Raw genomic sequence first — 60,037 nt, forward strand, 5'->3', positions numbered from 1 at the left:
ATCCATGCATCTGCATTCCTCCATTCATTTCTATGGCCAGTGGGGATGTTGTTTTATCCCTGCTTCTGGTCAGACTGAATTAAATACTGTCTGATATGTTGATATTTATGTTTGATAATATACCAAATTAATTAAAAATGTATATGAACCACATTTACCATGGTAAGCTATTTTGGGAACATTTTGCCTGAATTTGTCAAAACTTGCCAAAATGGGTCTAAATGTTATAATAATTACAAAAAGAAAAGAAAATAGCAGATCTGACTACAAGCCCACAATGTGTTCCAATCACATACATTGTGCGCTTGTAGATCTGCCGTTTCTGTTATTTGTCGTACAAAGAAGTATATATAGGGCTTAAAACCCATTAAGACCTGAAGCCGATTCTACAAATACCTTCTAAATCAGTAGTAAAGATTATTCTCGCAGTGTGCTTGTAGATGTGCTATTTTTGAATAGCCAACACTAAAATCTAAAATGACACTTTCTGATGCTTTCCCGGTTTTAATGGGTTAAGTGGAAAGGAGAGACAAATGTACCCCCTTTTTTTTTTTTTTACAAATTGAACCCTGGGAGTATGACACAAAACATTACTATGATGTAAAATAGGATCACATTCACATTGTAAAAATGTCCACCATGTGAATATGGTCAATGGGGGGGCTTACGTGACAACTGCTGAGGGTGATTATTCACATGCATGTCACTGAAGCACTCAACCAAAGCATCTACGCAGTTGGGCTGCCAGGAAAAATATTGATTGGCCCTTGTGATGAACGTCCTGTGAGGCCTTAATTGTGAGAAATTCTCAAGAATCCTAGTCTTTCTCACACACTCATTCTCCCCCCTCCCTAGTTCCTCATCAGACAGCAATTCAGACAGCAGTCATGCAATTAGTCTGTCATGCGAACAACGCAGTGGGGCTTTTGCTGGCCTGGATACTCACCACTTTCAGACTAGTTGCCATCCGCATTTGTTGTTTCCTGTATTTTTTATATCTGTTTGTGGAACTGGAGATGTTTGTACATGTTTTCGTTCCTGTTTTTGTGTTGTCTTGTACCCCCCGATCTCTGTGCCATTTGGCATTTAAATACAAAATATTATTCTTTGATAAACAAAGGATGGATGAAAACAAGATGAGAGGAAGTATGTCTGTTTGTTGTTCCTCATGGCTTTTTTGTTTTCCTGGTGATTGGTGTTGAGAGAAGTTGGCGTCATGAGGCCTTTTCTGTGGCCCTAGACACATGACCTCAACCCCTGACTTTAGTTGCTAAAAACATGCTGGCAGCTCTGTAGGTGCCTTAAATGTGTATCATTATGATGTTCTAATTCAGATTAAGTTAACTTTTGGAGGTGGTCTCCCAACTCTTCCACTGAGAAGTTTGACAATGTCAAAAGTTATTGGAAGCCGAAAACCCACTGGATCGGACACTAGATTAAACACCGTCTTTATCGCAACTTGCAATTACATCTGGAGATGGAGACAACAGACATAAAACACATAGCTTTGCAGCACTTGTGTACTGTACACTGTACGTATACAACACACACACACACACACACACACACACACACACACACACACACACACACAGTATGAGATCCAGTTCTTGATACCCTCAAATTCAGAATGTTAAAAACTAGGCTTTGGAATGGGATGTTTAGTCCATGGATCAAACAAAGAAGGCCCCAGAAATATAGCACTCAGGCAAGGTACACTGTGATCTACTGACCCCTAGTGGACATTTAATCATAGGATGTCGAAGAAGAAAAAAAAAAATACAAATATTTGTGTGTTTATTTGTATGACATAAATATCAGTCATTTTTTGTTAACAACGATCTGATAATGAAACCGAAAACCCGGAGGAAGTGATTCCTGATTGGCACAAGCAACATTATATTGTAAAATAAATAACATTTACTTAATGGAACACTTTTCAACATTATTGTCATTATATTGGTCCTCACTAATAATTGCTAAAACAAGTGAACCATTTCAGGATTCAGGGCATGCAAAACCAAAAGAATGCAATGAAGAAGGACCAACTTTAAACTGACAATTGACAATTAGTCAACCATTACAAATAACAAACGTACTGTAGCAATACTCCTTATGCATTCAGCTGTGGCTGTCCGTTCATCAAACTATGGAACATAACACTGTTCACAGACATGCCAACATGTCCTTATCTTCTCACAGCCGTTCTGCCACTGCCAAAATCAAAGGGCAGAAAGATAACGTGGTCATCTCCTGACCAAGCTGAGTTTTTCCCCAAAAAACACAACTTGCCAAGGAGATCCTTTGTGTCTATTGGTGTACAATTGGAGAGGTCATTTCTGCAGTCATGGTGGTGTAAAAACAAAACACGTGCTGTGATGAAAACATCACAGCTGCTCACTGAGGGTAGAAGACCTTGATGTGAATGGCCGAGTTGTTGCGCGTGCGAGTCATGGGCTCCCCGGCCTCGTCCGGGTCTTCTGGCTCCAGGTCATCGACCAGCTCCACCGTGGAGGTGTTGGCAGCCAGCTGTAGGGCCCCCTGGCTGCTGGCCTGAAGCTGCAGGGCGATGTTGATGGCCCTGTTGATGGCCAGGCCCAGGCCATGGACGCAGATCTCCCTGTGGCCTCCCCCTTCCAACAGCTTCTGGCAGCGGGCCAGCTGAGCCCGGAAGTCTGTCTTCATGTTGACGTATACGTCGTTGCGTCGCTTGGGGAGTTTGCGAGGTAGTCGTTTGCGGAGGGTGTACTCCACCGGGTCCATCTCCACGGCCTGGGAGCCGGTGTCAGCTGGCATAACAGCTGTCTGGGGTATAGAGGCGCTCGCTGGGCTGCGTGGCTCTGTCATGTCTGTTTGTGTGCAACAGCAGCTGGGGCACAAGCAGGAATACAATACAGTTTAGTTGCTGAGCACATTTTCGCACATTTTTATCTCTCTCTCTCTCTCTCTCAGCACTTTCACATTGTGGGCCAAAATGTAATAATAATAATGAATAATAAATAATTTGTATACATGATTGAAGTGAACATTTAAGGCCTAATATTTCTGCAATTGCTACAAAACCTGTGGCTGGCCAGTCAATTATCATTGGTCAGTTATCAATCCAATCAATCAATCAATCAATCAATTTATGGCATAACCAGTTGAAGTAAATCTGATCATACCATGTATGTTCCAATCATGTTTCATGTATATTTTACATTGCTTCAGACAATTAACCAAATGCCTTTCCGTTTTTTTTTTACATTTTGGTTAAAGAAATAGCCAATTTTATATGGCTATTTGGGGAAAAAAACATTACACACACACGCGCGCGCGCACACACACACACACACACACACACACACACACACACACACACACACACACACACACACACACACACACACACACACACACACACACACACACACACACACACACACACACACACACACACACACACACAATAACATTGTTATTATCAACCACATAACGGTGTTACGCCATTACGTTACCAGCACAGACTACATCTAAGCAACGGTTTATGGTTTTATCAAATTGAGACAAATATCTATATATCTATAGATATATAGATATTTGTCTCAAGATCATGTACGTAGTATACTACGTACATGATCTATCCTGAAAAATAAATGTCTATCTGTCAATGAAAACATAATATTCCCGATACGGGACTGTAATGAAAACATAGCGCTAGCATAAAGTATTAGTTCTTTAAGCAACACTTGTACCTTCAGTGTGTAAATATTACGATTGTGCGAATCCTCGCTGTCGCTGGCATACAAGAAATGTTGCCAGGTTTTGTGAGAGAAATAAGCAGCCATGTCTATGAAAACAAGCCCAAAAGAAGCAAACTCACAACGTGGTCACGAATCACGATACGACGCGTTGTGAGCTTGTAGATCTGCTATTTTCAAAGAAAAATCTTGGGAAAAACTGAACATGTAGGAATATTTTCAAATCCACAAAATCTTGGTTTGGGGTCTCTGGCACAAAATTAGCCCTAGAATGTCTGTGATCTAATATGTTCAGAAGGTTAATTAATTGGGTTTAAAAATATGTATTAATTTGGGGGTCCTTGACATGAAAATGTTTGAGAACCACTGGTTTAAACAACATTTGGAAGAAAGCCCAAATTAAGCAACTACACTTTAGAAACAAGCCCAAAAAAACGCAACCCCCCCACAACTGCCAGCAACTTTACAGAAAAATAAGCCCAAAGTCGCTTATAATAAGCCGACATGGCAACGCTGCATACAAATTGAAATGACTCGGATGAAATAAAAACGTTGCCCCGGAAACACTACATAACACTGAAAAGGACCAAAACAAATTAAACAATTGAATATAAATCGCATAAAATGTTTTTTTTTTCTATATTAATGGAATATACATTAAGTTATATTCCATCTCGAGAATGTGTTGCTTACACTCAAGCGACACCTGGTCGTACTATTGTATTCAGTCAAACGCTTGAGAATATTCCTTATTTTTAGCTCATACTGCAGCGCCACCATGTGGTGTTATCGTGGAGGTGTAGCTAGTAATCTACAATATTTGTATATTTCCGTTTTTTACCACATTTTGCCTTTTTACCTTTCAAAAAAGATGCTCTCTTCCTCTCATCAGGGTGACTTGAGCCTAAATGAACAATCTTTGCTTTGAGGCAGTGGTGCAAAAAGTACTCACTTTTTACTTAGTAAAAGTATCCCAAGAAAAGTAACTAAAGTTTTCAAATAATTGTAGTGGAGTAAAAAAAAAAGTACAATATTTGCCACTGAAATATAATGGAGTAGAAGTAAAAGTATTGAAAATTGGAAATACTCCAGCGAAGTAAAACACATCAAAATTGTACTTAAATACAGTACTTGAGTAAATGTACTAGTTACTTTACACCACTGGTTCTCACCCCTGTGTTTCTGTCTGTCTGTGTGTCTGTCTGGAGATAGAGCTAATCTTGCAAACATCTGGACCAATTAGCACCACATTTCTTGTGCACACAATCTCAACACCTCCACAGTTTGTTTTCACTGAATAGGCTACTTTTTGAAACATTAACTTGAAATATTAACAATAATTTTATAATGGGGAGTCATGGAGCCCAGATTGGGCTGAAACCTTGCCAGAATTTGGAGTCATATATAGATTAACTGTTGACTGACATCAGAGAATTGCCACATGAAGTTCCAGGATCCATATTGGAGTTAAATTGACTCAGCCCAATATCCGACTGGTGTGGCTGTGATTTAGTGACAGACAGACAGACAACTTGAACTTGATTTTCTGATATTTTTACAGGGGCCAGTTGAAGTGATTTGTGGAGCTCCCTCTGATGTTGTGTTTGTGATCGTCTTTGACATTTCTTGAAGAAGTTTGACAGGTACATGGGTGTCTTTGTGGTGTAGTGTATCTTGTAGACCAGGCCCATTGCAATATGCTGTACTCTGTCCTCTACCCTGAGCCATCCCACCCTGGCAAAATGAGCAGATGTTAGATGAGTTGTAAGTGTAAGGCCAAGCAGTAGCCTGACCAGTTGTTTTGGGATGTCTGGGTGCCTTGTTTTTAAGGCCTTTGTGGTGTTATGGTACCATGAGGTGCATGCATAGTCGAAGTGACATTGGATGAGTGCTCCTGCTTAGAGTCCTCAATGTATTCCTACTGACCAGTGAGGAGATCCTGTACAAAAATGTTGTTCTATGGTTGACTTTTTTGATTACTTTAGTTGCCATTTTTTCCACTGGAAAGATTTGCCTCTAAAATACAACCCAGGTAGGTAATTTCGTCTTTTCTTGTGATAACATAATTGTCACCCACTTTTACTGTGAAGCCATCAAGGGCAGGAATTTCAGGGAAGCCACGAAGGCCATGGCCGTCGTTGCCCCTCAGTTTGGCCTGGTGCCCCTCAAAGAAATGGCATTCCCAGAGGCCACAGTGGCCTTAATGCCCCAGCTAACTGCACCACTTTCTCTTCTGTCTCTTTCTTGTCATGTAGACACTAGTGTATTTTGTTGAGATTCTGAATTCTCAACTCCCCATCTTTAAACCAATCCAACTTTGATTGGTGCAGGGCTGAGCATGGATCAGATTGTATAAATACCATTATTTATTTATTTCACTGCAGATAGTCTACATATCAAATTTAAAATCATCTTAAATTCAATTAATTCTTTCAATAGACTAAAATCTTGTTTTATTTGATTGCCTTCCTGCCCTGGCATTTGGCCTTTGTGCCCTCAAAAAATGCACAACACCAAAGGCCAAGTGGCCTTGCCCCTAAAATTACGAAATTCCTGCTTGAAATGGTTTATTTTGGGGTTGCGGAACACCACAGCTCACTGGGACTGGGGGGGACAGGGTTCCGTTCAGCTCCACCACCTGTTCTCCCCCCTCCAGATGGGATTGCATCCAGTTCACTGATTTATTTGATTGATTATTGGTGTACTTTATTTAGTAAGACATGAGAACATCAGTACATGGCAGTACAAATTCACAATACAAGGTCTACTAAACTGGAAGACTCATTAAGCACTGAGCTTGTTTAAGATGAGATCCCCATGCACACAAATCATGTCATGATGATGTGCAATCAAATCCGATTGCTTTTAGCTCATAAGCACAAACACGATATCTAAAACATGGAGCAGTTTTGGGGGGAATAGTCGAGCTCTACGTAAACTATGTGACCGATGTGGACAATGGCATGTATGGCCCATACATACGAATGAATGGAATTATACATTCATAATAGACAGACAGAGTGACAGACACATACATAATTGTGACATAATTTCACATTATGAGTGACACCTCCCGGACAAATATGACCGGATATGTATTTGATTGTAGTGTAGCGAATCTAGCGATCACAGTTTGGTCTCGCGAGGATGAATTGTTGCATGTCCAAACCTATGGTCCAAACTGTTCGGGTCGAGCTTAACGTTTGCACTGATGAAAATAATGTACACCTCGACGTACGATGGTGTCGACTATATCCCCGCAGATCTACAAACTAATTTGAACGGGCTTGAATTTTGTCCGTTGGCTTGTAGATCTGTTCGGTGGTGAAGTCACGTGGTGCGCACACGAACGGCCATGTTTCCGAAACACAAACAACGCACGGAGGGGAGGGAGCAGTAGAGAGGAGCACACAGAGGCAGACCAGAACACTGATACGCAGCAGCAGCGACCGAACGAAGGAGGAGAGCGAAAGAGAGAGGGGAGGACATTAAATAAATAAACACAAATAACACAAAAAAACGCACGACTTTGTGTGGACAAAGTACGATTCTAGTCGAATGAGAACGTTGTTTACATGAGAGACCAATGCATTAGGATCTAAGAGGCTGTAAACACAACGTGCGGGGCTGACCATAAAAACCACACAGAAGGTAAGAAGGAGCCCGTTGGTTCCTCTTCTTTTTGCAGCTAGCTGGCTAGCACACGGCTAACGTATACACCGTCACTTGTCGCGGTCAAGACGCGCACGCCACGCACGCGGGTGCACAACAGCACGCGTGCAAAGTGTTTTTTTGTGCCGAATGTGAATTGTAAGAGCAGTCGTTTTTTGGCGTAGTTTGTCGTAGACGTGTTGTTTACATTGCCTAAAGCTAGCGAATAGCAACATGGTAGGTAGAGGTGGACGTCCCGTCCGCTCCGCACATTGGTAGAGCAGAGCAGGCCAGACGGCTGCGATAACCATACCCAAGGTGTCGTTAGTGACGTCACAACTAAGCGTCATCTGGGGCTAGCCGCAAGCAACTCTTTAGATCCTATTTTTAATATCTGGAATCTAGAGTTGCAATACCACCAACCCATTGACAGCCCATACAATCCAAACAGAAAAGTTGACTCGGTTCCACAGATAAATATTGTACAAATAGCCAAACTACAAGGCCAATTGGTGTTGATATAAGTAATAATAATTGTAGGAGTGCATATAAGAGTACATTAATTTGTTCTAGTTTCTCAGACATTGTTGTGGCAGCAATAATAACAAACAGATATAAACAATAACAGAAAAAAGGGAATAGCAGTAAAGACAACAGTTAATCAGTTTATATGTGGTTGGTCCACTCCCGGCGCACTTGGGGTGCTGAAGGTGCTTTGTGCAAGGTTCCTTTTCCTAAAGTTCTAAACATCCATTTACCTGTATCTCTGTGTGTATGTAGAAACACACAGGCTGCCTCTTGGGGCGATTATTGTTATTATTGTAATTGTAATTAATATTATTAGCATTGTGAGCTTGTGGATCGGCTATTTTCAGCGAAAGCTTTCCCCACAATAACAGAAAATACACTAGTATTGAGCCCTGAGAGACTCCGCTTACATTATGGGGTTAACATTGGGTTTAAGTGGTTAAAATATATCGAGATGAGTGAAGGCTAAGTTTTGTTTATGACATCACGGTCCCATCCGTGGTGTTTTCATCCCATCACTCCGCCCCCCTCCAGTCCTCCGCCATAACAGACCGTCATATTAGAGAACCGAGGCCTTCTCTCTCGGGCTGTTAGTGAACACCGTATGCATGGTAGCTACCAGCTAATGTTATGCAACCCGAAATATGATCTGGTGGACCATATCCTTCGCCGTTATGTTCGATTTATGACCGCAAAAGTCCATGTTCCATGCCTGCGGCCATCAGCTTTAACATTTGGCTGCTTTAAGTGTGCAGCCAACGGCCAGTTGATGTTGGCTAACTTGTAGCCTGTGTTGAAGCGCTAGTAGTACTGTATCCTCCTTCACGGCCCCTACAGCCTGTGTGCTTACTATTCATTGCGGCCTCAGTCTCCGAAAAAGACAATTTGATTCCATCGGTAGGTTTTAGTTTTTAGTTTTCAAAGCACAGGGCCCAACATTTTAACTGGTAAACATTTGTAAATGTCCAGGTAACCTGGGATGTTTATTGATTTAACTAATGCTGCAGGAAATCTGTGCCCCTCATGTCCTCACTAGTAGCCTCTAGATATCCTGATTTGGCATAGCCTATGTACCATAATAACAACAGGCCTACAAAGTTTGTGCTATATATATGGGTGCACATTTTTCCTGAAGTTAAAAAGAAACTCTGAATAAGATGCTGTAGGACTGCAACTACTTATTTCATACTGATTAATCTGTCAATGATTATTTAATGTGTGGTTAATTTAGAATGTAAGGTAACAAAATGATTGTATCACATCACAAGTGAACAGAACCCAAACAAGGCATAGAAATGTGTTTGCCCTGTTGTCGAAATATGAATGAAAAGTTAAAACAGCCAATGTATAATGCCAACAAATAATCATTTATTAATAGCCTCAACCCACCAACACAGTGTGTTTTGGTTATGCTTAAAGACATGCAGACCACTCGCCCTACCCTGCAGTCAGAAACATAACCTTTCCATTTAATATGGAACAAAAACAAGTATTCACATTTTGTTGAAGTAATCATCACAGTCGGAAACAAAAATGTACATGATACTTTCCTAAAGTCATTCTATTACAAAAATGTGATTCCGTTTTTGAACTGCTTCACCTCTAGTATATACAAGTGTATTTGAACTGAAATGACATTGTTAAGGGTGTGTTTGAGTGTGATAAGTGTATGCACTGTGCACATGAGTTTAATATATATTAGGGGGGGAAAGTGTTGCCTTAAATCCAGAATACCCCTTTTGTCAAAAGAAAGTCAAGTTGTTAATCAAGATATGAATTTGTGAATTCAAATTTGAATGTTTTTTTTGTTTGTTTTTTTGTTTTCAGGTATGTCATATCTAGCCAAAACAAGCTTATTAAGCAGTTGGTTACAGACCTTGTAGGCTCCTAATCTAGTAATAAGACCATAACATTGGCTTCATCTAGCTTCTACTGTATAAGTTCTGGGTGTAACAATGAAGAAGCACGTTGCCATTTTAGTGCCCATCTCTTAGTTAAGTTCAGGTGCTATCCCTTATTCAAATTTGTAAAAAGAAATATGTTAGCTCTCCAATAAGTTATTGTTGAAGTTGTGCATGGTTCACTTCCTAAATGGATTACATTGTGAATAGTACAAAGGGTAATACAAGCTCAGATGTTTACCACCAACGTACGTATAACTCAGTTGGCTGGATATTGCTTTAGTGGCCATGTCATTTGCAGGTGCTTTCTTACCACTTCAAATGAGTCGACCCCTGGATTTCTCTATGGGAAATCTCCCATGAGCATATTTATTCCACGAAGGAACACAGCAGTGTTTTTCAATTATCTCAATGTGCTGAAACAAATACATTCTAAAACAAAGTACCATAACAGAGAGTCTCAAGGAAAGCGGCCTTGAAAGTAGCGTGTCAAACCAAAACAAGAGTAAATCAAATTACACTGTCTTGGTTGTGAATACATGGGCAGGCTGCCAAGCAGTGAGTGAAAGTGTGTCTCACTAGGTAGTTATTTGATTAAATACACACTTCTTATCTTTAAACCTTTGTCTTTTATTTTATTTTTTCCACAGTGGTGCAAAAGGAGGAGGGCAGGAAATAGAGGAGTTACCTAAAGGGTCTCCGTCAATCCACATTTCATCCGGAGCGAGAGAACGAGGCACAGAGGGAGGGAGAAGAGAGTGGAGGAGTGAGAGTCGCGTCTGCTCTTGGCAGCTGTTCCAGCAGCCTGTTTTGCTGTTTGGCTGTTATTTTGTTCCTGCGTTAACTTTTTTGATGAATCAGTTCATATTTTTAACTTCAATGTGATACATATATATAAAATATATATATATAACTGCTGTTGTCAAAAAGAAAATCATTATTACTACTATCGAGAGTTTTATTTCGTTTCATCGTTCAATTCCAAGGTTTTTTGAGTTTGTTTTATTTTTGACAACCCTTTTTTGGCTGTGAGTAGCAGGAGCTTCCATTCTCCAAACGAACAATCCTCAATCCCCTGCTTTACCGAGTAGGACCCGATAACCTGGTATTCCTCAAGCACCTGAAACTGGCAGCTATTTTCTTTGTGTCTGTGTGTTTGGGGAGCGCTGTGACCACAGCTAAAGCACCACTCAGCCTTCTAGTCACCTAAGCCTAACTAAAGCCAGCCAGCCCTAGCCTGGTCCAGTCCAGTCCAGCCTGCTCCGATCATCTGGACAGGGTAAGACAACTAAGAGGTGTGTGTACTTCCTGACGGTTGCACACATGTTTGACGGTATCCATAATGTGTGACTGTTTAATGGCACCATGTATATATAAATCTGTACGTTTAACACGCTCAAGGGCTGTTCTCTACATGAACTATTTGTCCATGAAAAAAAACAAAAACATTTAATTTTGTCCTCAGATACTCAGTTCTTCGAGGACGTGAGGAATATGACTGCTGAGACTCTTAACTTCGGCCCAGAATGGTAAATATATATGTATATATATATGCCTTTTATTTATAGTCCACACCACACTGAAGATTGACAGGACACAGGCTGAGAGGGTTGGGGAATGACATGCAGCAAGGGTCCACTGGGCTCGGGAATCGAACCCAGGACTCGCTGTCAGGCATCAGAGCCCATGTGGTATGCACCTTAACCACTCTAAGGCTATTGGGGGGCCCAAATAATATGGTTTCCATAACAACTTCAATTTACCACAAATTCCTATATCTGTTAAAGGACAGTGACCAGGTTTTTAATTGTGATATAGGTTTTATTGCATGCTTACTGTGAGAAGAAGTCATACCTCAAACCATGTATACAGACTTAATTTGTGACTCATAGCTTAACTTTGCATTTAAGAAGAAATGTACGTCACCTCAAAAATCTCTACAAATTATATACACCTTTGCAATGAATGTCATGCAAAATCTGGAAACATTTTCTATTCAATGCACAATTGCTTACATGTATATCTTCCAACCTAGTGAAGTGGTTAACTGAAAACATAGACATATCTTTTCTGTTTAAGGGGTTTGCTCTCTTCTCATTCATTCTGTCTCCTAAATGTTGTTGGGATGATTTCAGATATGAATCTTTGTACCAGTCCTTATGGTTCAATGGGACTATTGGTTAAAGGTTATAGAAACCATGCTTTGCTTCCACAATACATTGCACCAAAACCTGGCTTATTATTGTTTTTTGGCATCCATTTTCCCGTGTCAAAACAGTCAGGCAGGTCCATCAGTGAAAGAGTTGTATTTGTGAGCAAATGAAAGCATCTAAGTCATGTTAAGATGGCTAGCTACTAATTTAATTGAGAACACCATTCATGTTTGGTATGTGACAAGATAAGCAGCTGATTAGAGAAAGGCTAGCTGTTTGTATGCCTCACATTCCTTTGGTTGAAACATCTGACATGTTCATAAATGTTTTTTTGTGTTGATTATTGGTGTAGCCTCAGTAGGTGAAGGAAACAATATATTTATTTATTTTTGTTTCTGATTTCACGTTTTGCACTGATAATTGGACAAAGACAAACCACCTGAATGATGGTCATCAGGCAGGGCCCGTAGAACAATATCTGGATGCAATGCCACACAGCTGACTTGTTTGGTATATTGATTTGTCATATACATTTAGTTACAATACACATATGACTGATTTGCAATTTTTGCAGCCTAGTTATTGGTCCCTCAAGCATTTATATTTTTAGAAGGTCTGTCTGTCCGAAATGTTCAAATACAGAGAGCTGGTTGCAGCTTATCACAAACTAGTCGAGAAAGATGCAAGTTGGAAATGCATGCCCCACCCGGTTATGCAATACCCGTTTATCTGTGTCCCTTTTATGCCCATGTATAGTAGATCTGTGTCAGGCATGCCCAAATATGGAGTCTATCCGGAGTTGAGTTCTCTCATTCTTTCTCTCAGAAAATAAGAGAAATTTTAGAGAAATTTGCTGCATGAGCCCCATTATGTGTCAAAGTAATGTGCAAGTCAGCATTTATCTAGCCCGGACCCGATACCATGCAGACAAAAAAAAAAGAAAAATCAATACAGGCAATATTTCAACCTTTGTTTCATCAAAAGAAAGCTTCCTAAAAGCCTTTATGGGCATTTTTCTGAACCGTGACTTGGTTTACACATATTAACGATCTTGTGAAGGAAACCAAGAGCAAAAATTGAATTAGAGAAACCAAAGCATTGGAAGCCAACAACAGAACAACCATTCTACAAGCATGTCATCGAGGAGGGTGGAGACATGTGTCCACTAAACACCAGTGTTTGTAGCCCTGGTTTGTCTTTGTTTTGATGGGAAAGGTATATGGTTTATCACATGTACTATTGTATATCGTCTCTGTCGGGTGGAAACCTCATATGTCCAAAACTGTTACTTTTCAGGATTCAAATAAGAAAATAGAGCTTGCAGCTCTGCTACTTTTGATACTTTTGCGATGATGTAGAATGATCAAGTAGGGCATCAATTTACAAAAAAACACAAAGTTAGAATATGGAGATGAGAGGTTTCCGACCGACAGCAACGATATTCTGAATCTCAACAGGAAGATTTTCTGACACCTAGGCTAGGGCTAGGGAATTCCGGCTATTAGTTGCCCAAATCCTTTGAGATTTGCAATCTAAAGAAAGAGGTGCTTGGTGGAGACACTGACACTTAAGTGGTCAGGTGGAATGGGAATGCAGTCTTCCTTTATTTTTCATGTTGTACTTGTAAACCATGTTCAATTTCAGGAAGAAATCACTGTTAACTTGAAAACAACAGATTAAACACTTAGTTCATCTCATTAAGGACTGGTGAGGTTACTACAGTTGGATTTATACAGTTAGCTTTGTACAAAGCCTTTAGGAGAACATGATGAGCCTGCTTTGCAGTTGTGGCCATGAAGTAACCATGATAATGATCCTTTGGTATTACATTATATCCTGTTGTTTTGTTTTTCATGGCTTGTAAATGACCATTTTGGTGACAAATGCTCCCGAAATGTAATGGGTGTGACCTTGAAACATAATTTGGAGCATTTGTGCGAGTGCAAATAATTGTTCTGGTACAACTATTTGCTGGTCTGTGAATTCTAGTTAGTGCACCCAGTCAGTCAGTATGTGCCTTGTGGATGTAGGAAAGGTGCTCTGTAGCATGGAGATAGTTTGATTATTGGCACAACCTAGCGGAGATGTTTCTGATCACTGCTGTACCAACATGCCAGCGCTTTCTGTATCGTCATCAGTGACAGTCCGACATTTGTTCTACCTTCTTCCACTTTTAAACGTTTTACCGTGCTGGTATCTTTGCTGTCTTTCCTTGTTCATTTACCTCAAATGCACTTTTCTTCTGGCCATTTTAAACAAAAGTCAAGCCATATCACGCTAGGGAGAGATCAGAAAGTGCAATATTGGCTGACATTTTGTGCAGAACAAGTCTCATATTTGTCAATCAAACCATTCACGGATGCTTTGAGCACTTGGCATCTTGAAGTTGACACTGTGACAAGACACGCAAACTATGTGAGGGAGAGGGGGGCTGATCCATCTGAGCAATGGGGTGTGTATGCCCCCGACAGAGTTTATAAAAGCTGATCACAACAAGACAAAGACATTAGCGGGGGAAAATGTGTGCTTTTAATGTGTGTGTGGATTACATAGATTATCAAGCAGTTTCATATTCTCTTGACTACTTTCACATTTCCTGGTTGTTGAGATGCATTCACATTGGGCGCCACACGATTATTCGCATGACACAATTATAATTATTTGGAGTGATGCAATTCGATATTCAGTCAATGTCAATGTAATGGGAGGTACACGCTCCTGATATATCAGGAGCCCAGTTTGTTCCTATTTGTTTGCCTTGAAGCTTGCACCTTACAATAGGAAAATTAAAATACATGGGAAATATATCGTTTTACAGTATATTAACCACATCGGGTAGAGAAGTAATGAAAGAGTCCTTAGATAAAAGAAAAACAGACAAAATGCCAAAATCATGCAATCACTGCACCTTTAATGAAATCCTGTCTGAAATCATCACTGCGTTCACATCAGCATGGGATTCACTAATATGTAAACTTCTTTTTTACCTTACCCCAGATGGATTTGGGGATTTGGGGACCACAATCTAGGAGTGAACTACATTCACCATGTTTTTCAGAAACTCAATTCCCAAGTCACTCAAACTGGAAATTGTCACTGCTCTTCAGTTAAGATAATGCTAACAGAAATTCTCTATTCTCGTCCTCTCATGTCCTCTACCTCCCCAACCCAACTGCCCCATCATCAGTGAGTGTTTGTGTAGAGCTTAATGGGAGGCGTAGTCTCTGGTTTGCAGGCTCTCCAGCTCTAATGGCCTGTGACTGCTGTATGCATTCTTGGTGCAGTGCCAGCCATGCAAAATATTCTTCCCTTTACACATCTGCAGCCACTCTCCCTCTAGCCTTGTGGACTTGTTTCCTCTGTTGTCCTGGATGCATGGTACAGTACTTGTGGGTGCAGACAACTGGCTAGAACATATCAAAGTTATTCTGGCACGAGTCAATTTAGAAGAGACAAATGTGTTTATGTTGACATTAATAATAAACCACAAGAAGAAGAAAATATGAAATAAATGCTTGAGTCACAAATGATCTAAAAGTATGATATTTGGCTGAGAGTCCGTCATATCTTGGCTCTTCTTGTATCGAACCCGTTTGCCTGCCTTTATTACAAGTCACAGGCTTGTTGATCTCCCTCCTCTCTTTTCTCTTTTTTTCCCCCCGATGCATTCTTGCCCTCCGTCTCAATATTACCTCTACCTCTCAACCCCCCCCCCCCCCCCCTCGGAGCTACATATGGTTTTGATGTGGTGCCATTACTCAGTGTGACACACTGTGCGGAGGCATGTGAATAGAGCCATTGTTAAGCTGCAGACCCAGACCTTGGAAGCGGTCCTGCTAGTAATGGCATCTTAAAATGAAATCTTGATATTGGAAGGCTAATGTGTCGTCTGTTTTTAGCCAAGTGGTTTCCGAGGAACCTGCGTGGGAGGATGGTTGATTCCTTACAGAACATTCATAGTGGTTTTTGAAGTGCTGATTTGGTGCCATTTCTTTCCCCCTCCTAGTCAGATAAAAAGGAATTCTTATCAACCTTACACAATAGCCCCTATATCTATATGCCGTGCATAGAGGTGAATTGCTGCATAGTGTCTCTTTGTGAAACATTGTTGCCCCACCATTGTCTTTGTTCATGTCATTTGTGTGGTGTTTTGACATGGCAAAACACTGGCTTACATTTTTATTTGTATTTGTTTTGTTTTGTTTAATATAAAAAGTGGCAATGACGAAAAGAAAAAAAGCTTATATTCCACTTAGGAATGTACTTATGAACTATGATGAACTATGAAGGCTGTATGGTTTGTCTCCTTGATTATTTATATCCATATTGACGGTAAAGAAACATGGGTTGATGTTCAACTGCCTTGATATCTCCACAGGCTCCGTGCACTGTCCAGTGGGGGGACTGTGACTTCCCCCCCTCCTTCCCCCGCCATGCCAAAGTACAAGCTGGCCGAGTATCGCTACGGCCGAGAGGAGATGTTAGCACTTTATATCAAAGACAACAAGGTGAGGAGGAGGAGACATCTCTCTGCTAATCTTTGATTTAAAGGGATAGTTCAGATTAGGTTATTTATCACCACTGTGGAGTGTTTGATAATAGCAGGGTGTGAATACCACGTTTCAATCCCATAATGTTGTCCACTATAGAAAGTTCTGTTTTTCATAGATTTTCATAGATCTTACGTGAACATTACATATGTTAAGGCTTCAACTAGTATTGTTTAATCTGTCGATTATTTGGTGGGGTTTTATTAGGTTGATCAATGAGATTAACACATTGACTGCCTGAATTATTTTCACTGCCTATTGTTATTCATGCCAGAGATTTTTCAATGGAAAAAAAAAAGTACTCACGAGCCGAGATACAACATTTTAAAGTTTTAAGTTAACAAGGAAGTGGATGAGAGTAAAGATCTTCGAAAATTCATATCTCCTTGGTCTTTGGGTCAAATTTAAAAAAAAAAAAGTAAAAAAAAAAAAAAAAAAAAAAAAAATTTGAAAAATTATTTTTTTACTAAAAACGAGTTAACTCGTTTTTAGCAGATCTTGGCACTCAAGTGATGAAAAGCTAAAAACGAGTTAAGTCGTTTTAGGCATTCAATGTGTTAATAATAATTGGACCATAAAATGGCGGTACATACAAAATGATGGTATCACGGGTTAAGCTGAACCCAAAAGGACATGTTGGAATTGCTAATGTTTACCTAGCAGACAAAATCATAATGTTTAAAATCTGAATATGGAACCAAGACCAGCATTCACATCACATATTAGAAAATCAGTAATCACATAACTGACTACTTGATTACAAAAATGTTATTTTTTTGATGATCGGTTATTCAAGTGATCGTTTCACTTCTAATTCATAAGTGTTTTTGAATAGAAATAACGACTTGTCTGAAGTAAATCAGATGGGTTTCTTAAACACCTGAAGCATCTCTTTGAGTGTGTGCCTAGGGATGTCTTTGTTTTTGCAGGACTGAGAAATCTCTCCCGATTGTTATTGTGTGCGAAAGGTGAATCTGTGACCTACTGAATTTCCCCCAGGTTTACACGGTTGTTAACATGTCCTTTGGTGTGTTCAGGTCCCAGAGGACATGCAGGATAAGGAGTTTGCTGCTATTCTGCAAGATGAGCCCATGCAGCCCCTGGCACTGGTGCCTCTCACTGAGGAGGAGCAGGTCAGACATTTTTCTCTCTCTCTCTCTCTCTCTCTCTCTCTCTCTGTGGTGCACACACTTAACTCGTTTTCCCAAATACGTTAACCAGGAAGTGAATGGAGGAGTAAATCTTGCGATCACGCGATCTCCTAGATCTCTGTGTGACTGAGCCTGACTACCCTGCATTTGAACCTGGTTTCCTGCCTAGGTGCTGATTTATTATTTGTTTGCCATTGAGCTAATAGAGCCTGCCTGCTTGCTCAGGGGATAAATTGAATCTTGACCCATCAGGTCAAAATTGGTGTCACATCCTGTGTCAAGTGTGTCTGTGTCTGTCTGTCTCAATAGAAGAGCAGGGAGACAAAATACAACCACCCCAATTGTATAATTTATACAAAATGGCAAAACACATATCATTTTGGGGGTCCTTCACATGAAAAAGTTTTAGCACCACTGATATAGCAACAGAAGAGTTTGAGAACCACTGATATAGCAACATACGTTTTTCAGAAAACTGTTTGGATTTAGAAGACATTTGTAGAATCACAGGGGTATCAAACTGGTCACAGGCAAAATGAGGCAAAATGTGACTGCGGACCCGTTGTGCACAAGCGGACAGATTGAAGCGCGTGAATGCACACACGGACTCCCACAGTTGCTGCTGCCTTTGTTTTTTCAGCCTGCTGTCTCAGTTTCTGCAATAACTACAGTGTCTCGTTTTGTGGATTTGGTTTATTATGAAGGTGGTTACCTTTTTGATTGGTATTACAGTCGTATACTACAATAAGTATGTGATTAGAGATGAAAAACATGATGTTTTTGTTTTGAGATCCCCACCCTTTCCATTTATAAACCATTTGAAATTGAACGTTGGCAGACAGAAATGTAGAATACTGTCCCTGCTCTGTTTCACTTAACACATTTTTCTTATTCTTCATAAGAAACTAAATTAGACACACATTGTAATGCATTTTGCTTACATGTCGCAGTACTTTCAACTGTGTCACACATTTTTCACTTGCTGCTTCCAGACACCTCTTGACTTAAACCAGCCTGTCAACATCAGAGACCAGTTTCTGTGCAGTTATTTATTTTCATGTCATTTCAATGTGTTACCTGCTAGCTCAGTTTAGATTTTAGGTAACGGCTACCTATCGTTCTGCTGTTTACACAACTAGCTCCCCAGCGAGAACTGTGTTGAGAGTCAGGTACAGACAGTGAGAACTCTGTGGAGAGTCAGGAACTGTGTTGAGAGTCAGGTACAGACGGTGAGAACTGTTTTGAGAGTCGGGTATAGACAGTAGGAGAACTGTGTTGAGAGTCAGGTACAGACAGTGAGAACTCTGTTGAGAGTCAGGAACTGTGTTGAGAGTCAGGTACAGACGGTGAGAACTGTTTTGAGAGTCGGGTATAGACAGTAGGAGAACTGTGTTGAGAGTCAGGTACAGACAGTGAGAACTCTGTTGAGAGTCAGGAACTGTGTTGAGAGTCAGGTACAGACGGTGAGAACTGTTTTGAGAGTCGGGTATATACAGTAGGAGAACTGTGTTGAGAGTCAGGTACAGACAGTGAGAACTCTGTTGAGTCAGGAACTGTGTTGAGAGTCAGGTACAGACGGTGAGAACTGTGAGTCAGGTACAGACAGTAGGAGAACTGTGTTGAGAGTCAGGTACAGACAATGAGAACTGTGAGTCAGGTACAGACAGTAGGAGAACTGTGTTGAGAGTCAGGTACAGACAGTGAGAACTGTGAGTCAGGTACAGACAGTAGGAGAACTGTGTTGAGAGTCAGGTACAGACAGTAGGAGAACTGTGTTGAGAGTCAGGTACAGACAGTAGGAGAACTGTGTTGAGAGTCAGGTACAGACAGTGGGAGCGGTGAGGGTCACGGTGGCATCAAAGCGGCTACATAGATAAATGGTAGTATTTTTTTCTTTTCCTCAAAATCATCCGACGGGCCAGATTGAACACCTTTGTATATGGGCCGCCAGTTAGAGACCCCTGCTCTAATGGCTCTTCTCTGCGGTGAACACACTCTAACAGCAGTTCACACATTCCATCTCTTCCCATTTCACTCACATATGCTCTTGTTCAAAGAGATCTATTCTGCTGCTGTGTGACAAACAGTGAGCTCACATTCTTAACATTCCTCCATTTTGCTCTTTCCATTCTGTGTTTTGCCCTGTCTCTCTCGCTGTGCAGAGGAACTTCTCCATGTCTGTGAACAGTGTGGCAGTGCTGAGGCTCATGGGAAAAGGAGTGGGAGGGGCCGCCCCGGCTGGAGTGGTCCGAGGACGAGGGGCCACGCGAGGAGGTCGAGGTAAAAACAAAATCTCCACCAAGGTTTCAATAAAATATAAAACAATATCTATACAAAGTAAAATGTTACACTAAACGACATCAACAAAAACACAACTAAATACGCCACAGCACCCGCTATGCATAGGATATGTACTCACAATAAACACTTTACCACCAGAACCCACATTAACACCAGTCAAACCGCAGCACAAAGCCTTGAGCTCAAGCTACAATGGACGTGATCCAGAGAAAGCAAAACAGTTTATTCAAGCCGTCCTTTGTAATGTTTATTTCCCCTTCGTCTTCTGCCATCTTGACGGACCACACTTCCTCTTGGCCTGCCCAAATAGTTGTCCTTTTGTCAGTCCACACCTGTGTAAGATTGCTGCACGTGCACACATGAGTTCACCTTGTACACACGGCGCTGTTGGCATATAAATGGCCAATGTAAACACTCAACATCCGCTTCAGGACAGCCGAGGAAATGGCTTGGAAAAATGATGGAGTGTGTCCCTTTGTGTCTGTGTCTGTTTTTGTGCCAAGGTCGAGGCCGTGGAGAAGGTGGATTCTACCAAAGAAGTATTGAAGAGGCAGAGGTGGGCTTTGGCCGCAGTGTCCGAGAGATTCACCGCAGTCAGAGCTGGGATGACAGGTAAGTCAACCAACTCCTTTAGGCATCTCTCTATATACTCTACAAACTGTGGGTTGTGACTATAAGTGGGTGATTTACGTAGGTTGTTATGGATCTATACTATTTTTTTATTTGATTAAAAATGTAACTTAAATAAACATGCTTTTAACTCATTGGCTGCCAGCTTTTTGAATTTTTACCTACAGCTGGCTGCCAGACTTTTTCAATGAGAAAAAAAAAGCACTTAGGAGCCGAGATACATAATTTTTAAGTTTTCAGTTATAAGGAAGTGTCTGGGAGCAAAACTCTTCGGAAAATCATATCTCCTTGGTCTTTGGGTTTTTTTGAAAAATTAAAAAAAAAAAAAAAAAAAAAAAAAAAAAACTTTTATTTTGAAAACATTTTTTTTTTGAAAGAACGCAGATCTGCGTCAATGGCAGCCAACGGGCTTTTGCGCAAATGAACGCAGATCTGCGTCAATGGCAGCCAATGTGTTAATGGTTTAACCGTATTACTGGTACTGGTCAAATGGTTAATCCTGTATAGTGTATATCAACCCACTATTGCACAATGTATACATAAGCTTGATTTTACTACCACTGCTATAGTATTAAAAATACAGGGAAATTGTTGCTCTGCTGATGTCTAGTATATAGATACAAGGTATCTTGCACATTTGTGACTGAATGCAATGCTTTGGGCCGCAAGGGGGCCATGGTCATTTTTCAGCTTTTTACAGATTATGCACAGAATGTAAGTTCTGTTCAAATGTCTAATTTATTGAAATCTGAAAATATTTCAAGAAGCCAGGATAGTCAAAGCAAACGTCTTCCAAAGATTTCACACATTCAGGCCTGTTAATGGGCGTTAACAATGGATAATTTATTCAACCACTAACCACACCTCTAACCACTCACCCATTGTCACCTTTCAGTCAGCTGTCAACTCTATAGAAACTTGAAGCAACACATACATTTCACAAAATAGTATTTTGTGAAAATCAGGTGGTCTCTAGGCCCTAGAGACCAGTGGTTCTCAAACCACGGACCCCCATAACCTAGTAACTCTGAGAATGTATAAATGTAACCAAATGGACCATTACGAGTCCATTTATATTTTATCCAAGGTTTACATTTATACACTCTCAAGAGTTAAAGACCTAAGGGTCCATTTGGTTATTTTGAGAACGATAACATAATCAGCATGATTTGGCCTATGTCATGCTGATTATGTAGTATGATAACACTGAGAGTGTTTAAATGTAATCAAATTGACCTCCATTTGGTTACATATATTCACTCCCAGAGTTATATACCTTTCAAGGGTCCGGCCATTCAATGTTGTTCTTTTGAGCACTCGTGGCCTAGACTAGAAAACAACAAACTTAATAGTTATTTAACTACATGACTGTTACCCTGTATTTTTAGCCTTCTGATGGTTCTTTCTAAGCAATGGACACAATTATAATACTGTTAATACTGCTACTGTTGGACGTGACAGAGACACAAACACATTGCAACATTCAAGGACGCTGTGTGTGACGTCACCGTCATGCAAGACAGACGTTCATATACGTTAAGCAGTAATGGGCTGACGAATCCTTCAGGCTTTTAGCTAATGAACCGACACAACGATACAAACACAACAAGTTATGAATCAAGCACTAACCTCGCGTCACCAGGCTTTCCACAAGGAGGAAAACAATGAATGAATAATCCTTTCTGCTGAGCAGATCAGAGCAACTTTCGCTATACGCAGAAAGTTACTGAAAGTTTGTTTAGCTACAGTAACTGCATTCTCCATACCGTGCTCCGACATGTAAACACAGACACATGCTTGTGAAGATGGGCGGTGCTCAGGAGGGTGAAACCAGAGACAATACGGCCATTGAACCAATCGACACCTTTCATGCAAATGTTGGGCCTGCATGTTTAAGGTACTCTCCACCCCAAAAGATGCACAGAAACACACACAAAGCAAGCCTTGTTTGAAATATAATTTTAACCATTTAATGACTCTAAAACGGCTATCTGTTGGAATGAAAACCTTCTTCAGCATTCAAACTGTGTTAATATGGCAAAAAAGGAAAATCACCCCCAAAACAAATCAAACTTATTTTGCTTGTTACTGCTGTTTCACAACGGCCGACTTGCGGACCTAACCTCCAGACCAAGTCCCATTTGTTATGTTGACGTGACTACCTACTTCTGTGACTACCTACTGCTGCTTTTGTATACAAATACTAGGTGCTGTGCTATTACTATTGCTGCTATAAAAGTGTTTTCTGATATAGTATATACAAGTGTTTTCTGCAGAAAATGGCTTTGCCTTATTTCACATGTATATGCCTTATGCCTTATTATACGCTTTTGTTTTCTCTTGCCATTATTATGTTATGCTGATGGGGAAACTTGTTTAAGGCTTCTTATTTATGTGAGGACACCACATACTTGCATGGTTACTGCGAAATGTCCAACATAGATTGTTAGCATGTTGTAGCATTGCTAATGAAAATGAATGTAGTAGCTACTAGTTACTTCTGGCTTGCTCAGACCAAAGCCATCTTTCAATCATGGCCTTCATTATGATCTGAACTACATCTTGCAAGGTTGTGACGCTATCGCTGTGACAAAATTGGTCCGCAGACATAAACACCACAAAAGGTGATAACTACACCAGCCGTGCTGGTGAAAATCTAAAACAGAATTAACTGTTTTAAAACTTTTAATTCATTTGTCTGAGATATGCTATTGTCTGAGATACACTATTACTGCGGTATTTGAGTATAACATAGTCATAGACCAGCACCTAGCTGTAGTACTTCAATCACATCTTACAATACCCTGCAAAGATATACTTTGCATGATTTGCACGCGTATTCATGATGAAGTTGTAAATATGATTTTGACATTCTAATTGTCACCATGTGCATTGCCATTGCAATGTAACATGCACCAAAGTCGCTCTTAGAAAAATAAATAAAAGTTATTTCTCCATTTGCTCCAGGGGCGAGCGTCGATTTGAGAAGCCGTTGCGCAGAGAGGTGCCGGGGCGTCCCGGAACCTTTGAGGAGCCTGCAGTTCCCGCTGTTCCTGGGAGGAAGGAGTACACACGCGCAGACAGCGACAACTGGCGCACCCTCCGAGAGGAGCAGGAGGAAGAGGAGGGTGGTGGTGGTGTTGGTGGTGGTGAGCCGGGCAGTAGCTGGAGACTGGCTGGAGTCCTCCGCAGGGATGGTACGGGTTAGACACAAGTCACCTAGCACACTGTTTCCCAAACGCGGGGTCGGGACTCATATGTGGGTAGCGGACCAATTTTTATGGGTCGCGAGTAAATACCGCTTTTTGTTTTGTTTCCTACATTTAGTTTTTACTTCTTTTTTTTCAAAAGATTTTCTAAAAATAAAAATAAAAATCTTTCTTAAGTTAAAAACAAATTCAAACGTTTTTCAAAAGAATTCCATTATTATTTTAAATCCATTAATTAAAGGGAAAAAAATACCCTTTAAGAAGTAGTGAAAATGGCAGATCTACAAGCTCACAACAGTGAGCTTGTAGATCAGCTATTTTCACAAGTTTGGGTCCCGGGGAGACATCAAATCTGTCTTGGGTCTCGAGCTAAAAAGTTTGGGAACCACTGACCTAGGAGAAATGCATCTCTGTTCTGTTACTGTACAATGATGAGATTCTGCATCGGCATACACGTATAAGTACCAGAGGAACCCAAGAGCTATTCAACTGTTAGTGTTTTTGAAGGATTTAGCCTCCGGGGAGGGGATTATAATTTTGCATTCCATTCGTCCTACCGTCCACCCGAGATGTCGACTAGAGCTTATGTCCAACACCATAAAAGCCTAGCATGACCAAGCTACTATATGGTTACATCTAAGCAATTTTCCTGTGTGTAGTGTAATTAATTGATATCAAATAAACTCAACTAATCCATCATGTCTCTCGTCTTCCAGATGGTGGTCCTCGCTCAGCTGGCTGGCGGGACCACACTGGCCCAGGGGAGAGCCGCCGCAGGAAGTTTGACTTTGACTTCCGGGACGCGGACGGGCACGGTGGCGGCCGCAGGCGTGCTGCAAGCGAAGGACTGGAAGACGACAGGGACGGTTTGCCCGAGTGGTGTACGGATGAGGAGGACGGCGAGATGGGCACCTTTGACTCCTCAGGAGCCTTCATGTGCATCAAGGTGAGTGTGTTGGAGCTTGATCCATTGAAACCGGGAAAGCATCTTGTGTCGTCAAGTTTTTCCGAAAAATCGCAGGATTTAGAATAGTGGCTTAGAACAGTGGTTCTCAAAAATAGCAGATGTGCAATCTCACAGTGCGTCACTTTGCACTTTTTTATTTTTTGGCTTTTCTGCATTTATTGATCGTAATATTAGTAGAGAATGGAAAGGGAAAAGGTGAGAGAGAGAGACAGGGAGTGGCACGCAGAAAAGGTTGTCAGGATCGGCATTCGAATTAGAGCCTACATGTGGTATGCGCCTGGACCTTTTCGTGTTGTGGTTATGAGACATTTGTTGATTTTAACAGCTGATTTAATAAAGTCTTATATACACAGTATATGCCTTCATGAATATCCGTCTTAATGGTTGTCTTTCTCTACTGCTTGTGTCCCTTCTCCCCCCCCCCCTTTCAGAAGGGTGGCCAAGATATGATCCTGGAGGAGGAGCTGGACTTCCAGGGGATCGAGGAGGAGGAAGAGGAGGAGAGCTATGCTGACGCAGAGAGAAGTTATAATGGAGGAGGAGACAAAGACACGGGTGAGAAAAGACACATCGTCGTCTTTCAGAATGCTCCACCTCTATTTGTTTGTGACGGAGATTGGGTTTTCATACGCGTTTTGTGATTGTTTTCCATATCACATATCCTAAACTGATTCGATACCTTTTGTTGTCTGTAGTACCAGACCTGTCTTCCAGCACCCACAGTAAAGCAGATGTGTGCCTCTACAGTGTTTGAACAAAATAACCAGTACCCATATATTGTACTGTGGTACCAGTACTGTATATTAAGTCAAATCAATTTTATTTTTAAAGCACAGAGGTTGACCAAAGTGCTGCACAGCATACAGAACAAAAAATAATGTTACACAAAATATACAAATGCACATAATAAAATACAAAGTTATAAACAAATTACGAATAATGAAGGAGAACATGGAGGTTTAAGCGGCACAAGAAAAGAGTCCAAGCATTTCTCCATGGAGACTACACAGCATATTTGTCGCACTGTAACATATGCGGTTTGCACGTTTGTATTTACATTTATATTGCACTGTTTCATGTTCTCGCACATTGACAAATAAAACTGTCCCTGTATGTCCAACATATATATATATTAGCAATAAAATGGTTCTGATTCAGCATGATGGGACTACCACAGAAAGAACATGATCATCACAACCAGAGAATATTAAAACAGGATTCCCTATCTTATCATATATACCCAAATCACCTCCTGAAGATGTGCATTGGCCTAATATTTAGAATAATCGTGCAATCCAGATAAGATAGTTATTTTCCATTTTATATCCAACATCGCAAGCAACGCTCAAAACAAGAGCAAGCACGGAGGGGGAAATTGGCAAATTGGACACCAGTTTGTTTATGGTCTCCACCATGTTTCATTCCTCCCCGACAGAGCGTGAAGAAGTTGGCTCTGGTGTAGGTGACCGCGAGGCAAAGGCAGCATCTCCCCCCTCCTTCTCTTCCTTCTCTTCCTCCGCTCCTCCGGCCCTCTCTGCTCCTTCCATGGCCACAGAGACCCAGCCCAGCACCGCTGGCATGGTGGTCGACAACCCCCAGCTGACCAACAGCCACCCTGCCAAGGCCAGCAGCATGCCAAGTGAAGGTACAGTACATGCACCATTTCCAATTCTGGGTGATTAAGTTCCCTGTTCTGTGAGCTTAAATATGGCATATAGAGACCGCCCTTAATGGGATATTTCACTTTCAAACATGTTTTTAAGCTGCTTGATTCAGTATTTAGATATTTGATATTCCCCCTTACGCATTAGAAGGGCAATATCAGTCACCAGAACCATGGACGGGTATTTTCGATGAATCTATCGTTGTTAAAATAGAGTTTGAAGTTACAATGGGTTTGTATAGGAAGGGGGAGTGTCTAATAAAATTAATATCAAATATGTAATTACTGAATCAAGCAACTTAATAACTTTATGAGGTGCTCACAAAAGCCTGAGTACACGTTAAAATGACTCCAAACATGTTTGAAAGAGAAATATCCCTTTAAGGCTCGTTTCCACATAGTTTTGTGTGATGTCCGTAGTTCTTTTTAATAGATGCAATATTCCCTCTAGTGTTCAATGCAAGGAAATGCATTTATTTTAAAGATGAACCAAAGCAATATTGTTTTATTCATACAAAGTGCATTTGAATACCCTGAGAACCTAAAATAAAATGTATAATTATTAACGTAGTCAAGCAACTGAATTGAACCAAATAGGGTCTTCTGTTGTTTCCTATCTAATGGTGCATAATGTGCTCTAGAGAAATGATTATATATATTTTTAATCCATTAATTAGAGGTTTAAAAAAATGCTTTTAAGAAGTTGTGAAAATAGCAGATCTACAAGCTCACAACACGTCTCATCGAGCTTGTAGATCGGATATTTTCACTAGTTTGGGTCCATGGGAGACATCAAATTTCACTTTTGGGCCTCAAGCTTAAAAGTTTGGGAACCATTTTTCTAGGGGTTAAGTGTCTTGTTCAGGGGCACTTCGACACATAGCCGGGGCCGGGATGCGAACCCGGGACCTTGTGTTTCCCTACCCATTCAGCTATGGCTGCCCAAACAAAACCATTTCTCTATTCTGACATTGTTGTAAATCTGCTCAGTCAGCTCCATACATGTATTCCATCTCCGTCTCAAGTGAGGGACTCCTGCCCACAGTACTTTGCCTTGTTTTCCTAAGGATTGTTTATGTTGTGTCAGATATGGGTCCAGTAGGCAGCTCCAAGGCCCGGTCGAGCCCCAACAACACCACCTCCTCCAGCCTGCCGCCACCTCCTCCTTCCTCTGCTGCTCCGCTCCTCCCTCTATCTGGAGGAGACACCGAGGATGATGAGGGCATGAAGCACCTCCAGCAGGTAGGAGGAGCATATTCTCCATCATCGTTTTGCTATTAGTAGAAGTATAGTCTCTCCCAGACTATGGTATATGAGTCTATGCATTGGAAGCGCTGAAAATGTGACGAAAATAATGTCTCGCCTCCCCCTTGCTTCCATTTCGCCTTTGCAGTCGTGTAAATAATTCCTGCTATAAATCAAATTAGTTTAAGCCTATCTAGCTCACTGCTTAGCAGAAACGGCGATTCCAAAATATATCTTAAATATATTTAAAAAAACATGTTTTTAATATTATATAGTAGAAACATTTTCCCACCAACTGAATACATTGTCCCCCTGTGTGCCATACAGGAGGCAGAGAAGATGGTGGCGTCACTGCAGGACACCTCTCTGGAGGAGGAGTGCTTCACCCAGGCCCTTCAGCATCAGCAGGAGAGCAGGAATACGGCTGCTGCACTGCCCCTGTCACATGAGGCCGCCATGAAGTGGTTCTACAAGGACCCCCAGGGGGAGATCCAGGGTATTCCCACACACACACACACATTTAAAAAAATATTTGCCTATTATGACATCCCCGGAATAGGAACTCTAAAAGTGTCTCTTCCTCCCCGTGCTCCAGGTCCGTTCACCACAGTGGAGATGTGCGAGTGGTTCCAGGCAGGCTACTTCACCATGACCCTACTGGTGAAGAGGGGCTGTGATGAGGGCTTCCAGCCCCTGGGCGATGTCATCAAGATGTGGGGCCGCGTGCCCTTCGCCCCGGGGCCCTCTCCGCCGCCCCTGCTGATGAGACAGCCACCGTGCCCACCGCCCGCCCGGGACCGCTCCACTGGAACTGTGAGTCGGAGCTCAGCCAACGTTGGGGGGGGGGGGGGGGGGGGGGGGTGCGGATTATTGAAAGGAAATGTTGAACTAGATGTCTTTTTAGTTAGGGGATACAGATTACAGACACGGTTGGAAACATCTGAAACATTGTTATCAAGTTGAAAGTCCAACATGTATCCAGACGGTAACCGGAACAGTGGACACCTCAGAACTCTTTTTGTTTTCTCAGTGCGTTTGGTGTTCATGTTCAGATGTTCTCTGTGGATACTACAGTATTCTGGAGGATACAGCCTATACATATTCATACATTCTGTAATTAATTAGGGCAAAGACGAAGCAAATATAATGGAAGTCCAAATGTCTTTTTAGGGGGGAGAACAATACTTGATATGGACATTTATTGAACAGGGATAATCTTTTTGAGGACCAAAACCGCACCAGTGGAAATGTGGACTGAGACTTGGTATTAAGTACTACTAAAGCCAAAGCAGTTGCTAACCACCCTGCTCTTTCACGTTGCTGTTTAAATGGAATGAAGTCCTGTGTGTCTGACTGTGTATTGAACCATGTGGCTCTGTGTCTGTCCTCCTCTCTGCAGGGTAACCTGGACCAGGATCGCCTCAAGCAGAAGCAACAGGAGCAAGCAGCTGCCGCCATCTATCAGCAGCTCCAACAGCAGCAGCTATTCCAGCTCATTAACAGGTGTGTGTGCGTGTTTGCGTGCATGTGTGCTTGCGTGCGTGCTTGTGTGTGTGTGTGTGTGTGTGTGTGTTTGTGTGTGGGTGCGTGCACGTGTGTGTGTGTGGGTGCGTGCACGGGCATCCTCTTCAGTTTATGGATGATTCTAGCAAGGAGACTTATGACAACCTTTGTCAACATCCTGTCAGCTGTTGACACCACTAGCGAATAAAAAATACAATTGAAGCAAAAAGGCTTAAGGACATTTTTCATGCTGGCTAGTTAACAACTTAACAGCGGTCTATCTGATCTGAATCTGTTCTTGTACAGTATGTATAGTGCACATGTATAGTTTTGATCCACAGCCTGTAGATTCAGCAGTGTTGCCATTTAAACCCTCTGTACTGTGCAGTGTCATTTAGCGTGTCTTGATATTGGTCGTGGTTTCTGATGTGAAGTCATTTGGTTGTGATGGTGCGTTTCAGGTGCAGTGAGCAGGGTATGATGCCTTCGATGAACAGGTCGATGTCAGTGCCAGATACAGGGTCCATGTGGGACATGCATACCTCAGCTTCACAGCCATCAGGTACAGCATTGGCTGTAACACGCACACACATTTGTGTCACTTTTTTACAATTCTTTGCCATTATTAAACCTAACCCTGAACTCGAAAATATCTACAAGCACACAACGTCCCGCAGAGTTGTAGAGTCGCTATTTTCGATGCATGACACCAGCTCACAACTAAGTATTAACTCCATCCCCACCGCTAAACATAACCTCTAAATTCCTAATCCTGATCCTAATCCCAACCTGAACCCTTTCCTAAGCCTTAATCTAAAAAAACGTTTTAAACCATAAAACAACCATTTCTCTTATGAGGACTGGGAAGATTATCCTCAGCGATGTTCATTTCATAACTTCTACTATACTTGTGGGGACATTTGGTCCTCACAAGTATAGTAATGCGTACACAAATATGTACACACATGCGCACACACACACTCACTATTGTCCCTGACAAAGAGACAACCCCGCCCTTTTCTTTTCTTTTGTAGGCGGTGAAGCCAATCTTTGGGACTTAACAATGAATTCGTCTACTCAGGGTCCAACTCTCGAACAGCTTCAAAAGGTGAGCTCAGTCGCCCCCTGGTGGCCAAATGCTAACACATGCGAACACATTTAGAATGTTATGCGTTCCTGCTACACATTTGTACATTTTCAGATCATAATTTACATATTCAGTACATGGTGTCTTGTACATGGAGAGAAAGAAATAAGTCGTTAGAGCACTAGTGCTCATTGATGGTATCAGAAACAAAGTATATTTTACTTAGATGGTTGAATCAAAGCTAAACGCATACTTTTTGTTTGTCTGTCATGAGGTTAACTTGGTATTTTGTGACTTAATGTACATATTTGGCTGCCTGCACTGCCAAGAAATTGAATAAAGGGTGTGAGTTGGATGACTTGAAAATGTAATCAAGGATAAACAATATGTAAAGAAGCTAATACTGTAGCAAATGCAGTTAGTTGTCCCCAGGTATATCCCGATATCTTTTCCTAAATACCACCGTCGATATTGTATCGATAATATCGTATTCTGAGGATAAAATGATGTATTTATTTTTTCATTTCCAAAGCAGTGAAAATAGTCAGGGAGTACAAACTCACAACGTTGTGAGCTTGTTGATTTGCTATTTTCACTATTATGCTATTATTCTACAACTATGTTTGAAAGTATGAAATAGGGCTTAAATGATTAAAACCAGGAAATGGCAACATCACGATATTACGGTATTAAAAATCCCAGACAATATCCGATATATTGCCCAGCCCGAGTCGAGTACATCTCTGAGGAAGGTTCTAGAACTTGTGTTTGGACGTCAGAAGAACATTTTTGCCCCGCTCTCTGTCCGTGACCTGGACCCCACTTGACACTGCCCTGACCTCTTCCAGCTCCAGCAAGAAAGACGAGACGCTGAACTCAGGGCGAAGCGTGAGGAAGAGGAGCAGCGTAAGCGGAGGGAGGAGAAGAGGAGGCTGCAGGAGGAGCAGAAGAGAAGGGATGACGAGGAGCTGTTCAGACGCAAGCAGGTGAGAGGAGGAAAGAACCTTTAGGAGTCATGTCGGCTTGTCAGCCTGGATTCTGTTTAAAGCTATAGTTCACCCCAAAAAAAACTATCGATTTTGTCACCCCATGGCGACTTGAATTCATGGATATTTTGTAGTTTTTGTCACGTTCCTAAACCAATAACTTGATGCCCAACGGACTGGTAGGCAGCGCTTCCGGTAGGAGATACAAAGGAGACTCTTTGTGTCTCCTACTGAAACCACTACCGGTCATCAAATTATTGGCTTAGGAATGCGACAAAAAACAAAAGAAATACCATAAATTCTCCATGGGGTGACTAATCGATAGAAAAAAAGTAGTTTGGGGTGAACTATCCCTTTAAGGCTGCAACTGTCTGTTATGTTCTTAGCGATTATTCTGTTGACTACTTTTTCTATTGATAAATAAAACCTAAATATGCAAATCAATCATACCTAATAAAAGAAGAAGAAAAAAAATGAACCGGGGAGAGAAAAAAAACCCTGATTGAGACAAAAAGGCTTATATTTTGGTTCTTCATAATTAATTAAGTTGTGTGATCCTTTCTTTTAGTGTCGTCAGCAGCAGGATTTGATCATGAAGTTGCTCCAGCAGGCCCCCCAACAGCAGGGGCCCGGAGCCAGTGGCTCAGGCTGGAGCGGGTCTCCTTCTTCCGGCATCCCCAAGTCAGGAAAGCCCCCGGCTCTGGCCCTGCTGGAGATGCAGGAGGCCGAGAGGCTCCTCAAGCAGCAGCAGAGAGCACAGCAGCAGAGAGAGCGCGTGAGTAACCTACTGATAGAGGACATTGTTCTCTCCATTGTTGTGGCCCAAAACCACTTGAATACTGTACTCTGTATAGAAACAAGTTGAGGCAAATCACCAACAAACTTAAAACTGTCACTATTTCATGTGATCAATCATAGTTTTTGTTTCATGAGACCCTGTCTGTTATTGAACTTTATTATTAAGCTAGGAAAATGGAGACATCGTAACAGTTCACGCTGTTGTAATTTTCTTTATGGTAATATCTATTATGTTTGGCGGATTTGGAAACGGACTAATCCCGCTAATGATCAGAGCCCCCGATATGGCATTTACCCGAATGAATGACATAAGCGTCTGGCTCCTTCCCCCTTCTTTCCTTCTCCTCCTTAACATGTGTTCGTGTCCTGTTGTTTGGAACAATATTGTAACTGTCCTGATGTCTCTGTTCTCTCTCTGCAGCACGCTGGCATGTCGATGGGGGGTTCCTCCATGGGGAGCCAGTGGGCGGACGGTGTGGGCATGTGGGGAGGGCCTGGGGGCCTCGAGGGAAAGAGTGGCAGCGGGGGCTCGTCCGGGGGCATGGGCATGTGGGACGAGGCGGTGAAGAACCAGGTCACCATGCGCGGTAACAGCAACAATAACATGGGCATGAAGAACAGTCGCAGCAGCCCCTCTCTCAGGTAACTGTTTTGTTAAACTTGAATGCCTTGGTTTCTAAATATTTGATGAACAACTTGTTTTTTTATTCCATAGTATATTTTGTTTGTGGAGTCGGGGCAGCAAGTTCTATACAAGGGGCAGATAGAATCAGAATCAACTCGCCGTTACAGAAAGAGTTAGAATAGGGCAGAAGATGGGCCCCACACCAGTATTTATTGATGTGGGACCTGTGTATCTCATGGCCTACAACATCCTCTGAGATGGCATTGTGTTCATGTAATCATTAGAAAACATATCACACACCAACACAGCCAACCTTAATTAATCTAGACAATACAGTCTTATGAATCAGGTCTGGCGTGTCTTCAGCGTTAGAGGGCTGGCGATCAGTCGATCCTCCTAATCTCAATGTAATTGTCTGGAGTGGCGCAAAGCAAAATCCAAACTCTGAAAGTGCACTTTGACTTGACAGGTAATGTGCAGAAATAACTAACTTCATGTGTGTGTGTGTGTGTGTGTGTGTGTGTGTGTCCAGCGAACAGTACATGATGCGTCGTAAGCGCACAGAGGAGGAGGAGAAGCTGTTGAAGCTGCTACAGGGCATGAAGCCTCAGGATGGCTTCACCACCTGGTGTGAACAGATGCTGCACGCCCTCAACACCTCCGCCAACAACTCCTCTTCCTCTCTGGACGGTAGGACAGCTCTTAAAGCTAGATTTAGACGCGTGTGCTGGTGCCGCACACAGAAATTTGCTTATCTGCTATTTTAGGTGTGCAACAGCATGCGCAATGAAGTATATCAAGCCCTTAATGACTGATTTATATTTGGTAGTGCACCAATGTTGCACACCGAAAATAACCAGTCTACAAGCTTGCACCACCGACGTGTTTTGAACTTTGGTGCTCTTTTGGTGCACTGACAACTATTATTTGTGGTGTGCTCACAATGCATTGCAGTGCAACGCATTGTGAACTTGTAGATCTGCTATTTCTGGTGCACGACACCAGCGGGCAACAATGTATAAATCAGGCTTTTGTCTTCTTCAGCTCTGTAAAGGGGGGTAAATTCACTAGGTTCAGGATGTGTGGCATGTGAAGAAAGTCTTTATTTATAAAGGAACTGGTTATCATCCAAGGTGAAATGAAACCGTTCTCCATTATTTAAATTGGATGTCCCTAAACCTATCCTCAAAAACGTAACTCCCGCTAGTAGAGTTTTATCACTTCCTCTCAGGAGGCTAGCTTATCAGGTACAACCCACGTCCTGTCATTACTTTAAGCCTTTCCCCTCCCTGTGTGTTTTCCTGTCGTGACTCATGTCGTTACTCTCCTTGTACTATTGTTATTGACTCAAACGTTTTGTGTGTGTGAAGTTGCCACTATCGTGGCGTACCTGAAGGAGGTGGAGTCTCCCTATGCAGTGCTGGACTTCATCCGGTCCTACCTAGGGGACACAGTGGAAGCCAAAGAGTTCGCCAAACAGTTCCTGGAGCGACGTGCCAAACAGAAAGCCAACCAACAGAGACAGCAGCAGCAGGTGGGGCTTAGGCCACACGTACACATGAAGGAAAACCAGACATGCAAGAAAACCTACATCAAGTCATATGCTTAGGATTATGGCCACTAATCAGATTGGGATAACACAGTGGTTCTCAACCTGTGGGTCGGGACCCCCAGGCGGGTCCCCACATGATTTTGGGGAGGTCCCCAGATGACAGTAAAGTGAAAATGTAAGGACTTTTAAGACCTTTGTAATACCCAAGGAAAATAACATAATGGTATCAAAAGTAATCAACAAACAATACTATCAAAAGTAATCAACAAACAATACTATAAAAAACTGTCAAATAATAATAAGAAAGAGGCAAAACTTCATTGCGAGGCGTTGTGAGCTTGTAGATCAGCTATTTTCACAATATTTATCTGTGGGACAGAGTCAAACAAAATGCAATGCCTACAATTCCAAGTGCTTGTCAGGGTGGGGGTCCCCTGAAAAGGTTGAGAACCACTGGGATAATATTACATATCTTCACTACCTTGTACGTCCAAAATGTTACTTTTTAGGAGATGGAGGAAAAAAGAACATGGGTCCAATGGATCTGATGTGGTTGTTTAGTCAAAAGATGGTGTTAGTCACAAGATGGTGTTACTATTTTCATTGGTTACATTTTTATAAACCCCACAGACCCACTTGACCACTTTAACTTCACTTAAAATGTTTCAAAAATAGCTACAGTAGTATGATAGCAGATCTACAAGCTCACATCGCAACCCGTTGTGAGCTTGTAGATTGGCTATGTTTGCTACTTTACACATTCATCTACGTTTATTTCTGCCCGACGGCAACAATTTCAACATAATGTTTCTTTGCTCCATATATTGTTAGTGACTACCGTGACTAACAATATATTTAAAGCTGATAAACTGGTCAACTAAAATCCTATCGATGACTAATCAAAAACAGCAGCAGCCGATTACAAATGTGTGTGAGCAGTGAGCACGTGGGCTTTGATTGTATCTCATGGCCTACAACATCCTCTGAGATGGCATTGTGTCCATGTAATCATTAATTTCTTCAATGTTTCTTGTGAATTCAGCTATCAAAGGAAGTGGCTGGACTAAACATGAACTTCCCACTGCAGGTAAATCCTCAACTTCCTGTCTACTGTGTAACTTGACTCTGAGGCAATTAGAATACTCACTGGATAGTGCATTGTTGAATGGATGGTACCCACTAGATATTGCCTTGTTGACTGGATGGTACCCACTAGATATTGCCTTGTTGACTGGATGGTACCCACTAGATATTGCCTTGTTGACTGGATGGTACCCACTAGATATTGCCTTGTTGAATGGATAGTATAAGTGACTCTACTGTATGGTACAGAACTAGAAAAATATAATCTGCTCAAATTGTCAGCCCTATTTTGGGCTATTTTATAGATTGTGCAACAAACTATGAAATAGTGCTTTAGTGGTTAAAAACTCTTCCTATTGTTTTCCCATGTATTTGACCCTTTCCACCCCCCTGTCTCCTCTCTGTGTTCTCCAGGACTCTATGCGGGGCATGAACCCAAACACCCTGCAGTCCATGTTCCAGGCCGCACATATGGGCAAGGCTGGTCTCTATGACAACCAGGGAGGAAAGCTGAAGAAGAAACAGCCCATGATGCTGCACTCTGACCCCAGCATCTTAGGTAGGAGGCCTCTCCCATCAGCACATGATGGAACCATTCATCAGTTTGCTTTCATTCGTCTGCTGCATCACAGGTTTATGATGCCACAGATCAGAGACAATCACAGATAGTTGGGTACAGGGTTTGATTTGCTAGGCGGGATTTCATGCCTCTGCTTTTGATATCTCCCCTCTGCTCGTTATTTTTTCATGGCTAATGGGGATGTGTTTTATCCCTGCTTCTGTTTAGACTGACTTAAAACACATGCTTTTCCATTTGGGAAATATAGACTGTTCTACCCGTTCTGTTGTTTCTACCCGTTTGTGTGTAACCTGACATTTTTACCACCACGCTCTCATCTTCCTGCTCCTCCCCACTCGCTTTGTTCTGTCTCCTCTCCCTCCTCTTTGTCCTCCTTCTCTCCCTGCAGGGTACTCATTCCATAACACAGGCGAGTGTCTGAGCCTGAATGAGATGGAGATGGTGGAGGATTACTGATGTGACGCAGCGCAGCAGCAATAGCTACCTGAGGCCTTCTTGTCTTTTAATCAGACAAAACATGATAACGAATGTGCACTGCTGGGGGAACCGGGCGGGGGGGCGGGGTGGGGCGGGGCTGTGTGGGGACAGGGAGAGGAGTGCAAGGGAGGTGGCGGGGTGGGAGGACGTTGAATCTCTGTGCCTCCCACTCTTTCGACTCCCTCAGAACCGAAAAAAAGGGCTCCCTGCTGCACCAATTGATCACTTGAGCGGGGGAGAGGGTGGGTGAGGTTTAAAGGAAGATGGGTTTCCTCTGGCACTCAAAAGATTAAGCACCTTATACTGAACTAATGCACTTTATTAAGATGGGATTTGAATAGGGTTTTTTGTTTTGTTTTTCTTTTGTTGAGAATCAGTGGACATAGGGGGTGTGTGTGTATTAGATACACACAATGCTCTATGTTGGTGGGTGGGAATCCGAACTGGAAGCGGGGCGGTGATGCAACCTTGGCGGGGGGACGGTGAGGCCTGTAGGTTTTCAAAGTCAGGGGGACCTTTTTTTTTTTTTTTTTTTAAGTTGAAACCTTATCAGAAAGCAAATCCTCTCTTGAAAGACAAACACTGTTGATATTTCTCTCTTGTTTAAGCATTTTTTTTTTACATTTATATAAAAAGTAAAGCTATTGAAAAATGGATTATAAAAAAACTTGAACATTTGCACTTGCCTAAAAAAAGAATTTGAAAAACGACAAAAAAAATCAAAAACAGATGGGGTTAGATATAGAGATGAATATTTTTGTGAATGTGTAAGAGTGACTGATTGTGATGGTTGGTGTGTATCAGTAATATACCAGTCTGCACAATGTTTTTTTTTTTTCTTCTTTCATTGCTTACCAAGATGTATGAAACATAAGAGGCCATTTTTGTCTTTTTGTTCAGATGATAATTTTGTATTCTCATGTATAGAATGTGCGTGTCCCTCTTCCAAATGGGGACTTTGTTGCGAGAGTGATTGAATGAATGGATGAACGAATGAGAGAGAGAGAGAGAGAGAGAGGGCAATTGCACAACACATCCTTTCTCTCACCAGCTCTTCATCCCCAGAAAGACGTAATAGAAATGCATACATTTGTAAATGTTAGCTCTGCGCGCTCATCTTTACATTGACCACCACTTTTTGTTTGTCTTGCGTTTCCTTAGCTTCTCCCCTCGGGGGAACCGTCTCCGGCCCTCTGAGGACTTGTAGACGGAGCAAATCATGAGGGACATTGTCGCGCGAGCGTGTGTGTATCCGAGTGTGGATGTGTGCGTGCATGTTCATTTACTGGTCATAGAAGTGAGTTTTAAGACTACAGGTACTCATTGTGTGCATGTGCTTTTTTGTATGTGTATGAATGCACATTTGTGCCTAAGAACTTGGATAGGTTGAGTGGCCATTGAGACATTAACTTTTTTGAGAGCGAGTGTGACCTGTGTCAGTGCTCAGCACAGTGTATGTAATGTATGTAACTTTATATCGTAAACTATTTCTAGTGTAGCCTGGGGGTGATCCATCGGAAGGTTACGCCTGAGTTATACTTAGTTTTGGGTCAGTGTCTCGCACCGGAAACAGCAAGCTCGTACATTGGCTTATTTTTGGTGCGCGACACGATGTGCAACCAAGTATACATCAGGCTTTAGTCCAGTCTGTTTTCCTGGGGTGTGATCACGTTGCCTTTTGTCAGCTCTCGAACTTGTGAATGAAAGGTGTCGAGTTTCTGACTGCTAAAGAAAAAAAATACAGCATCTAAATGTGCAAGTGCACAGGATGGTGCATGACATGTTAGCATATTGTGTTACTTATTCGTTGTTGCAATTTGATAATGACGAGTTTTCTTTTTTAATTGAAAAATATATATGAATATATACATTATATACAAAGTTTAAAAAGTATTTGGACTAAGAATATGAGCACTTGGGGCTGCTATTTTTGTTGTTTGTTTTAAGAAAAGAAAATTACCCTGATTTTGTTTTCCTTTTTTTTTTTTCATTACCGCCATGTGAAGTGCGTTTTGTATTATTTCTTTCTTAAGAAAATATTGAATGTATTCCAAAAAAAAACCAGACAACCGTGCTGATACCAGATTTGTTTTTCCTCAAAAGATTTCAAAAATGGAAACGTACAAAAAAAGCTTCAAAGACGTGAGTTTTGTGAGGTCTTTTTTTCCTCTTTTTTTCTTTTCTTTTTTCTTTTTTTTTTACAAAGGAGAAGAAGAAAAAAAGAACTCGGGATGGATACAGTTGAACACTGCCTCTACAATCCTGGTCGTACAAACTATTGACTATGAATTTAAAGAAAGGACTCTTTTTATTCCATACTGGAGTTTTGGTTGTTTACAAACCACACGGTTTTCTGTGGGTGCAGTTTTTTTTTTCCTCTTTTTTTCTCGTTTTTTTTTCCTTGTCAGATGGGTGGGGTTTGCAAGTGCGCTTCTGCCATATGGACATAGAGTGGCGTTGGTTTTTGAGGAAGAGTGGCACGGCCTCACAATGACACAGGACGAGACAAGATCCTCGCATTGGACCTTTTGCATTGGTCATGGACTTAATTGAGACGTGATGATCAACAAAAGAGGAGAGCAGAGGAGTAAAAATCAAAGATTGTCTAACTTATGTGGAGAGTGAAGTGCAGGACTACACCCAACCTTGGAGGGAATTGAGTGGGGGCCATGATGGGTACACCTTGTCAGTGCACTCTTCCTCACCTCAGCCCTCGTAAGCACTCACACCCTGCCCTCACCAACTCACCTATGCACTTTTGTTCATTCAAGCTGTGAGGTACCATTTTGGGGATGGGAGCACAATTACAACAGGAGGAATGCTATGACTTGGGCAAAGTCACTGAAAACGAGATATTCCCAAACTGAAATAAGAGACTAGAGAAGCATGTCTTCTCTCCACCTCCTGTATATAACCATATTTTTGTATTACTTTTCAGAAAACAAAAAAAAAAGAATTGCAAAAAGGATGAAGGAAAATTCATGAAACATTGATCGAAAGGAGTGAATGTTCTTACATAAAACAAGTCTTTTTTGAATATAGTTTGACACAAATAAACTTCTGGTGGGTTTCCCTTAGTTTGCCAGTAGCCCTGCTATGGCCAGGGACGGAAGGGAAAATGACATGGACTGAGTTCTGGGACATGCTACAGTGGCTCCGTGACTGACTGATGACCGTCACAATGGATGCTGCATGGCCACAGTTTGTCCATTCTGGAGTGTCTGGTCAACAGACAAACAGTGAAATAAGGCAGATGAGTGGAGATTTAGAAGGGACGTTAGGATGGACAAATGTCTCCGACTATCACTTCACCACCGAGACTGCTGCCTATCTGGAGAGCAATACTATGACTACATGAGAAAGGTGCTTCAATTTGGTAAGATATATTTTTCTGTTGCCTTCCCTGTTTTTAGATTGTTTGCCTATAGCGCACTCTGTCTGCAAACTTCCACTTTGCACTAGAAGTTGTTGAAAAGGCCAAACATGCTTCAACTATGCACACTTCACGTTTGCCTTGTTTATTGCTTGTTTTTCACCACTAGGCATTTCTTTTGCACCCCCTGGTGAAATTGTGTTTTGTTTGTTTGTGTCATTACGTGACTAATGATTCCTGATGTCTTTTATTTGTGTTGTGTATTTTTGTTCCCAACAGATTTGACAGGGTTCCAGCTATTCTTTGACAGCTGCCACTTGCTAAGATGCGGATCTACAGCCAACATTTCTACCACCCCAGCCCCTGACCTTTGAACTGAACCTACAGTACAAGACTTACTGTCTTGACCTTGGACTGGACTGGGCAGGCCACTGGTATCATCATTTACAGCAACAAATATTAATCGACAGTGGATACCACTTGCATTCAGTCAAAGTCAACCTACACAGGCATCCACCCTGGCCTGGAACTCTTAGTGGTTGTGTGAAGGTCCTCTTAACCAGCAGAGCAGAAGACCTGTCCTGCCCAGAATACAGAGGCTGGGGCTGGGTTTTAGTTTGGGTGACCTTGCCTGATCACATCTAAGCAAGCAGCTGTAAAAGGAGATGGACTGAAATAATTGTACAAAAAGAAAACACAAAAGACTTCTCAACATGACACGGACACACACACATACACACACACTATTCCTATAAATATTCATATAGTTGAATGCCACTGATCTTTACACACAGACTAAATTGTCAAAGAATCCTGGACATGCACAACACAAAAAGTGATATACAATTAATAATTGTCTCTTTTCTAGAAACACATCTACGCACATAACTCAAGAGTCAATCAAAACACACGCACGCACCTACATAAGCAGAAATGTTCATTAGTATGAAATTGATCGCTCTGCTTTGTAAATTATGTAAATATTTGTTTTGATTTTTCTCCTAGTTTTTTGTTTTGTTTTTGTTTCACTAGTAATCTGTTCAAAATGCCTTAACTTGTATAGTTCAGTCCTGGACGACTTAACTGAAAACTTTACTTTGAACGATCGCAAACCTAATTTAGAAACCACCTTTGTACTGTCTTTGGATCAGAAAGAAGTGTTCCATCATTCTGTTTTTCTGTCTGCTAACTACACTGTTGTCTGTATCTTATACCCAATACAGATCATGCAATCAACATGCAAGTTACTTGTTAAGTGCAGAGTAGAGCCACAGGCAGTCCTTGATTAAGATTTTGGTGGTGGTTTGCAAAATTTTGGTTTTGTTTGAATGTTTTGTTTCCTTTTTCTTTTTTTTCTTCTTCCTTTAAATGAAGAGTGAATTTGTTCTGATTTCCGGTATAGATTCAAGTTGAAGGTGCAGGCTTAGAAAGTGCTGGAGTCTGTACTGGTGGGAACTGAGCTGACTTGGTGGGATCTACTGAATTGGCTTAAAAACGCAGATTGTATCGTGATAACTTCACATTGAGATACGGCTTATTTAAAAACGAGAAGATGGAGCTTCACCCTGTGACTTAGGACACTTTGGTAGAGGTTTGGACTGTGTGGTTACCTTGCCATGATGCAACTCCAAAGGTGGACGAGAAATCCAAAGTAATTGCTCCCTTGATTAGAAATTGATCATTCAAAATACGCTCCTCATTGACATGTACATTGAAGGGGCTCTGGAGGCTCTCTTTTAGCCCATAAACGAACGCAAACAAATCTGATTCTGACAATGTACAACATCACCAAACCCGGTTCTTTTTATTTAATTTTTTAATGAAAATGTCAACTTCCTGTTGCTTTTGCCATTTCTTTATAAGGAAGAAAACCCAGACTGGAACCCTGGATCTGGATCTTGAAATAGTAAAATCAACAGCAAGTTGACATTTAAAAAAAGAAAAGAAAATGGTAACGAGTTTGGTGATGTTTTATGTTGTGAGAATCAACTTTATTTTGCGTTTGTTTACGTGTTAAAAGAGGGCCGCCAGAGCCTCTTCACTGTACAATGGATGTCAATGAGGGAGGAGTGTATTTAGAATTATAATTTTTTTAATTTTGCCCACCTTTGAAGTTACATAATGGCAAGGTAAGTACACAAACTAAACCTTGTGTCCTAGCCTTGTAAGCGCCTTAACCCTGGTATCCCTATTTTGGGCTTGTAAAATGTTTAACAAATTCCAGAAAAAGATCTACAAACTCGCACTGCGTCACATCTAGACGTGTGCTTGTAAAAAAAACTATTTTTGAAAAATGATTGCATTCTTTTGATAAAAGGGCTTATGTGGTCAAATGTTTTTGAAATATTGGGGGTACTTGAACTGTTTTTGAGACAATATAGGATTGAAAGATGTGGAAGCATGGTTTCTTAGAGCAAGCTTGCATGACATTGTAATTGATGTTTGTTTGACTTTGGCTAAATCTTTAGGTGGCTCACACACTTGCCTTGTTTGTTTTTGTTTGTTTGGAGTTCTGCCTGTGCAGTTGGTAGCCACACTGACCATCTGTGTCTGAAGGCACTGAATAGAATTGCAATTTAACAGTCAGTGTCTTAATTGCTAAATGAAATTATGTCGCATCACTGAAGGGATAAAAGTGAGCAGTCTTAAAGAAACGGATTTAGGATGAAATGTCATGGCCTTGTCTCTTGGTTTCTATGTATCCTTGAAAGTTTTCGTAGTACACAGTTAATTCTAAGCTCAGATTTGCGTCTTAATATACTGTTAGTTTTGAGCAAGAGTTGTTGGAGGCTAGTCGTATCACGCCTTTTCAAATGTTTGAAGTAGGCACAGTAGGATTCATAATGTAATGACTGAACTGTCACCAAATGGTTTGTAAGTCAAAAACGGTAGTTACAACTGGGAAATGTGATTGCTTCAGCTCAACACTAGAATACTAGTGTTTTTGACCACGTTGTTGAACATGATGAGGACTTTGTTTCAGTTTCTTGGTCAGGTTATAAGAAATCCACAACTGCTCCATTGTCCACTACTGCCTCCTGTCCAGTGAGGTTTTTTATGTTGTTTCTTCTCAGTGTCAAGACCTTCAGATTGTTATGGAAGTCAAGATTGGCTATTTTCTGTATGCAGTTTGTGGATAGTCTCTTGCAATTGACCAGCGTAGATAGAGGGCTGTCCATCTTTGTTGGGGGAATATAACCATACAGCATTATTTCTGTGGCCTCACTTACCATGATTTCTCCTACCATTTGACTAGTGCTGCTTTGCTACTTAACCACATGAACCCCAGCGTCCCTAAATGGGCAAACATTCAGCGAAAGTAGTTTGATGAAAATGGCAATCTACAAACTCACAACGTTTAGAAACACGATGCGTTGTTTCCTTGTAAATCAGCCATTTTCTGGGAAGAGATTTGGTGTAGAGGTGGACAAGTATAGACTCCTGGGGGACCCCGGCCAACAAAGAATATTGGGCTTAAGTGGTTATGATATTTAATCCTGTGCTCGTAGTAGTCCATTGTTTCTAATCAGAGATTTTGTAATTACACTTTCAGTGGTTGGTTGAGTAAAGGGAGAAAAAAGGATAGTTGGCATATACGTTTGTAGTTTACTGTAGCTGCAATGCATGCAATGATAACAAGGTCATTGGTGCTTGTCCGTACTGAAGTCTCTTTCAGAACCTTCACCTGATAATGTACATCAAAGCCATTGTGTTTAATGGGTGATAGCTCCATTAAAGTTTGTTTGCTCTCAACTGAATGGAAATTTGACACCAGTCAGCTCAGTTCCTTTGCATAAAGCATTTTTGAATGTTATAGAAATAACATACTAGTAATGAAAAATGTTTTGGAAAAAGAACAATTGAAAAAAATGTAAATAGTTTGGCTTTTGTTTGAAGAGAACAAAAATATTAAATAAAATTGAATTTAACAGCGACTGACCTCTGATCTCTTTGTATGTTTTGTTGAGGGGTGGATGTGACGACACAGCTCCACCACGGCACAAACCCCCATATTTACCATTAGAACCTAAGTTCTAATGGTAAATATTCTAGGCTTTAGTGATTCTAGGTTACAATTGTTAAATTGTGTTGTGAAGGTGTCTACAGACAGACTTTCCACATGTATTTACATTCTCAGTCACGTAGGGAAGCATTCCTCTTTTGTCCTTCCTTACATATTGCACTAATGCACAAGCATCATGCAATCATCTAGAAATACATACTTCATCATAATTAAGTATATAAAATTACTAATTAAATAAGAAATAATTAAACAAAATAAATTAAAGGTAGGGTAAGTGATTTACTTTGGTTGAAATAAGTGTTAAAGGAGCTACACCATGAATTTAAAATAATAATAATAATATTTGATATCATATTGTTTATGTCCCTCAAACGTTTTTCAAAAGGTTTGAGCCTAAATCAAGCCTCAGATATACTCATTCCAACTAACTTCTCTCTGGCTTATAAAGCACTTTCACCTGCAATACCACATTGTCCTGTTTGGCACGGGGCGCTATTGAGCCAGTTTGTATGCATGTCATGTCCTGGTTCTGTGTGGAAAAAGTAAAAAAAAATAATAAGAAAAAATTTGATTTTTTTTTTTTTGAATTTTTTTTTTTGGTTAGAACTGAAAAACGGGAGGAATTGTTCCCAGACGTGACGTAGGGTGGGGGAACAAATCTGACGGACTGTTTTCAGACCAATTTACATGAAAACCACAGATAGCCTATGAAAGCCTGCATGCTCGAAGTCGGGTATTTGTTGGAACAGAAGAGAGGTGGGGGAGACCAAAAACACACAAAAATGAAGAAAAAGTTAAAATTCATGGTGTAGACCCTTTAAATAGCTCTATATTCTAATAGTACTCATTGCTATTGAGTGTTTGTTCAGTAAAAGTCTCCCATGTCTCTCCCCATGTCTCCAGTTCTTTATTAAACAGAAAATGCATTTTCAGTGCTCTCTCCTGATTGGCTTACATTTTGTCACCTACATGAAAATGTACTATATTCTGTTTACTAAGAGAGTCCAGAGAAGTGTCTGTACTATACCAACCACTACATACCATCTCAGAGCTGGGCTATAGGTGCAGACTCTTTGTTTTTATATTGTTGTTTTTATATTTGGCAGCCTAGGAGGACATACCCACAGGCTGGTTGTTAGAGGGCATATCAGTACCATGGGGTACTGAGTGATATGAATGTTATATACTGTTGCTTATACTCATAGAGTACTGAGTTATATACTGTTACTTATACCCATAGAGCAGGGGTCTTCAACGTTTTCAGGCCAAGGACCCCCTAGCTGAGAGAGAGATGAAGCAGGGACCCCCCTCTATATTGTATAAAAAATGTGTTTAAAAAATGTGTTTCAGATTGAACTTTTTTTTGTTTACTTGGTCTGCTCTTTTTTCCCTCTACACCAAACACCTCTTTGCCAAAAAAACGATCTACAAGCTCACAACACCTTGCAGTGTGAGCTTGTAGATCTGCTATTTTTGTTTGGCTAAAGTACTCCTTAGAAAAAGGGATGCTAGGGTTCAAGTGGTTAAGGTAAAAAAAAAAATCATATCACACACAGATTTGGCGGACCCCCTGTAGTAACTCTTAGGACCCCCTAGGGGTCCCGGACCCCCTGTTGAAGACCCCTGCCATAGAGTACTGAGTTATATACTGTTACTTATGTTATGTCTAACCCCCCCCAAAAAAAATCCTGGATTGTGACAGTCCAATGTTGGCAGCCCTGATTTAGAGGGAGGGGATGGAAAGGAATGCCACCAATTATTAATTAATTTTCAGTAAACCCATCAGTGTCTTTTGCAACAAGCAAGAGAGAGCCGTCTGACTAGGACGTCGTATGGACGTGTTTTTGCGAGGAGGGTGGTTAGAATGGGGAGGGAGCCGTCTGACTAGGACGTCGTATGGACGTTGTATGGACGTCTTTTTGCAACGGTGGTTAGAAAGGGGAGAGCCGTCTGACTAGGACGTCGTATTTGGACGTCTTTTTGCGACGGTGGTTAAGCTACCCGTCTGGCTAGGACGTCGTATGGACGTTGTATGGACGTCTTTTTGCGACGGTGCTTTAGAGTGGGGAGAGAGAGAGCAGGGAGAAACGGCGCACTTTGGACGTCTCTTTTGTGACGTTCGTTGAGCCGGAACGGCGCACTCTGACTAGGACGTGAGGTCCAACCAAGGTCCATTGAGGGGGCTCCAGGGAGGGGGTCCCCACCAAATTGATAATTAAACACGTCAGAATATCCTAAATCAAATTAACACAATTACTAGACAATTTAGTCTAGATTAGGAGAACGACTGTTGTTCTGATCAAAGTCCTCTCTCTACAAACAATAGGCTAGAGATAGACTGGTCATGGACTGACAAAATCATAGGCCTATTCTAACAATAAAACAATATTCTCTTCAGCTATTTGGGTCAGAGACAAAATGTCACACCCAAATGCCAGACTAATTAAAGGGTCCTTGATATGAAAAAGGTTAGGTTAAACATAATGGTGATCAATTAAAATGCTCACTTCATTTTATTCAGTCACTTGTTTAGAACATCAGTCTACATTTAAAAGGCTACTGAAAAAAACCAAAACATTTTAAAATTGTGAAAAATAGCCGATATACATCTATGCTGAGGTATTTTCACTATTTTAAAATGTTTTTCAAAATACAAAAGAAATGCCTAATAAGATTATTAGACATAAGCGATAAGGCAAGATATGCCCTGAGTATTACTACACCAGTCATTCACATTTTGAAGTGTTTGTTTATTATGTTAAACAGCATTTTTGCACAACACAAACACCTCATCATCAGAAAGCCAAACCTGGAGCCTCAGGCGCTGCAGTCTGGTGCCACACTGCCACAGTCATCAAGACTGTAACAACTGGTCATCTTTGTACAGCAGTGATTCTCAACCGTTTTCATTTCAAGGACCCCCAATTTGATATAGGTCACTCTGGGACCCCAATCTATTTTTTTTTTAAATCCTCTGTGTTAATTTAACTCAGAGAGTGTTACAGAGTGAGACGAGAGTATACCTACACATTTTGTTCCATTTGTACACTCTCAGAGTTACATACCCATGAGTGTCCATTTGTACCCCTGCTGGTTCCCAGACCTGATGTTGAGAAAACAAATTCTATTGTCAGGGCGCTCAAACACGGTGACTTTGGTCATCGTGTTGCGAGGGAGTTTTTTTTCACAAAGCCAGTGACTGGGTGGTTTAGGCAAGACACTTGGTGAGGGGGGCTCACTGAATTTGGCGCCAGCATAGATCTTCTCGCAGTCTCTGGGGTGGTTTTCTTGGGGCACATGATGACCAGCAGTGGATACCAGGAGGGGAAACCATCTCAGAGACAGTGGTGGACTGCTGAGCATATGTGAAGATTGTGGTTTTCTGATTCCTGATGTTTAAGTATACAGAAGAGGCCATTTCTAATGGTTAACTAGTTGTTGGTGAGGTGAAGAATGTGTTGACTTTATCACTGGACATAAGCCTAGAGCTGCAGTATACACATCTGACTCGTCATGGTTTATTGATTACTATGGTGCTGTGTTCTATTGCATAATTTAGAAAACATCTCATTGATCCAAAAAAATATTCTGTGATTTATTTTGAGCAAGGCAACAATATGACCAACGCATGTCTTCGTCAGGGTCTAAGCTCTATCATTTTACCATGTTACCAGCCCTGTCTCACACACACACACACACACACACACACACACACACACACACACACACACACACACACACACACACACACACACACACACACACACACACACACACACACACACGAGATGATAAACAAACATAACAGATAAAACTGACAAATTATGAAAGAAATACTGGCATCTCTACATTTTAGATTTTTTTATTTGATCCAACCAGTCCCTTACAGATAGAGTCTCTGATTACAATAAATTGTGCCCCTATACTGGCTGTGCCCAGTTTGTGCAGTCCTGAACTGTCCACACTTCCTACAGGAGTTAGCCAGCACCGTCCTCTTGTTATACCTGATCTTAGGGGGCCTGCCTCCAAGACTACTGGCAGCTGGATAGGTGCAGATGGATCAAGACGGGGAGCAAGATGGGGAGCAAGACGGCCATTGGAAAGACAGGGAACAGCAAACACGTTAGGGATTGGAGAGGGAATGGAGATGCCAACGGGTGCAGTGGTGGGAACGTGAGAGAAAATAGTGGCAGGGATTACAATCAGAATATAGTACTTCAACCTTTTTAACAAAAAACAAAAAATATATATAATATATCACTTACCCTACCTTTAAATATGTATCTATAGCAGGGGTAGGCAATCTTAGGCACGGGTGTCAACATTGGCACAGAGGAGGAGGGTGATCACTGGCATAAGTGTGAGAGAGGATGTTTCTTTTTAAATAAAATATATATAAAAGAATTACATGTAAATTACATCCTGCACATAATTAAAGGGAGTCTTGGGAGATAGGTGGGTTATTGTTCTGTTCTAGTCTAGTGGTCATTACAATGTCCTGATGTGAAAGAAAACATTTGAAAAGAAGAAAAAAGAATGTTATGTATTATGGGAAATCTAAATCTATTGGAAATATTCTATTTTGATGTGGTGTCAAAATAATGTTGATATGGCAACACTGACTATCAAGAAAATATAAACATGGCACTTTTGCCGACCCCTGATATAAATTATATTATGTTTTCTTGATGTGGTTGATATCAGATTATTGTTCAGGTCCATTGTCAGTTCACCACCAGGTGTCAATATTTCACATGCAATGTGAAGGAAGTAATGAAATCAATGTATAATAGTTTTGTATTGTGTGTGTGTGTGTGTGTGTGTGTGTGTGTGTGTGTGTGTGTGTGTGTGTGTGTGTGTGTGTGTGTGTGTGTGTGTGTGTGTGTGTGTGTGTGTGTGTGTGTGTGTGTGTGTGTGTTAAACTTTAGTTTAATACTTTGCAGATTTAGATTATTATTACAAAACATACATTACCCACTTCAGCCCTATATACATTTCAGCCATTTGAAAATAGCCGATCTACAAGTTCACACTATTGTGAGCTTGTAGATCGGCTATTTTCAAAATTATTTATTTAAATTATACATTTGAAAACTTGTGAAATGAGGATATTCTGCATAATGACTAATGAGTACTTTCTACTTTTGTACATTGCAGTGCAGTTACTCCAGTATTCAGGGGTGCATTGCTCAGTGGACGGGGTTGCACGCCGAGCAACCACTTATTTGGCCAGGGGGACGCCCAGGCACACGCATAGATTTAAAACTATTTTAAATTCACACTTCATCAAAGTTTACAAAGGCTCCCGACTCACGCCAGTACATTAACATAGGAATTAGCCTATATGCATATCAATTGTCCATTGTGTGACCTGTACTGTAGGTGTTAAGCGACGTGCGCGTCACGTCATTAAAATAGAGAGCAACCACTTCTCAAATGAGCATAGCATCACTGCCAGTATTGACACTTTTACTCAAGTAATAAATGTGAGTACTTCATCCACCACTGCTTGGACGCGGGCGGAACTAAAGCCTTATTCTAAATGCGCGTAGAGGACTTTAATCTGCGTTGCACCAAACCACTGTCGTTGGGTAGAATATAAACGTTGCTTCTGATGTTTTCGTTGATATTAATCGCATATTACATTTTCTGCTCGGACTTGTAATATACCCAATATATAAATACCTAATGGACAAAAACGTCACAAAAGAAGTAATAGCGGGGGTCGCCGAAGATCAGATTGACTGGGGAGAGAATGCAGTAAAAGAGACCGTCACCAGCAGCAGTGGTGGAAAGTAACTAAGTACATTTACTCAAGCACTGTACTTATTAGTACAATTTTGAGATCTTTTTTACTTTACTGGAGTACTTCCAGCTGTCGGTATTTTGTCTACTTTGAAAACTTTAGTTTACTTGTTACTTTGTAGATTTGATTATTAATACAAAACACACAGTAACCACTTCAGTCCTGTTCCTGTATACATTTTTGGCCATTTGAAAATAGCAGATCAATTTTTTGACTTGTGAAATGGGACATTCTCCATAATGTGTACTTTCTACTTTCGGTACTTTATGTACATTTTGATACCAATACTTTTGTACTTTTACTCAAGTACATTATGAATTTCGTAACTTTTACTTGTAACAGAGTATTTCTACATTGCAGTAGTGATACTTTTACTTAAGTAAAAAAATGTGAATACTTTTTCCACCACTGCCCAGCAGCTGGAGTGACACTTTATTGAAGAGTGCCCACCGGGGACTTCCTCTCCCCGTCACCTCAGACCCCCGGCAATGTTCCCTGGTTCAGGGAGAGTGCCTGTACTTCCATTATGGGTGTGATGGACAAGATGACAGAGGCTGGGGCTGTGGCTACCGTACCATCCAGACGATGGCTTCATGGTTGAGTCACAACAACTGGTCTCCTCCTGGGGCCCCCAGGAGAGTCGGAGGAGAGGGAGACTTGGAGGAGGGGGCTTGCACTGGCCCCCAGCCTGGGGGCCAGTGCAAGCCCCCTCCTCCAAGTCTCCCTGAGATCCAGCAGGCCCTGGTGGCCATGGGGGACAAACCAGGCTCATTCTCAGGTTAGGGCTGTCTGTCACGATTACAAATTTAAGTTGACGATTAATCATAATCAAAAATTGCACAGGGCAGATATATAAATATACAAAGAAATGATTGTAATATTTAATGATTTTATACATGTAAAAATGTACAAGCTTAAGCTTGTAGATTTGCTATTTCTGCTTTTTTTATATTTGAAAATGTGTGAAAATGTTTCAACGTGGAAACGATTATAAAATAATTGCGATTATCTCAAATAATTACGATTAGGCGATTATGTAATAATTGTGACAGGCCTATTTTCAGGTTCCAGGGAGTGGATCGGGACGTTTGAAGCTGCCCTGGTTTTGGACTACTTCTATGACATTCCCTGTAAGGTGGCGCATGTGAGGGGTGGAGGGGCAGAGCTGGAGCGCGTGGCAGTGGCAGAGTTACACCAGCACTTCCAGAAACATGGGTCACCGGTCATGATGGGAGGGGACAGGGACAATTCGTCTAAGGGGATACTTGGCGTTTGCACCGGGGACGAAGGAAGCTATCTGCTCATCATGGACCCGCACTACTATGGTTGTCCTCTGGAGAGGGAAGAGTTGCAGAGGCGGGGATGGGTGGCGTGGAAAAGGGTGTCATCTCTGGACCAGTGTTCATTTTATAACCTGTGTCTGCCTCAGAGTGTCCAAACAGGGGGTAGCAAACTAGGATAGGATGTCCTCTGTGATGTTTGTTTAATTAGTGAACATTTGTGTAATTAGTTGTTTGTAAATAATAATAATAATAATAATAATAGTAATAATGCATTATGTACTAAAACATGCCATTTTCTGTTCTTGACTTTTACACACAGAAAAAGTCTGGCTCCACCAGTTGAATGACAAAGACAATCGTTAGGAACTACTGTCCTCCAGTTATCATCTATCAAGTTACAAAATACTGTCAGTGGTATGTATGGCTGACTAAAATAAAATCTAAATTATTCTTTGTCACACAACAGACAGTCACTCATAGAAAATAACTGATTTCCACACCTCAACACATATTAAGATTGAAAATAAAGCAAAGTACTGTATACCTGACACTGTACATTACATAGTTAAAATTGTCTGGTGGGTTTTGCAGAGTGGCCCTGTGGTGGCAGCTGATGAATATCTGCAGGACAGCACAGCTGAGGAACAAAATAATGTAACTCTGTTTGACACTTTTAGGGTTAAATAGCTCAGGGGTTTACTGCATAAGGGCACGGTCCCACTGCACTTTTATTTTACCTCTGGGGCGGAATCTGCGGAATAAAAGTGCGGTGGGACCGTGCCCTAAGGCTTTGTATATTGTAGTTTTGAATCATAGTTGCAATTATGTATTTAACAAATATTAAAACAATAAGTAGGAGATCACAGAGAAGCATAGTCTATATCAGTGGTTCCCAAACTGGGGGTCGAAATTATTTTCCCCAGTTCAAATATAATAATTTTGGGGGGGTCACGGCCTGAAAAGTTTTTGAACCCTTGGTCTATATTATCCTGTTCATTGTGGAGGTATTCAGAGAATGACTTTGGTATGACACTGCAAGATACCTGTCACAGAGAAGCAAGACACGGCTGTCCCAGCAAACTGAATGACATGGTTTTTAATTTAATCTACATTTAAATCCTTAGTTGAACCCACCATGCACACAAGCACCACTGGATTAAATGTATGATTAAATTCTATTTTGAAACGTTACTGTATGTTTCCTTCAGTCAAATATATTTTGGCACTCTGAACATTTGACTGACCAATGCTTGTTGTTGAACTTGTAGCTGGATAAGGAGTTCTAGATAAGTAAAATTGTATTCTTCTAAACGTAATGATTTAAACATCTAGTGTACAACAGTAGGCCTATACTAGTACTTACAGTATCAGCTTGAAAGAAACTGTAGTGCCATCTTGTGGGTAATTATTGAAATGTCACACTGCTTGTATTTGGACTTAAAATTATTATTGAAATAATACTACATTTATTTCCTTCAAATTGGGGGTCTCAATGAGCATCATGTTTATTTGGCCATGTATTAAATCCATTTTCCATAAGTGAGTCCTTTATATATTTAAGTTCAGTTCAGTTCACATCAGGCTATTATCCAGCAGCCAACATACAAATGAAGCTCTGTGATCAAAGAATGAAACATGATTATTTTAATGCAAAGGGTTTTAGCACCTAAATTATGTGGTTGTTTCTTCCATAGGAATGATTAATAATCTTGAAACAAATGAAATAACTTTATTTTCTATAGCAGAATGTCTTTTTAGCCGCGAGCTGAAAGCGCTGCGGCTCTACAGACAGCCTCAGACATCGTCACTCGCGACACGACATGTTTTCGACATGTTTTCGGGACACCTATTTGTCTATTGGCTGTCCTGGCTGTCCTTCACTACTTTACAGCCAATGGGGAGACACTACTTTAAAGCCCATGGACGGCCAATGGACGGCCGTCATTCACAGCACCCGCCTCCCCTCGCAGCACCCCCCCCCCCCCCCCTCCGTCTCCATCTGTCCCTCTCCCAAGTCCCTCTCTCTCTCTCTCTCTCTCTCTCTCACACACACACACACACACACACACGCGCGCGCACGCTCTCTTCTCTCTCTCTCTCTCTCTCTCTCTCTCTCTCTCTCTCTCTCTCTCTCTCTCTCTCTCTCTCTCTCTCTCTCTCTCACACACACACACCAGCTCCAGCGAAAAGTTTGTGGTTGCTTTGTTGATGTGTTAGCAACATGCTATGCTAACCGTAATAGTGAGAGGACAGAGTGAGAGGCTGAGAGTCATAAAGTCATTAAGTCATAAAAAGTCGGCCAGCGGAGAATCTTCTAATCATCTGTGACATACAACAGCCGCAGGGCTTCAGTGTTGATTTAACTCTGAGGAGCAGTGGAAGTACTCAAATGTTTTACTTGAGTAAAAGTATTAATACTGCAATGTAGAAGTACTCTGTTACACGTAAAAGTCCGCAATTCAAAATTTACATGAGTAAAAGTACAAAAGTGTTGGTATCCAAATGTATTTAAAGTACCAAAAGTAAAAGTACACAAATGTTTGAAAATAGCAGATCTACAAGCTCACAACGTGTCGCGATGCGACACTTTGTGAGCTTGTAGATCAGCTATTTTCAAATAGCCTTGGTATAAAATAGGGCTAAAGTGGTTAATGTATGTTTTATAATGTAATAATTTATATCTGCAAAGTAACTAGTAACTCAAGTTTTCAAATAATTGTAGTGGAGCAAAAGTACAATATTTGCCTCTGAGATGTAGTGGAGTAGAAGTACAAGTACTGAAAACTGGAAATACCACAGTAAAGTGAAAAATACCTCAAAATTGTACTTAAATACAGTACTTGAGTACATGTAGTTACTTTACACCACTGATGACATGCCTGTCTAAGACAAGTCCCAGAGTATTCCTAAAACTGTATATATCTGTAGGCTATTTTTATTTAGTTATTATTGTCCATTTTAATTTCTTGCTTAATATTTTCTTTTCTTCATTATATCAATTATATGTAGAACCATCTGTGGTACAAGTTCCAACAACATTTCGCTGCTTGTATCTTTATGAGTCAGTAACAAATAAAGCTTCTTGAATTCTGCACAATCCTAATGTTGTAATTCACTGCAGAAGGACTTGTTTTGTACCACATTAGGTAGCCTAGTCCTATACCGGTTACTTATTTTTATTTTAATGTTAAGACATTTATGCTTGAATGACAGTGATTAGGCCATAACATGTTACAGCACTATACAAAAACAAGACATGACAAAGTCATAATATAGCCGCAAAATGTCATATTGAGGTATGCCATTTTTTGGCAGAGTTCTTCTACATTGCAGTATTGATACTTTAACTTGAGTAGTTGGGGGGGGGACACACACACAATACAGCTGCTAATAATATGAATGTCAAATCATATTCAAAAGGACATATATATTTTTTTTAAAGTTTTTTTTTTTTTTTTATGTTTTTTCAAAAAGTTTTTTTTTTTCATTTTTTTTTTTAATTTCAATTTCTCAACGGCAGATTGGGGCAAAAAAAGCCTGCCGCTCGCGGCTAAATTATGACTTTAGTCATTTCTTGTTTTTTTACAATAACATTTCATTGAACTGTGCCAGGCAGAAATGGGCCTATTCCCTCTTTCATTTCACCATACATTTTTCTTTTCAAATTAATAGCAGTATCACCTGCAAGATACCCTAAATCCACCCAAACTGAAAGAACTACCTTTAAAATGTGAACTTTGTTTAGACCAGAAATATTGTGAAAACTACTATAGCTAAAATGCTATGATAATCACATGGTTTTAAACATCCGGCACACAGTCATTGTAAAAGATCTGGAAATTCTTGTCCACCTCCATCCTTCCTTTGAGGAATTTCTCCAGATTCTTAAGAGGAACCTCTACCATGTGGTTGTTGATGCGATCATTGAGTCCGTATGCTCCAAATACAGGGAACTTGTAGCGCAAAAAGTAGGGTGCATTTTGGTCAAAGTCGGTGCAGCAATAGGCTGACCACATGTACTCTGGTATGGCAACCCGGTCTTGGTTGTTCCGACGAATCATGTTCCCCGATACGGTAACCCCGTTGACCACGAAGGCCTTTCCCCGGCAGTAGTTATTGAGACGCTTGCGGATCAGGTCCTGGTGCTCAGCCCAGGGGCCCATGCTGAATTCTCTTATCTGTGGCACCACATTGGTGAGGGTGTAGGTGGAGGCCTTGTCCATTGGGTCTGCCTGGTGCTCGTCAGGGCTGAGTTGGCCACGCTCATACTGCACCGAATCAGCATAGTCTTCTAGAACTGCCTGACTGTCCTCAAAGTTCATATGCATGTTGGAAGACTGGGGGAAGGGCTCCATGTTACTACTGCCCTTATCTGACGCTAGCTAGAGAGACAAAGAGGATAGGAGAAGAACATGCAATACACACTGTTACTTTCATGAATAACAAAGTAATAATAAAGCATTGTGGTTTTACCATTTTGGTAAAGTTATTACAGTTAGCCTGCTATGTGAAGTTAAATCCAGGGGATACAAATTGTGATATGCCGGCTGCAACCCACGACTGACACAGCCCTGGGTAGGCCAGCCAGCCTGGTAAAGACCTTTTCTAGTCGTGGCATTCTTCTCTATTTCATTTAACCTATACCCGCTTCATTTGCAAAAGCAATGTAATATTGTACATAATTTAAGTAAATTAAGTAAACTAAGTGAAGTAGTCAGTGAGCAGTAGGACAATATCCTATCCTACCCATTCACAGGCAGCTTATCTAATGCTTACAACTTTACCCAGAACAGCAGTAATAAAATACTTTCTCATCTATTGGGTGGGTATGAAACACCTGCCTCACATTGTGGAGAGAATTAATCAAATGTTTTTGTTTTGTCTGAACCCATTACAGTAATTAACATCCTGTTGAGTACGGCTGTATATTGAGCAATAATAAAAATATATATATATTTAGTGGTTATCGTAATATCATGTTACTTTGACATAACACAGCTAAATGGACACGTATTGTGTATGTATACTAAGATTTAAACACACTGAACACTCACAATGGACCACTCATCATTGAGTTTAATGCTCAAACTCACCTGAGGCTCAAACATCCAAGGAAAATCCACCTTCTTCTCGCCGTCTGACTTCTTGAAGGTGTAGGCAGAGTAGATGGGGATGTGTTTGTGGGGTTCGTAGAGGGTGACAAAGCGTGGCTTGTCCTCGTAGTGTTGGCAGATCTTCTTCATAGAGTTGCTGAGGTAGCCTCGTGGTGGTGTGCCCATATACAGTGAGTCCTTGCAACGCTCCGCATGGTTGAAATCACTCACCACTCCTGCACTGACTCCCTGTAGCACTAGCAGCACACAGGTGAGCAAGGTCACGGCCGCTGCGAGGGACATGGCACTGGGCTTTGATGCAGCCATCAGCACTGCACTGATGTAGACTCTTTAACAGTCTTTCCCAACTACCTCTGTGTGCGGCAACCAAGAACTCCTTTCCAATCGGAACAGGTGTGAGATAATTTTCTTGTACTCACTCATAGTGGCTGGAGGCTGTAACTGGGCTCTCATTGTCAAGCCTTTTCCATATTCAAAGTGCCATGTCTATAGTGGCAATAACGTAGAAGTTATGAATGTTATCACTGTTTGAGAGGAACTTGAGAGATAACTACGATGGAAATATCAGCAGAACATGAAGCATCCTCTGTCTACATAACAGGAGGACAAAATAGTTAGCGTAACCTCTCCTTCCTAATTTTAATTTATTACCAAGTACATTTACACATACCCAGGATATTGTCGTCATTTTACCCATGCCTACTATTTGGAGAACTAGGTAGCCATTCTCTTGCACCAGCTATGAGGAGTGTGTTCGGCATGTCTTTGGCCAGTGGCCGCCGGTGGGATTCAAACCCTGGACGTTCATGCTGTGAGGCAACAGTGCTAAACACTGAGTGATCGTGCCCATGTCTTATTCCTATTCTACACAGTGGGGCCTAAAATGTAGATTTGCCATGAATCCTTTTGTGGTTGTATTGAGTCAGAGAGAGCGAGAGAGAAAGGAAGAGAAATGTGACTGTGACTGAGACCAAATGGAAGAATATATGGAAAGCAAGAGAGGAGAAACTGAGTGCATTTACACAGTAATAGTGTGGCTTTATCTTGAAGAGTGTAAAAGTATCTGAATTAACACTTCGGCTGTGTACACGACTCCACATCCACTCCTTCCTCAGAGTCAAATGTGAGCAAAGTAAGCCTCAGTATATGCGCTCTAACTAGACAGGCAGAAGACAATGGCATAAGTATAGTAGTAAAGCATCTCTATCTCATAATCTCAACGTGTCTCAATGTATCCTCATTCAAAATGCCTTATAATGAGAATCTACCTATCAGAGTGTTTTATGGAACGTAACAAAACAGCTATAGCCGTATAATCAGAGATTGTGGTGTGTAGGGTCAGGGTGTAGCCTACAACGATTTGACCAAAATGGTCTTCAGGTACATGAACCAGAACACAGGACGCAGTCGAGCAGAAACACTGCTTGCTTACTAGATATCACTCCCCACTGATATCAAGGTCACTTGCTGCCTATAGTATGCACATCCAGTGTGAAAGCCCTGTGAGGCAAATGAGTTCCCTGCAAACGTGGTTGGATGAGGTGTGAAAGCGTGTGTGCACAGCCTTGTGGTTCCTTCTGTTGTCAGTGAAAGAGTAGTGATCGTACATTCATTTTCAGAGATTACTGACAAAGCCTTCAAAACACATTTCACCTTTCTTCATTATAGCATGAAGAATTTCAGTTTTTAAATGATCAAAGATGTCTTTGTCTCATGTTCTAAACAGCACACAGGTAGACGAATCCTGGCTTTGTTTCAAAACCAAATTCATTCAAATTTTGGACAGTGTGGCTCCCATGAAAACCATCAGGGTCAAAACCCGCTCGGTACCATGGATGAATTCGGACATCCTTACTGCCATGAAAGTCAGAGACAAAAAGTGTTCTGAGCTTCATAAAAGTAGGATCAAACTAGCCAAATGTTTTAACAAAGGTCTCGAATCCCACGTAGCTAAACTTGAAAAGGAAAAAAACAAGCTAAGAAACAAGGTAAATAGCATGCTCCTGTTAGCAGAAAAAAGCTACCTCGATGACAAGATTGAGGAAAATCAAAAAAAAACACGAGAGCTTTGGAGGCTACTCAAGAACCTCCTAGGCTGCAGCAAAAAATTGAAAACCAGGCTTTCAAACTTAAGCCTCAAGGTGAATGACACTCTCATTTCATCCAAACACGAAGTGAGTAAAATCCTCAACATATTCTTCACGACCGTAGCCTCAGATTTGGTTGAAAAACTTCCTCCACACTCTGGGAGATATGGTGAGGAGTATGTTGTCTCATTTTACGAAAAACAGGGTGTTTGCAAAGATGACTTTAAACTCTCCCCTGTGAAAACAGAAGAGGTGTTTAAAAAATTGAGTGCTCTTCATCAACACAGAGCCACAGGCCTCGACAATATCCCCCCCAAATTTCTAAAAGACTCAGCCGCCTCCATTGCTCCAATCATTACCCACATATTCAACCTCTCCACCACACAGGGACAGGTCCCCAACGACTTCAAAAAAGCAAGGGTGACCCCTCTGTTCAAAAAAGGAAACCAATTAGACCCTGGCAACTACCGCCCTATTTCTATTCTAAGCTCCATCTCGAAAGTCATGGAAAAAATAGTCTATGAACAGGTCGACAAGTATCTTGCCGAGAAAAATCTAATCTACAAATTCCAATCTGGCTTCAGAACAAACCACTCCACTGACACATGCCTTCTCTATTTGAACGACTCTATCAAACAAGAGATTGAAAAGGGCAAATATTGCGGCATGGTCATGCTGGACCTCCAGAAGGCTTTTGACACCGTTAATCACCCGATTATGATCAATAAGCTCAGAGCAATAGGTTTTGATGACACGTCAGTGAACTGGATGAGATCCTACCTGGAAGGGAGGGAGCAAGTGGTGGAAGTAAACGGCACCCAGTCCCCCCCCCTCCCAGTGACTTGTGGTGTTCCCCAAGGAAGTATACTAGGACCCTTACTGTTCCTGATATATGTGAATGACATGTCGTCAGCCTGCGACTGCAACCTGTTCCTGTTCGCAGATGACTCGGCCCTGCTAGTCTCGGACAGGGACAGGCTGCAGGTTGAGAAAACTCTCAGCTCTGAACTCAACAAGATCTGCATCTGGCTCTCCGACAACAAGCTCTCATTACACCTGGGCAAAACGGAATGCATCCTCTTTGGGTCCACTCCTAACCTCAGAAAGGCAGAGAGCTTCACGATCAAAGCGGGTGATGATATCATCAAAAGAAAAAACGAAATTACCTACCTGGGCTCTATCTTGGAGGCTGACCTCTCTGGTGACAAAAATGCTGAAAAAACGATCAAAACGGTCCACAAAAAAACACGCTATTTGCGGAGTATTGATCGTAAAGTCAGTAAGAAGACTCTGAAGACTCTTGCAGTGGCCCTCATACAAGGTCATTACGATTATGCATGTACTTCATGGTATCACAACACCACCAAGGCCTTAAAAACAAGGCTCCAAACATCCCAAAACAAACTTGTAAGGCTACTTCTTGGCCTCAACTACAAAATCCATCTAACCCCTGATCATTTTGATAGGATTGGATGGCTTAGGGTTGCGGACAGAGTACAGCAACTTGCTATGGGCCTGGTCTTCAAGATATATCACAACATTGGGATCCCCCTGTATTTGTCAAAATACTTCCAAAATGTTAATGATGTCCACGATCACAATACCAGAGGCAGCTCCACAAACCTTGTCCAACCCTTTTTTGGCTCAACAAAGGGAAGTAACTCGTTCTCATGCTATTCATCAAAAATGTGGAACGCCCTACCAAAAGGAGTAAAGGAGTGTAAAACCCTACTCTCTTTCAAAACAGCCCTAAAGATACACCTTCAGGAGGCTGCAATTGGAAAATGGCCCCTGTCTAAGTCCTAACCTAACCTACCCCCCTACCCCCCCCCCCCTCTCTCCTTCTCCTTTTGTACATATTTCTCACTCTTCATACCAGTAACCTGTAAACTGATTGTATGACATTCTATAGTAGTTGTGTATATCTGTCTGTCTCTTATATGTCATCATGATTTGTGTGCATGGGGAAC

General features: G+C 41.2%; 4 protein-coding genes across 7 annotated transcripts; 2 read left to right on the forward strand and 2 right to left on the reverse strand.

The window, feature by feature from the left end:
• Window positions 1-1,780: 1,780 nt before the first annotated feature.
• On the reverse strand, window positions 1,781-3,802 carry pop7 (POP7 homolog, ribonuclease P/MRP subunit). 2 transcript variants are annotated; one of them, XM_084042721.1, is made up of 2 exons: window positions 3,735-3,802; window positions 1,781-2,869 (listed from the first exon to the last, which is right to left on the reverse strand). In XM_084042721.1, the coding sequence occupies exon 2, from the start codon at window positions 2,845-2,847 to the stop codon at window positions 2,398-2,400; it is 450 nt and encodes a 149-aa protein (XP_083898847.1). In that variant the 5' UTR covers window positions 2,848-2,869; window positions 3,735-3,802; the 3' UTR covers window positions 1,781-2,397. The 2 variants fall into 2 exon arrangements, with proteins under 2 accessions (XP_083898847.1, XP_083898848.1); XM_084042722.1 differs by having other exon boundaries at window positions 1,781-2,849; window positions 3,735-3,770.
• Window positions 3,803-7,153: 3,351 nt separating this feature from the next.
• On the forward strand, window positions 7,154-36,442 carry gigyf1a (GRB10 interacting GYF protein 1a). Of its 2 annotated transcripts, XM_084043290.1 has the most exons (26): window positions 7,154-7,391; window positions 10,471-11,099; window positions 11,286-11,349; window positions 16,352-16,481; window positions 17,561-17,656; window positions 19,837-19,954; window positions 20,479-20,587; window positions 22,395-22,502; window positions 23,573-23,802; window positions 24,531-24,760; window positions 25,213-25,336; window positions 26,217-26,426; window positions 27,532-27,686; window positions 28,017-28,185; window positions 28,285-28,502; window positions 29,089-29,192; window positions 29,654-29,754; window positions 30,227-30,300; window positions 31,128-31,265; window positions 31,834-32,040; window positions 32,485-32,705; window positions 33,221-33,378; window positions 34,059-34,222; window positions 35,283-35,327; window positions 35,738-35,882; window positions 36,292-36,442. In XM_084043290.1, the coding sequence occupies exons 3-26, from the start codon at window positions 11,315-11,317 to the stop codon at window positions 36,357-36,359; spliced, it is 3,357 nt and encodes a 1,118-aa protein (XP_083899416.1). In that variant the 5' UTR covers window positions 7,154-7,391; window positions 10,471-11,099; window positions 11,286-11,314; the 3' UTR covers window positions 36,360-36,442. The 2 variants fall into 2 exon arrangements, with proteins under 2 accessions (XP_083899416.1, XP_083899417.1); XM_084043291.1 differs by lacking the exon at window positions 22,395-22,502.
• A 12,915-nt stretch (window positions 36,443-49,357) lies between these two features.
• Window positions 49,358-51,269, forward strand: ufsp1 (UFM1-specific peptidase 1). Of its 2 annotated transcripts, none has more exons than XM_084042597.1 (3): window positions 49,358-49,572; window positions 50,000-50,361; window positions 50,648-51,269. In XM_084042597.1, the coding sequence occupies exons 1-3, from the start codon at window positions 49,466-49,468 to the stop codon at window positions 51,043-51,045; spliced, it is 867 nt and encodes a 288-aa protein (XP_083898723.1). In that variant the 5' UTR covers window positions 49,358-49,465; the 3' UTR covers window positions 51,046-51,269. The 2 variants fall into 2 exon arrangements, with proteins under 2 accessions (XP_083898723.1, XP_083898724.1); XM_084042598.1 differs by having other exon boundaries at window positions 49,491-49,580; window positions 50,003-50,361.
• Window positions 51,270-54,549: 3,280 nt separating this feature from the next.
• On the reverse strand, window positions 54,550-56,354 carry LOC311034971 (endonuclease domain-containing 1 protein-like). The gene is made up of 2 exons (XM_084043014.1): window positions 55,960-56,354; window positions 54,550-55,248 (listed from the first exon to the last, which is right to left on the reverse strand). Exons 1-2 carry the CDS (start codon window positions 56,284-56,286, stop codon window positions 54,667-54,669), a joined length of 909 nt encoding a protein of 302 aa, XP_083899140.1. The 5' UTR covers window positions 56,287-56,354; the 3' UTR covers window positions 54,550-54,666.
• Window positions 56,355-60,037: the final 3,683 nt, after the last annotated feature.

The sequence above is a fragment of the Gymnoscopelus microlampas genome, assembly GCF_963454915.1.
Source record: "Gymnoscopelus microlampas genome assembly, chromosome: 19".
Taxonomy (NCBI): Eukaryota; Metazoa; Chordata; class Actinopteri; order Myctophiformes; family Myctophidae; genus Gymnoscopelus; species Gymnoscopelus microlampas.

What these genes read in the sequence shown, in the direction of transcription:
- pop7 (XM_084042721.1), bottom strand. Translation starts at nt 2,847, where the DNA reads ATGACAGAGCCACGCAGCCCAGCGAGCGCCTCTATACCCCAGACAGCT.
- gigyf1a (XM_084043290.1), top strand. Translation starts at nt 11,315, where the DNA reads ATGACTGCTGAGACTCTTAACTTCGGCCCAGAATG. An exon ending in GGGACCGCTCCACTGGAACT is followed by an intron (nt 28,503 to 29,088) that starts GTGAGTCGGAGC and finishes TCCTCTCTGCAG; the next exon opens with GGTAACCTGGACCAGGATCG. An exon ending in CTATTCCAGCTCATTAACAG is followed by an intron (nt 29,193 to 29,653) that starts GTGTGTGTGCGT and finishes GGTGCGTTTCAG; the next exon opens with GTGCAGTGAGCAGGGTATGA.
- ufsp1 (XM_084042597.1), top strand. Translation starts at nt 49,466, where the DNA reads ATGGACAAAAACGTCACAAAAGAAGTAATAGCGGGGGTCGCCGAAGAT. An exon ending in ACCAGCAGCAGTGGTGGAAA is followed by an intron (nt 49,573 to 49,999) that starts GTAACTAAGTAC and finishes ACCACTGCCCAG; the next exon opens with CAGCTGGAGTGACACTTTAT. An exon ending in CAAACCAGGCTCATTCTCAG is followed by an intron (nt 50,362 to 50,647) that starts GTTAGGGCTGTC and finishes GCCTATTTTCAG; the next exon opens with GTTCCAGGGAGTGGATCGGG.
- LOC311034971 (XM_084043014.1), bottom strand. Translation starts at nt 56,286, where the DNA reads ATGGCTGCATCAAAGCCCAGTGCCATGTCCCTCGCAGCGGCCGTGACC. An exon ending in CTTGGATGTTTGAGCCTCAG is followed by an intron (nt 55,249 to 55,959) that starts GTGAGTTTGAGC and finishes TTGTCTCTCTAG; the next exon opens with CTAGCGTCAGATAAGGGCAG.